At 33.6% G+C, this 72,089-nt stretch overlaps 7 protein-coding genes across 25 annotated transcripts; all 7 read right to left on the bottom strand.

Moving 5' to 3' along the window:
* On the bottom strand, positions 4,714–7,553 carry LOC109355756 (thioredoxin). Its single transcript, XM_019598960.1, has 2 exons — positions 7,253–7,553; positions 4,714–5,240 (listed from the first exon to the last, which is right to left on the bottom strand). Exons 1-2 carry the CDS (start codon positions 7,479–7,481, stop codon positions 4,927–4,929), a joined length of 543 nt encoding a protein of 180 aa, XP_019454505.1. The 5' UTR covers positions 7,482–7,553; the 3' UTR covers positions 4,714–4,926.
* Positions 13,053–15,800, bottom strand: LOC109356162. Its single transcript, XM_019599498.1, has one exon. The coding sequence runs from the start codon at positions 15,798–15,800 to the stop codon at positions 13,053–13,055; it is 2,748 nt and encodes a 915-aa protein (XP_019455043.1).
* Positions 21,252–24,467, bottom strand: LOC109355993 (thymidylate kinase-like). 2 transcript variants are annotated; one of them, XM_019599306.1, is made up of 6 exons: positions 24,241–24,467; positions 23,560–23,919; positions 22,566–22,677; positions 22,366–22,425; positions 21,820–21,924; positions 21,252–21,381 (listed from the first exon to the last, which is right to left on the bottom strand). In XM_019599306.1, the coding sequence occupies exons 1-6, from the start codon at positions 24,276–24,278 to the stop codon at positions 21,265–21,267; spliced, it is 792 nt and encodes a 263-aa protein (XP_019454851.1). In that variant the 5' UTR covers positions 24,279–24,467; the 3' UTR covers positions 21,252–21,264. The 2 variants fall into 2 exon arrangements, with proteins under 2 accessions (XP_019454851.1, XP_019454852.1); XM_019599307.1 differs by having other exon boundaries at positions 23,560–23,942; positions 24,241–24,466.
* LOC109356513 (zinc finger BED domain-containing protein DAYSLEEPER-like) lies at positions 28,127–42,008 on the bottom strand. 17 transcript variants are annotated; one of them, XM_019599851.1, is made up of 4 exons: positions 41,832–42,008; positions 39,857–40,645; positions 39,626–39,790; positions 28,127–31,343 (listed from the first exon to the last, which is right to left on the bottom strand). In XM_019599851.1, the coding sequence occupies exons 2-4, from the start codon at positions 40,631–40,633 to the stop codon at positions 28,272–28,274; spliced, it is 4,014 nt and encodes a 1,337-aa protein (XP_019455396.1). In that variant the 5' UTR covers positions 40,634–40,645; positions 41,832–42,008; the 3' UTR covers positions 28,127–28,271. The 17 variants fall into 17 exon arrangements, with proteins under 17 accessions (XP_019455396.1, XP_019455392.1, XP_019455393.1 ...); XM_019599847.1 differs by having other exon boundaries at positions 39,626–39,658; positions 39,692–40,645; positions 41,832–42,007; XM_019599848.1 differs by having other exon boundaries at positions 39,824–40,645; positions 41,832–42,007.
* On the bottom strand, positions 31,945–32,920 carry LOC109356514 (thymidylate kinase-like). Its single transcript, XM_019599864.1, has 2 exons — positions 32,688–32,920; positions 31,945–32,366 (listed from the first exon to the last, which is right to left on the bottom strand). The coding sequence occupies exons 1-2, from the start codon at positions 32,723–32,725 to the stop codon at positions 31,991–31,993; spliced, it is 414 nt and encodes a 137-aa protein (XP_019455409.1). The 5' UTR covers positions 32,726–32,920; the 3' UTR covers positions 31,945–31,990.
* On the bottom strand, positions 43,900–49,885 carry LOC109355791. Its single transcript, XM_019599010.1, has 9 exons — positions 49,186–49,885; positions 47,822–48,112; positions 47,478–47,691; positions 47,187–47,296; positions 46,905–47,104; positions 45,825–45,928; positions 44,959–45,149; positions 44,658–44,857; positions 43,900–44,285 (listed from the first exon to the last, which is right to left on the bottom strand). The coding sequence occupies exons 1-9, from the start codon at positions 49,445–49,447 to the stop codon at positions 44,052–44,054; spliced, it is 1,806 nt and encodes a 601-aa protein (XP_019454555.1). The 5' UTR covers positions 49,448–49,885; the 3' UTR covers positions 43,900–44,051.
* On the bottom strand, positions 63,782–66,893 carry LOC109357541 (beta-glucuronosyltransferase GlcAT14A-like). 2 transcript variants are annotated; one of them, XM_019601549.1, is made up of 6 exons: positions 66,792–66,891; positions 66,728–66,757; positions 65,081–65,711; positions 64,889–64,964; positions 64,660–64,775; positions 63,782–64,353 (listed from the first exon to the last, which is right to left on the bottom strand). In XM_019601549.1, the coding sequence occupies exons 3-6, from the start codon at positions 65,655–65,657 to the stop codon at positions 63,854–63,856; spliced, it is 1,269 nt and encodes a 422-aa protein (XP_019457094.1). In that variant the 5' UTR covers positions 65,658–65,711; positions 66,728–66,757; positions 66,792–66,891; the 3' UTR covers positions 63,782–63,853. The 2 variants fall into 2 exon arrangements, with proteins under 2 accessions (XP_019457094.1, XP_019457095.1); XM_019601550.1 differs by having other exon boundaries at positions 65,081–65,708; positions 66,728–66,893.

Genomic DNA, 72,089 nt, shown 5'->3' with positions numbered 1-72,089 from the left:
TTGGGTTTGCCTCCTTTTCTTTTAAGGCAACCTGACAAATCAAGAAAAAACATAATGTTAATTAATCACATTTTGATAAATAAAGTATGGAAATTAAGTATAATTAAAATATATGAGCACTTACAACATATCTTGTCGCTTCTTGAACTTCCTCATTGTCGATGAAACCATCCTTGTTCTTACGAGCACTCACTCATAAAACATCGAGTTCTATTCCATGTGGAGTCAGAGGTGTATTACTTTTGTTCTCCAACTAACAAAACATAATAATTCTTCTATACCCCACTCGAGAAGCTCGATCTGGATATAAGGCTTGGATGCCTTCTTGTGGTTTTTATTACCTAATTTATGAAACAATAAACAACATTAATATCAACAATCATATGCAAAAGTATATATACAAAAGTCAATACAAAGAATATGATTTTACCAAGCACTCACTCATAAAACATCGAGTTCTATTCCATGTGGAGTCAGAGGTGTATTACTTTTGTTCTCCAACTAACAAAACATAATCAATAATAATGTAATTTTGAATAATTTTTCGACATCAGTTCGGAATTGTCGGAGAGCTTTGTCAGCCGATTTAAGGATATAATCCTTATGCTCTTCACCAACATCAAAAGTTGCCTGAACCATTACATGAAAACGTAACACATATACGTACATTACATGAAAACGTAACACATATACGTACATTACATGAAAACGTAACACATATACGTACATTACATGAAAACACAAAAACTGAAAAAAATAAACTTACTGTATTCTCCTTCACGGTATTCTCTACATCACTCCATTTGTTGAATGTTAGCTTCAGATTATGTCTAACAACAACACCAATGTATCTTACCAATGTGTTGCCACCCTTCTTGTTTAATGGTTGGCCTTTAGTGTTCCATTGAACTTCTATCTTCACATCTTTACTTCTTGACCGAATGACATTCTTCATGGAAGTCATTCCACGTGGAGGTCGTTTTTGAGCAACGATTTGTTGGTCTTGTAGAGTCGGTGAAGCTTCGTCATCACTGTGAGATACATGATCGCCACTTTGGGAAGTCGTTGATGAAGTTTTTTCAGTTTATGAGAGTATGAGAGTTTATGATAGTATGAGGGTTTGCTAAGAGTGTGAGAATTTCTTTTCGAGTAAGTTTGAGAACGTAGAGGAAACAATTCATGTTTTAGATATTTAAACTGTAATAACCATTTAATAGCGCATATTAATGGTAGCGATGTTGTATTGACCTCTTCAACAGCGCATGTTAACGGTAGCGCTGTTGTATCAACATCTTCAACAGCGCATGTTAAGGATTGCGCTGTTGTTGTGTATCCAGCTGTTTACTACTTATTTTCATTAACACATCAATATCACTACCGAGATGTAGTGTTGTTGATTAGAATCTAATTGACAGCTTACCTGAATTATGCGCTGTTGAATAGAATCTAATTGACAGCGCAGTTGTAATTATGCGTTGTTAAACTGAACTCATTTTCCAAATTAACAGCGCATTCATAGTTATGCGCTATTAAATTAACATTTTACATAACTGGAAAATATTTATACAACATGAATTTACTTAAATTAACGTGAAGTTGCCATGAAGTAGATTATTACTATATAATTGTGTTTATTAATACGAAACTGGATAAAATATTAAATATTACATTTTGTTAATTTGTTTTTGTATTTATTAAGTATTGATAATTTGTTTATTGTGTATATTAATAAGAACAGTGCAAAAGTATTAAAGAGAATAACCATCCAAATAATTAACAAAAAACAGAAATTAACATCCAAAATAATTGTTTTATTATTCATTCAGAGAGGCAAAATACATTATAATGAACTAAATGATTTGGTACATGCGAATATAATGAACTAAATGATTTGGTAGAAGAGGAAATAATCTTGTCCACAATTTTTTCTTCAACTCCTCTACACAAATCTTGTATAACAGTTCATTGATTTCCTTTTAAAATCTGGGTCCTTTTGTCATGAAGGAAATCAATGAACTTAATGAATTGCTGCAGATGATGAAGAAAAATAATTGAAAAAGTTCAATGAACTAAATAATTCATTCTCATTTTCCTTTTATTTACTTTCAATTGCAAATTTTCATCTCACGCAAATCTTGTATGACAGTCACCTTCCTTCTGAAACAAAAACACAATTTTTTCTTCGACTCCTCTATACAAATCTGGGTGTTTTTTCTCTTTTTCACTCTTTGCAGTATTGCTCTTTTTTTACTACTTTGTGTTTTCTTCCTCCTATCTTCATGAACATACTATTAGACTCTTAGCTTACTGATGAATTATAACATTGAGTGGACCACAATATTTATAGATGAACAACCATTAATATTTCAACAAATGAAGAGACTTATAACCATTCAACTATTAATATTTCAACAACCAAGAAACGAATAACCACTTAACCATTAATATTTCAACAACCAAAAACACATAACCACTCAACCATTAATGTTTCAACAAACGAAGAGACGCATTACTACTCCACCATTAATTTCTCGGACGCTTAAAAAGTCGTAAAACATCAACAACACATGATTACAAAAAATGAGTTGGTAGTTGATGATTGCTAATTGTACATATGCAAATAGTTTAACAAGACAGCTCTACTATGCAAATTACATCTTGGAATTCTATAACATAGTCACCAAATTTGCTACCATTCCATGCATATGACTAACTAATTTTCGAGAACCACTTCATGGTTCTTTTGTGTTTTGTTACGTGGTGGTTCATGAATCAACTCGTCCAAAGCATATATATATATATATATATATATATATATATACTATTTATAAATGGAAAATCTAAAATAATCACTCATTATGGTGTAATTTGTAGTTCTCTCTATTTCGCCTTCATTATGTTCTAATTTTTACAAAAAATACCATGTATAACCCAATGTTTCTCTTCACCTAATATATGTTTATATTAATTGGTTAACTATTTATTCTTTCTTATATTATAACTATCAGTTTTTTAATGTAAAATATGAATGTTCAATTTAAACACCAATCAAATAAATTCAACTGTAGATTACAAATATTTAACACAAAATATTATATTTGATATTTATGACATACAAATTATACATTATAAAGTGTTTGTCAATACACTAGTAATTATAAAGGAGAAACAAGGGAATTAAATTGCCAAATACAAAAAACAGCAGCCAGATATAGGATTAAGATGAAACCATAACTCTAAAACTAGGGCTCATTATTAGTTATTAAAGTTCTCCATGTCACTAGAGTTTAATGGTTTTGAATTGAAGGTGTCATTTTTTTTATAATGTTTCTTCTCATAGTGACTAGTGTGTATTATTTTACTTAAAAATGGATATTAAAAAAAATCAAATGGATAATAATCTAATGAGTATAGTTACCCACATGAAGTAAAACAAGGATCTTCTTCATTAATGGAGAAGCAAATACTTGATTTTACTTATGTTTTTAATAGCAAAAGTGTTATTCCATTATATATAAAATAATGAAAATGTCTTACCATATTATTATTTGCTTTATTTTATGTATTATTTATTTTTCATTAATAGAGAGGATCTTTGGAAGTGAGTCCTTGAGCTCAAACCGCAAGAATTGCACTAGCTATCTCCTTTCTCTCCTTAAAATGAAAGAAAGAAATTTGTTTCCCATAAAAACTTATGGGATGCGGTTTAATGTGGATAATATTCCATAACTGTCGATCAACATGTAAACAATGAAGTGTTAGCAAATGATTGAGTGTGACCATAATGGAATGATACGTGGGAGATGAAATAAAGTACATTATACATATATATCATAGATAAGATGTACTAGGTCTAAGAAAAAATATAAGAACAATGATTTATGATCTTTCTAATAACTTTGTTTCAACCTAGTGTCATGACCGATTAGAGGCTATCTACACTATCTGGTTTATATGATTGTTCATCGTATTAAACAGACAAGATTTAGTCCATACAACAGTCGATCATGTTCGGAAGGCCAACCTAGCTAAGGAAAATATTGATAGTAACATGATTTTGTCAGGTCAGTGTCTGTTATGCCCAAAATTTTAGGGTACATCGTCTGCAATAATAACACCTCCCCATGAAATGAAATTCATTCTACTGGAAGTATAAATAGGTGGCCACTCATAAGGAAAAACAATATATTCGCTCTCTACACATAATCCTATAAATACTGACTCGAGCATGGTCCCTTTTTAAGTACCCACCCAAGATGTTACAAGGTCAGTAAATATCGAGTTCTACCCAAAACTCAAGCTCCGACAACTTTCCAAGATCTTCTATTGCATGGATCAAGCAAAACAACTCAGATTCTGATAAACTCCAACAAAAAAACTACAAACTTATTTAAGTTGTCTCACTTACAAGTTGTTTGTTAAAGGGGATTGATTATAGTGAGATTTTCTCACCGATTGCTGAGACATACTTCTATCAGGTAATTTACCCTAATCTTTCCACCATATAGAATTGTTATTGTAATTTACCCCTCTTAGTCACTAATTTTTTCACTTATAACCCACACTCTCAAAATTCTCACATGCAACCGATCCTCACCTTTTAGCACTCAAACCCACTTCCACAAACAAAACAAACTTAACCACTATATTTTTTAGTCCTAAACCTTCTTCATTCGTCTCCTACACATGATGTTAAATGGATTTAAAAGGTTATAAAATAATACGGCAAAATTAAGCAGCATATTGGTAAGTACATTTATCTAAAAAAACAGAAACATGGTTATACCCCATAACTATACAGGTCCAAAATTATTACTTATTTAATAAATCAAATTATCCAAACTTGACACTGGCTTAGATGAGAGGAAGCTAATGGAAAAAAAATAGCTTTATTTCTTCCAGCTGAAGCCCTTTTTGTTTCCCAACTCACAAGAACTTCTCTATGCTTTTGGTCAATGTTGTCTGCGGCACAGCACCAATAACTGCATCTTTCTTCTCCCCATTCTTGAAGATAATAACAGTTGGGATACTTCGAATCCCATAACGAGTAGCGGTTGAAGGACTGTCATCGGTATTGAGTTTGTAACACTTAAGCTTCCCGGCATAGTCCTTTGCTAGCTCATCGATTATTGGGTGGACCATACGGCAGGGACCGCACCATGGAGCCCAGAATTCAACCAAAACTGGAGTTTCGGATTCAAGGACAAGTGATTGCCAGTTTGCATCAGTAATACCAGCCACTGCAATATTCAATAATACAAAATACTCAACTACAGTCGATAATTCTCTCAAACAAGAACCAATTTGCTGGAAATGTAGCAAGAGATAATAAGATCAACATGTATCACATTGATTACAATGATGAACAATACGGAACTAGAAAACAAGCATACCACAAAATCAAGCACATGCAACTAAAATACAACAAATAAAATGTTTATGTTGGATTTTTTTTAAAATACATAGGTATCCTTTCAGTATGGTAAAAGAATGCAAAGGAAATACACAACACCAATGGCGTGGCAAAGTAAGTCACTGCACATACTAACAAAAAAAATATAGCATTGGTGCTCCATCAATCCTGAATGCTATGAAAGTTATTAGCTTGATTTATATCATTAACATTTAAGACTTATATTGCCACTATTATCACTGCAATAGAAGTAGAGATCTTTAACCCCAAATGTAAATGGAACCACCCACATATATTATCTTTAGGCATATAGTTCTTTTACGGGTATTGATAGAATTGAAAGCATCCCTGCAGATCATGAGGTAGAAATCCTTTATCAAGTTTCACCTCTATGGTACATACAGTATGAAACTGTGAGAAAACCAAACCATGTGTGATAGAATGCACAAACCGAACCAGAGCCCGACAAGTAACTACTAGAGGATTCAACTCCATGTTCTTTCACTAAAAACAAAATCTATATGCATTCCATTTTTTTCTACTCTGATCATGCTTAGCACGAATATGCCATCCTTGATGGTCAATGATCTAAAGACCTGAATAAGAAAAACCAATAATTACAAACGAACCTGTTCCTATCAAGTAAAACTATCAAAAGCCACATTTCTGATATCGAGAAAAAGGAGGCAACTTCTGCAGAATCTGCTATACATACCATACTAGTAGAGAGATGGGTTGCATATAAGCATGCATGAAATGTTTAAGAATCACGAATACATATATCCTTAACCCTGAAATTTCTTCCACATTGCAAGAGGTTATGGAACAAAGGGAGAGATGTAAGAAGAAAAAAGAAATGCAATGCCAAAATGGCATTATTTGAGGATTTAGTTTCTTATTGTTCGGTATGAATAACGCATTATTTGAAGAATTATTTTCTTATTGTTCTTATGAATTTGAGTCCAAGCATGATACACTAACACTGTAAAATTAATCATGTTGCTAATAGAGATAAAAAAAGTGATTCTCTACAAATATTTTTCATTGACAGCTTCTCCTAAGAACTGAATTTCAGCTTTTGGTGAGAAAAAAGTTAAAAACTAAAAACTCAACCAAACAAGCATAACTATCATGTCAGGAGTTATTTTTAAAAATTACAGTACTCAAATTTTTAATTAAAAAAGCATACATAAACGAACTCTCAAGTCTCTTTCACTGATTTGTACAAAAGAATAGTCTTTATCAGTGGTTAGGACAATTCACCAAAAGATTCACACAGAACCCAAACAATAAACCAACCACCAAACGTTATTTTTCATAAGGATTATTTAAATAAAAACCTATACAAACAAGCTTTAAGTCTCTTCACTAATTAGAACAATTCACCAAAGTAATAACAAAATATCATAAAATTCACACAGAGCCTAAGCAAAAACATCAACCCAATGTTTCAAATTGGAGACCGCATCATGTGATGTGGCCATAATATTGCGGTTGCGATGACCACCGTACCCACATCACACCATAATTGCAGTATGACATCGAATCACAGTGATACAATTGCAACGGGCCACAACGCAACCACATCGGGCCACATCAGACCGCATCAATATTAAAAATATTTTTCACTCGCAAAATAATTCACAACAGCCCACAGTGACAGCCACTGCGACCACAATTTAAAACATCGCACCAACCCAATAAAAAAATCAGATTTTTCATACAGATACAGCAATAAGATCCAATTGGGTATTTGGCCCCCCAATGATTTTCAACAATTCACCAACTTTGGAACTTTTATTTTATTTTTGCAACGAAATTGAAACTTTAAAACCTAACCCTCAACAGCGGTATCTTGAGCCTCACAAACAACACGTGAACTACGAGGAGCGATTCTGGCACCGGAAAAGCGAGTGACGGCGGCGTATCGGAGCTTGATGCCGGTGTAGTGTGGGAATTTGCCGGAGCTCCGGCGACCGGAGATGGGAGTAAAGGAGGAAGCGGTGATCGGAGGAGAGAGAGTGTAGGAGCGAGAAAGGGTGAGGGATTGGAGTTGCATAGTGGCCATTGAGATCGATGTAGAGGATCGCAGCTCAAGAGTGAAAGAGAGAGAATGTGGAAAGTGAAGTGTAGAATGGATTTTTAGTGAGAAAAATTAAGGAAATGTTTTATTTATTTATTTCTAATTTATTTGGATATTATTAAAAACTTATAAAGTATCAATGTTATTAAAAAATTACAATAAAAATTAAAAAAAGTAAGAATTATCAACTATATCTATGATAAAGAATGATATAAGTTGTCTACTTCAGTTACTGAAATTATATAATATGTCTGGATTTTTTAATTTTTAAAAATATTTTTATAGAATGTTGTTAAATATAATACATATCATAATTTTAGTAAAATAATTCATATTTTATTCTCATTTCATAAACTTAATTACAAAATTAATAGTTACTAATTATTATTGCCCTCATTCTAAGCTATCATCATTATCCTAAACAATACTAGATGGAAATGATTACACCTTATTGAGACAAAACCATAATTTTTATCATCCAAATTTGTAATTATTTTATATTAAATATTTAAAAATATCAAACTTTCATTTAACTCTCATTCTATACTGGATTGAGACAAGCCATAATTTCAAGAGACTTCGTAACTAAACTAGTAATAAGTCAGGTTTGGCCAGCGTAGACCTATAATTGAGGTTAACACATAAACAACCATACATTGATTTTTAGTTTTTGTAACCAAAAAAATTCACTAGAATCGTACACCATTAATTAATGCCTAATTGATAATACTCACCAACTTAAGTAACCAATTGGACTACTACAAATGTTTAGCAAACACTTGCATACGAAATTGGCTAATAAAAGAGATGAAATAAGGGAGTGATTCAAGTGAGAACAATTCTCATATAAAAATGATAAGAATGATAAATTTGGGATTTACAACCAATCATAGATGATTAGGATTAAAAATTAGTTATTAATCATATAATAATCATATGCATATAACTTTTAATTTTAACCGTTCAAATAAGATTCAATGATTCAAATTAAATATTATTGTATCTCAGAAAAGCTTCCTCATGTGAGTCGTTCATTATGGAATAATATATGGGAAATTGGTAGTTACCCGAGGAGTGAGTTAGAATTATTTGGCATACATATACAAATGAAACACATTAACAACCTTAACATGCTTTTCTTTTTGTAACAAATTCTTCTTCTAACTAATTTCTCATTGGCAATATTTTTTACAAGGTGTAATAGCCAACCATGCTTAACAAATTCTTCTTCTAGTTGATTTATAGTTCAACTTTCTCCCTTGATTGTTGTTTTACCCTCAAAGAAAATATATAATTCTAGGAAAATGATGTATCAACTATATGGCTTCACCTCCTCATTATCCTTCTACACCGACATTTCAATAACCTTCACATATCTGAATTGATATTCTTCGATATTTCATCGATAGTATTCATAATATATCAAAATTATATTTTTGAAAAATAAATAATTTATAAAACTGAGACTTTTCGGTTACACTCCAATACTCTTAAATGTTTTCCTAATACCTAATAGATACCCAAAATACCACATAATAGCATTTTAAAAGAGAGAAAGACATAACTCAATGAATTAAGTAGAAGAGAGAAACATAATATACAATCTACCAAGTGGACTTGTAGTAAGAGAAATAAAACAAAACATGTGTATTGCATATAGAATTAATAGGAAATGTATATGCATAATGTTGATCATCGACTAAATGGGATTGATCATTGTATGACAATATGAATTTCATTTTATGTTTAGTGACGTCTACAAAATATGTTCCTTATATGAAAATTCATAACAATAATTATTTATTTACAATATTTTATGGATTTTATGTAGATATTCTATATGCATACCCAAACATATTATACCCTATATTTTTAAGAAAATGTTTATCAACTTATACTTGTATATCCGTAGTGGTGCTTCATAACTATCCTCAACTATTTCTCATTTTTAATCACCATAGGTCTTGTATCATTGGTCTTCATCACTCTTGCATTTTTATGTATCATTGGTCTTCATCACTCTTGCATTTTTATGCATCATTACTTTTTTCTTGTTGGCACTTTTCTTTTTCTACCTTTCTGCGATTTGTTGCTTGATTGGATTCAAATTCGGATGCTTGAGCCGCATAATAAGCAAAATGATCGAAATCTATTAGGTTCTAGTACATGCATGAAAATATTTTGGATGGAAATGTGGGAAAAAGCAATATGGGGGAATCAATGGGAGCTAGAACTACTTGAGCCAAGACTTGATCAATTCTTTCAAACACTACCACCTCCAATGAAGTACAAATCCATGTGAGGGAATCATGTTCTAATGATGAGTGTGTGAGTTGCTTAGAAAAAATCATTGATGATGATTATTGTCAAGTCTTTCCTATGTGCAAGCTGATAGAATCAAGAGGCCACCTATGATTAAGGTGAATGAGAGGCATCCACGTGGAGCAAGAGGAAACGTCACACATGGCAAGAGCAATGCCAATGCCACGGAAGCCACCGAAGCTGCCACAGTGGCAGAAACAGAAACAGGGGAGTAGAAACCTATAAATAGAAGGAGGGGGGTTAGTAGAAGTTTAGTTTTTGAGAAGTATCTTGTGTGGGATTGATTCATGGGAATCAATTAGGGTTTCTCTCATTGTAATCCAACTATTCCCAAATTGAATAAAGTGCATTTAGTATTCGGAATTGAATTAATTCCGGATCGATCATTCTTCTTCTCGTTCTTATTTTTCTGCTTGATTACCGGTGTTAACATTGGTATCAGAGCACCGATTCCGGTACCCTGAAAAAACCGTTGCGATTTGTGATTGTTGATGAAGACACGAAGCATGGTTCGAACCGGAGAAGATTGGGAACAAGAGAGAGAGAGGAGAAGCGAACGCGGTTAGAAATCGTCGAAGCTCTCGCGAAGAAGCATGAGGAGCAGTTGGCGGAGATGGCGGCGAAATTAGCGAAGTGTCGTATCGCCGACGAGGCAGATCGCGACGACGATGCGGGCAGTGTCGTTCACGGCGGAGGAGCGGTTCGCTGAAAAGGTGCATTCCGAGAGGATGAAGTTCCTTTTCGGCGGGAAAATGGAGGAAATTGGAGATTCCAATTTTTGCTGGTGATGATGTTTTTGGATAGACTCACCAGTTGGAAAGATATTTCCAATTGAAAGAGCTCTCCAAGAACGAAAAGATGCAAGCTACGGTAATGGCATTAGAAGGCAGGGCGTTGAGTTGGTACCATTAGTGGGAGAAGTGTAATCCCAAACTGAATTGGGAAGGTTTCAAAATTGCAGTGATTAGGCGGTTTCAACCGTCAATGGTTCAGAATCCATTTGAACTAATGTTGGCTCTTAAACAGACCGGGTCGGTGGAGGAATTTGTTGAGGAATTCGAGAAGTACGTTGGGGCTTTGCGGACTATGGATGAAGAGTTTGCTAGGGGCATATTTTTTAATGGATTAAAGGAGGAACTTCGTGCGGAGGTAAAATTGTATGAATTACATTCAGTATCTGACATTACACAAAAAGTATTGTTGATTGAACAGAAGAATGCGGTACTTAGCAAGAGAGGAGGCTTGTGGTACTCTAACCGAATCGGGGGAGGACAACGGATTAACCCCTACACGAAAACAGTAACGGTAGAGTCTAAAGCGGCTTAGGAGAGCAAGCGTGATAGTTTTGATGATAGTAACACAGTGGGGAAAACTGTGCAAAAACCGGTTTTCGAAGGTACTCGGCCAAGAGGAGGGGAGTACAAACAGTTGACAAATGCAGAGATAAGGGAGAAGCGTGAGAAAGGGTTGTGTTTCAGATGTGATGAACCATACACCTGGGAACACCGATGCAAAAACCGGCAATTCCGGATGATCATCTTAGAGGCAGACGAGGATGACGAGAGTGGAGGAGAAGAGGAGATTGTACATTCATTTCAGAGGTTGAAGTTATCTCTATGTTATGTGTCCGGGTTCACTATAACTCGTTCTTGGAAGGTGGAGGGGTGGCTTGAAGGGAAGTCGATGGTCATTCTGATTGATTGTGGGGCTTCACATAATTTCATTGTCAAGGAGTTGGTGGACCAATTGAAACTCGAGGTCCAAGATACGCCTTCGTACATAGTAGATGTGGGGGATGGACATAGAGTGAGATGTAAGGGAAGATGTGCAAGGTTACCCTTCTGAATACAACAATTGGAGGTGATACAAGACTTTTATCTTTTCACCTTGAAAGGAATTGACTTGGTGTTGGGTTTGGATTGGTTAGCAGGGTTAGGCGAAGTAAAAGCTGACTTTGGGAAATTGGAGCTCACAATGAAGCAAGGCTCATAATTGGTCCGAATTACGGGCAATCCGGCTTTGGCAAAAACAGAGCTTTCATTTGGAGCATTGATGCAAGTCATCAGGGAGGAAGGGGAAGGTTTGTTGATGCAGTGTGAGTTGATGCAGTGTGAGTTGACCACCCCGGCGAGTGACTCATCCAAAGATAGCACGGTACGGTTGCAGGGACTGTTAGAAGAGTTTGGGGAATTGTTTCGGGATCGTACCAAATTGCTACCCACATGGAGACATGATCATGCGATACATCTGACGGAAGGGGCTTCAATACCAAATGTGAGACCTTATAAGTACCCACATTACCAGAAGACATAAATTGAAAGGTTAGTGGGGGATGTTTCAATTGAATTGTATATAACTATAGATAAGTAGTTGAATAATAATGTGAATTTTGTAAAGATCTAAATATTTGTCCTTTTAACAACAAAGATGATATATTGTAACAATGTATAACCATTTTTTAGTTGAAAACTTGTGTTAGTTGTGTATAGAATTGTAGAAATGGAACACTACACATTCAACATGGTGACTTATGCAATATAAGGTGACTTCCTTTCTTTTGTTATGGTATGTTTAGTTTGGATTTAAAGATTGGGTAAAAAAATTATGCATATTTTATTTGTGAAATTATATTAAAAATTCACCTATAACTTTTTTATTTATCCTAATATTTTTTTTCAACTCTCTTGAACTTAAAACCTGCCTATTTCCACCAAATTCTTTATTTCATTTGGGTCATCTGGGTTATATACGAGTTGGTTTTAAAGAGAAAGGGAGAAAAACGGAAGACACATATACTATAGTAAATTAACAAATTCTACAAAACATTTTGAATAATATCATTCTTTTTTATTAGACACTATGAAGCATGAACACTTCAATATCTTTTACATATCCATATTTATACTTCATAGATTCTAGGTAGCATCAAACTTTTGTGCGGTCAGTGTTCATAAATAAAACTAGTCCATAACAAGAGTTTAATTATACATAAAACAGAAACCTGGTGATGAGGTGTAATACATGGAATAAACAAAACTATCTTGCAGAAACTATATTGCAACAACACAACCTTAAAGGTTAAACATATGAACATACTATATTGCAACAACACAACCTTAAAGCTTAAATATTTGAACATACTATGTTGCAACAACACAACTTTGATTCACCATTATGAAGCCATTTGATTCACCATTATGAAGCCATTTGCATTTAGCTATCAAAAACTGCATTTTACAAGTTGCTGGTCTCTACTTCTGCTTCTGAATCAGGCACCTTTTCGAAAACATTCGATCCTTTGAATCGGCGTGGAAGAATATAATGAGCACCAAAATGTTGCTGCAAGTAGACAATGATAGCCAATAGTATACCTCCCATAGGAATAACAATATCCCAAGCAGTGGAGTAAAAATCTGCACTTGGATCTGCATAGAAGTATGATCCATTATCATCTTGGCTTGCATAGTTATGAGTCCTATAAAGATCATAGGCATGGGGCAAAAGTCTCACAAATGTAGTTCCAAAGTAGAATGAGAATGAAAGAACATTTTCCTCCATATTTGAGAACAAGTTTAGAATGATTTGTGGCAATAGAAAACCATCTAATACTAAACCTCCGTAAGAGTTGAAGTTGGCCCAAGATGAAGAGTTTCGCTGGTAGACTCGGCGAAACGTAACCGTATCTTTATCCTTTTTCAACTTCAGCAGCAATGCAATCAATAATCCAGCTGCATACAATGGAAGAGTCACATATGCAGCTTTTCTCTCAACAACTAGGAAGTCTTTCTTGCTTTCATTGCTCTTTCTTGATGACCAAGTTAAGTAGAGGAGACGCGATTGCAACAAGAAAGCTACCATAGTGATCAACCTTACACTTATTTCATTAACTTCAAGCCACATTCCAACATTTCCAAGTAGAAAGTTTTTGGTGTTGGGATTTTGAGTGAGAAGAGCTTCAAAGTTAAGAACAAGGGGTATCATGTAACCGAAAGTGAGAATTGACATCATAATAAGTGAGATGAATGGTAGTACATTCGGGTGTTTCTTCACATGGTAGAGTTGAAATCCGGCAAAAATACATGCTAGAGTTGTAGATATCAGAGCCATGATGAACTCCATATCCATTCTCCAAGCATTTCTTCTTGCTCCTTCTATGTAATATGAAGATGCAGATAGGTCTAAGGTTTTGAAGTAAAGAGGGTCAGATTTTTTCCTCGTGCTTTCGATGCTTCCTTTAATGCCGCTTCTGCCAGTTGTATCCACTGATGGGAACTGAAACTTCACGAGAATCTCACAGTCCGGATTGTTCGTGGAAATGTCACGGCAGCCTACCATACACAAACTTCCAGATCCAGCATCATATATTCCTTCAGCAGAAATCGCCACCGTCTCTGATGACAAATTAAACAATGAATTCCTGTCACTTGATGTTGGATAAGACATCAGCGACAAGCTAATCATGTAGCTAATGTTAAACAAGCTATCATTGTTGATGATTTCTTTCGAGGAGCTTGAGACAGAATCAGAAATAGTATGCATTTCGGACTCATAGAACTGATCATCAACAGTTAAGGGAACTGCATAACCCCATGCTACTCTTCTATTGGACTCTCGAACCGACGTATCGAATCTCATGTCATAAGAATATGCATCTGGATGTCTATTCTTCTTGTCCTTAACATCCACTGGTTTTTGGCATGATTGATTAACTCTATCTAGCAGGGTATACTCATACTTTAAGCCATGAACTTCCCTTTGCACCGGATGATTCTCGCCACTTCTAAATGTGATCCTCTTAAAGTATCCTTCATCATTTGCAGCCTTGGTACTCCAAATTTGGCCCTCTATGGTACTAGTGTTTTTGATTGACCAAATTGAGGGGAATCTAAGCCTTAACCTTACTGAGCAATCATTCACATGAGCGCCATCCGTGATCGATTCCATGCCGATAATATTGCAAGCAACTACACATAATGTATTCTTCTTCTCATCCCACCATCCTTCCCCTACTAACATGGTTTTCGGATTGAAACTTGGGTTAAAATCATAGTAACTATTATTCAAAAATGTCACCACTACCCTTATCCTATGCTTCTCAATATGAGTGCATTCAATGCTTTCCAAAGACAATAGAGATGGTAATTTTCCGGAACTTCCGCTAATCGGAGCACAGTTCTTCGCAAAATTACAATCACTAGAATACTCTAACTTGAGTCCTCTAGTTACCATATTGAGGGGATATGAAGAACAAAAACTTAGTTTATTCAAGTTCAATGATAAACCTTGTTCTGCATCAATCCCTGAAGAGCAATCATTATCAGCTTCTATTGAATCCAAAGTATACTTATAATTTTCTTTCGGAAACATCAATAGAGAAAAGGGTTCAAAGTAGTTCTCTTCCTTTTTAGAACTCAAACTCTCCAAGCTTCCATTAACAAGGCTTGTAATATTACTTGCATTGAAGACATTACTAAGCTTAAACACAGCATCAACATTAAGAGAGTTACCTCTTTTGGAATAACCACTACTATTCCCAACCATGCAAATTTCCCCTGAAGATTCAGACCAGAACCCTTCAAGTTTGAAGGTTAGATAGCCTCTCCGGTCGCGAATTCCACCCGAATAACTCAACCTGTTACTACTATAGCTCATGTTATATATGTTAGTACTACTTCTGAATGATATAATGGCTTTAACTTTGAACAAGTTAGAAACTTGGGTTGCAAGTATCTTCCTTGGTTTGAGTTCAAATGAGAATTGGTTCCATGAAGCAGCAACATCAATGATGCTGTCACCTCCTTTGTAGTAACCTGTGTGATGATCACCAAGGGGGAAAAGATTGAGGCTTTGCTTAGTGGAACTTGATTCTAGAACCATAGAAGCACAATGGTCTTTGTAAGAGAGGTTTGAAGCATAGGAAAAAGAAAGGTTGATAGAGATGAAATTTGAAAGAAGGAAAAGCATGGAGAGAAGAGAATCCATGAACATGATCAACAACTTTATTTGTGTAATAAGAGTGGAAGTGAAGAGGAAGAATTGAAGTCAATTATATAATATCTCTCTTCCATAATTACTAGGAATGAGTCAAGTACTATAGTTGATTTCGACACCCGATTTTTCACTTTTTATATTATTATTATTATCACAATATTCCGGTTAAGATAAATAACTAAATATGATAAGTGGTCGATGGAATGGTAGACTTAGTATGAATCATACTCCTCTCTAGTATGTAGATGGAAGTGATTGATTTTGTTCTTGGTTTTGAGAAGATAAATGTCATATCATTATGATTAAAGTATAAAAATATTATATTAAATTGTTTTTTTCTTTGCTTTTGATGTACTCTCCTCTCGAATATTCGAAAGAATCCTTACCCCTCTTAGTATATAATATGAAAGGTTAACAAGGAAACCGAGTAAGTATACTTTTCTCTATGGTTGCAATTTTAAGAGCTTATGAGATTAAAATTAGCTTATTATATAAACTTTTATTAAGTTATGTATTCAAACATGTCCTTGATAGCAAAAGAGACTATGTAAACCGAGTAAGTATCCTTTGATGTTGTTTGAAATATTCACATTTGTGTTTTGAACATGTATTAAAAACTTAAGCACGATTTTTTTTCTAAACACAAATTTCCATGCTTCAATCATATGAACATATTTCACTTTATTTGGTTGAAGAATTGTTAACTGAATAATTCACAACTTCCTTTGGACTCATTCTTATTTATTTTATGCTCAATTCATTTCTTTACTTATTTAATTTTTCCCTTAGTAGAGTTTTGAGGACCTTATGTTTTTGGAGCTCATCTTTCTATGTACCAAAATATTTTCTTACATGATTATCCTTTATTATTTATTAAGATAGAAAAGGACATTTGTTTTTTATTTGGCCTATAGAAAAAGAGCCTTTGAGAGAAATTAGAAACCGTAGACTTGGAGTCAATGGTCTTTTTATTATCTTTTATTCTCTCAATCTATCTTTCTCTAAGTGCATCAAACTATCTTCTCTCTTCTTCTTTTCCTCATACTTTGACAATAGTCATATAGATCGACAATAGTCATAGTTGTAGGTGTAATTTTAGAATGGTTCCAAATATAGTGGGTGTCCAATTGATTATGAGGATGTCACGATTGATAATCTGTTTGTATAATTTTAACAGTATTATAAAATGTCTTAAAAAGAACAACTTAGTTCAGGACTCAATCACGTGTATCATTTCTGTTTTTATAAATGTATTATTGAGCCAAATTAAACTAACCATCTTGGCACCACACACTTTAAGTCATGTTTCCCGTGGAAGCAACATGACTAGTTGAAAGTGGCTAGCTAGTGTTGTATGTTTTATATATAATTAACTTTGGGAAAAAATTGTTAGGGTAAAATATACTTTTTTATCATTTATCGATTTATGTATGTTCTATTTGCTTCTTTATCTTTATGTGTATTTATTTTTATTGTTTGTCCTTCCATTATAAGAATGTTAGTTTATATAGTAGTTGAAGTTATAGGTTTTGGATAGTGCAAAAACATTGATATTGCAAACTATTTCTAACAAATGTGACCAATGCAGTCAAAATTGTGATAGCGACGTAGTTTTTGCGATTTTGATAACTTTGACATCTCGACTTAGTCAAAATTGTGGTCAGAATGATTACTGAAACAGAGGTTTAGATTGCACCATTCTTAACCAAAAATCACATTGGTTTTTATTTTACCTTTAAGGTTAGTTTGGGAGTTGAATTTTGAAAGGGGAGAAAGAGAAATGGAAGATTTGTGAGTCATCTTACAAGTGTATTTCATGACTCTCAATTCCCTTTCTCTTGCTTACTCTCCAAAATACAACTCTCAAACTAAGCCTTGGGGTCTCAATGTTAGTTTGAAGGGTAAAAGAGAAAAAGAAAATGTTTGAAAGCCCCTTATTCATGAGAGTATGTATGTAGGCATATTTCCTTTACTTTTAATTTGGTGATAAAGCCATCTACTAATTATTTAATACAACTGAATTTTCATGTATTCAAACTCAATCTCTATATCTAGTTGTGTAAGGTTTTGTTAGATCATTAAGATAATCAAAAGTTTAATAGTTTAATTCATGAAAACGACATTGGGAAGATCAGCCATAAACTCTGAATTCTTTATCGATAAGGTAACCATATATTCTTGGCATCACAAAAAAAACTCAATACCTATGATTAAGCTATGACAATCTTGTTTCTCACTTGATCCCAGTTGGTGAAACAATTTCCTTTTCCTCTCAAGTGAAGTTCAAATTGACACAGAGACCTATCTACAATATTTGAAAATTGATTTAACAAATCCACAATCTTATAAACATTTAAGAGAGAAAAATGTATGTACTAACCGTATAATTCATATTTATTTATAATTGACTTTTAAATAAAAGTAATATAAATGCATGATAGATAATGCATTGACTTTATATAAATTTTTATACTGATAATATATAAATATTACACTCAACAATTAACTATGATTGAATTAAAATTAGAGTGTAAAATGTATACACTGACAGTGTAAAGATTTATACACATGCACTTCACATTCACCACTCTTTTAGATTACCTTTTCTAAAAGGATTTAATATGTATACACTGACCATATAAGTGTTTTTACACTTTCAGTAAATCATCCACCATTGATTTGTTAACCATCATTGACTCTCAAACAAAATTAATACAAATCAATGGTGGATGATGTGCTGACAGTGTGAAAAATTTTACAGTCAGTGCGAAGATTTTAAACTCTTTCTAAAAAGTCAACAATAATTAAAAACTAATGAATTAATAATAAATTGACAGAGTATAAAACTCATACAATATCAGTGTATACATTTTTTTTTTCATAAAGTTATTATTTTAGACGTTGTGAGTGCTCACTTTAGCACCACAAAATTATACCCATGACCATAAAGACTTGCAAGTTGCAACAAGTCACATCATTAACTAAATATTGCCACATATCCCTAAAGTCAAAAGCCCAATGAACACGTTATACCAAGGTAGACTTCATTGAAGCTTCTCAATATTTGTAAGAAAAGTCTATATATTAATAAGAAACATGAATTAGTCTTTTAATAGAAATTATTTTCATTTACAATACTCAAACGTATGATATTGGTTAACAGAAAATAAACATTATCATCTAAATCAATCATCCATCAGTAGTGTAGGTTTATTATTTGATAAAAGAATTACGAGGAAGACCATTTAACACAGAGTGTAATATTATGTACCATTACTATAAAGATTTATCACAATCGAAAATAATATAATATTATGTCCGGTTAGTATCAAAGATTCAAAGTCATAAAACATCAACCCATACATATTTCTCTATTTAACAAATAAATATAATATCTATACACCGACAATATAAAGATTTATACACATTCGATGTATCATTTATAATTCTTTTATATTACTTTTATTTAAGTATCAATGATAATTATAAATCATTTATAAATGATACAACAACATGGTAAAAAACTTTTACATATTTCTCTATTTAACAAATAAATATAATATCTATACACCGACAATATAAAGATTTATACACATTCGATGTATCATTTATAATTCTTTTATATTACTTTTATTTAAATATCAATGATGATTATAAATCATTTATAAATAATACAACAACATGGTAAAAAACTTTTACATATCAGCGTATACATTTTTTTTCTCTTACCAAATATATATAACTCAACGTGAAAATAGAGCAATAGGAGAGGGGGGAAACCAAACAGATATAACCTATAACAGAATGACTAGAGGACTTTTCTTATTCTAGCAATGTATTAAATATAAACTATATACACTGGTTAGTCTCACATACATATAAATGTTTTCGACTCGAACAGAATTGTTTCTAGTGCGAGAGTACATATGAGAAACCAAAAACAATATACCCCATACAAAATTGTGTGCATCCATTGTTCATGAAAATAAGAAACTAGAAAAGACATGAATAACAAAAACTGAAACCTCCACTAGATGTAATAGATGGAATAAGCCTTTTCTGATTATCAAAAGTCTCAAAAATTGGGTTAATGTAGAAAATGTTCAGGCAGCCTTAAAAATCCACCCAATGGCTTGTTCATTGTTGGCATAATTACTGTGACAATTATTTGCAATATTAATTATGATTATTAATGTTTTGTATACTACCAATGATATTTCATCACCATATGATTAAAGAACTAATCTCTTTCGATGAGTATAATTATTTTTTCCAACAATTATCGCTCACTTGAATTTAACTCTTGGATCATAGGATCAATGAGATCTTATATCACTAGATCACTACTTTATTGGTAATTATGATTATTAATGTGATAATTAGCTAGAAATTCACCAATTTTAGGTATAATGTAATTATACATGTGCAATAATGTAGACAGAAGATCATTTGAGACTATTCTCATTTTGAAATAATGTGAAAATTATACCCCTTTAAAATAGTTTGTGAGAATTATGAGATAATGAGATATGGAGATTGATTTACTATTGGATTAAAAGTGGCTAAGAACACTAATGAATTTCATTAATAAATTGTATTAAAAACTATAATTAATTGTGCACCTCCAGATCTACACTCATACCAAACTAACCCTTAATTTTCATTATATTAACATCAACAATTTGGAGGGCTAAATTGATAGCATTATTAAACATCAGAGCATTTTTATAATATTATTAAAGAAAAGACCACTGTGATATTATTTATATATATATATATATTCTTAGAACTAAATGGAAAAACTGAGAAAATGGCACTACAATTGTATGGACCAGAAGAAAGTACACATCGTTATAAATAAAATTGAATAATCAAAGCACTTCAGAATACTTAACTTCCAAGAATATTGGGGCATGGGGACTCATTAGGATCAAAGAAAGTCTCACAACTTCTATAGTACTTACAAATGTCCTTACAGATTATTAAACAATGAGTCATCACACTTATAATAGGATTCAAACTCACATTCTTGTGTGATATGAGTCAAATCCTTAATCTACAACAACTTTTTTAAACATATAGATTTTTATTTCTATTTTACTTAATGTAAAGTGATGTATATCTTATGATAGGACTCATAATTTATGAATTAGGACTCCCATATAGTTTATCATCATTCTATATATCCAAATCTATTCAATAGGATTGAATATCCCATGTCCTCATTAATGTTACATTTTATGTTTATGTCCAATTAAAAATTGCCACTAAAATCATAAAAACAGAAACTAATATTTTTATATTATTTTATGAATTATAACTGACTAGACATACCGAATTTTCTTAGGATGAAGGATCTATGTTCAATAAATAGGAGTCTCATACATTATGCATAAATGAGTTTTATAGTCTGGCATATAAGTCCATATTGAGATCCCTAGCAAGAGTACAAGTTCTATTGATACCACAAGGTGGATATGGGCTTCCCCTTGTGGCATTCTGTGACACAATCAACTACTACCTCTTGCAACTCTTTCTCCACATCTTCTATGGGTTGGCAAGCATCTACAACCTGGTATCAAGTCAGTGAAAAGTGTAAGGAAGGAGATAGAAAAAAGCAAGGACAAAAGAAAAAGGTTCAAGGAAAAGAATTCTCTCCGATACCGGAGAGGATAGTTATTGCATTTGCTTCTATATTTAAGGGTAAAAATATCATCACATTATATCTAGAGGGTAAAAGCTTGACATCATGTTATTTTATCCTTTTGTTTTTAGGTATTTTTCTCTCCATTACTAAAGAGGATCCGAACCCATAGACCATAGTTTAACCCCTCAGACCTGAAACCCCAATGCACTAAAATAGTAAAAATGGAATCATGCAAGACATGTAGGGCTAATAGAAACCATAGAAAAAAACATTACCAATTGACCATTTGCCAAAGCTACAACAAAGCATTAGCATAAAAAACTATTCATTTCAAGAGGGAAAACTGCATAAACAGACAATTACCTTCCAGGAGACATCATGAAGAGCTCTGTAACTTTCAGCAACTTTCTTCTGAAACTCTAGCTTTTCATATCTCTCATTTCCATAACCTCCTCTTTCTGCAGCTTTCTGAGGAATACAAATAAGAAAAAATGGGTTAGATACTCGCGGAACCGGGCCCCAACATGCTAGCCAATTAACAATAAAAAGAGCAGAAAACATATGTGCTCAAACATATCAAGTATGAGTTTTATAAACAAGATAGCATAACTCATTTATATAGCATGACTTGAACAACTTGTGTATTAATCAACCTCACTTCCTCTTTACTTCAAAACTTTAGAGTCCAACAGCATAGAATATAAAAAAGATAGCAGAAAAATGGTTTTTGGAAGACAAGAATGACTTTTGCAGAACAATTGTTTCCCTGTATTGCAGAAAATAAACCGAATTACGAAAATTTGTTTCTAAAACTGCAGTTTGATGAAGAAATCAGCTTTCACATGGTGCCTTCAAAACCAACCCAACAAAAGACTATCAATTGGCCAGATGGAAAGAAATGTTGCTTACCTCCGGCGATATGTCAAGGTATGCTACCAAATCTGGAGCTAGCAACCCAATCTCTGGGGCCTGCAAAATAAATGAAATTCACTGCTTCTAGTTGAGAGAGAGAACATCATTATGGGACTCTAAACTACATTAGAATGGGGGAAGTACTTATGGTCGCACCCGATTTTTCAGCAAATAAAAAAGCACAATAAATCCTTTACCTTGCACCATTGAATGTCAAGTCCCTTGGCAGCTGAGAAAGCCACTCCAGAATAAGAATAACGGTCAACAATGAGTGTTGTTCCAGTTTTCAGCTTATTTTCCATCAATGACCTGCAAATATAACACACATATTTGAATGTAATATCTACCCTTCAAGATATGTTTTTTACGCAAGAAATAAAACTCATCCAATAAAGAAAAGTTGATGGGGATAAATTGCATTTTATACAGGAGTGTTGCATATTCTCCATCATACATACTAAACAATAGACTAAACTTGATGTAAGATATTTCAAACTAATTTTGGAATTTTGCTTGTCAAGAACAAGTACCAGAAAAAAATTTACTTCTCCCATTTTAACTTCATTTTTAATGCTATAGCTGATGTGGTATATATCCAATAGTACATAGCAAGAGCTCCTGAGAGCACATAAGAATCTCCTTATGCTACCCTCAGGACTCATGCTTGGCCATCTTACCTATAAGAGCATCGTGTGCAACATTGTGTAATACAACACCACAAGTGAAGCAACACAGATTACTTCTGATTATGAAAATCATATGTTCATATCATATCACATTTCCTGCTTCATACATTTCATTAAACGGTTGATTTAAATACCTTAAGTCATGGTATGTTTTCTATTTCCTGCTTTATACCCATAGTCTTCATAGAAGTTTCATTTACTTTTCCAGCTAGACATGGTCATGCATCAAACTTGCAGTATAATTCATCAAGAATTTGCTTTATTTAACTCATACTAATGTTTTACAAATCACTATCAGATTCAAACATAATCACAGGCCATGCATTACATTAACAAAAATCTAGAATGATACACATGACAGATCAATGTTTTGTCAATGAAAATGATTTACGATTGAACATTATGGCATCATTCGATCCATGTAGCCGACCTCACCTATTAGTATAAAGGTTTGGTTGTTGCTGTTGAAGTAAAAAAAAGAAAGCAAAATTAAAAGCTTACGAACCTCTTTTCCCATCGATTAGCGCTGAATAGGAGATGAATAGTGTGATCATCCAATTGCGATGCATTGGTAAGATATGCAGATAGCATTTGCCCAACATTAGTGGTTCTATCAGGAAATCTCCATAACTCAGCATGGATTCCTTGTCCCTCTAAATAGGACACTAGTCTGCTACACTGAGAAGACTTTCCGGAACGATCCAAACCTTCTAGGACAATCAATGCACCTCTACACTCCTTTTTGTTTCCCTCTATGCTACAATTAAGATTACTTGCCATTCTAATATGCCTAGGAAAACACTTAGAGGAGAATTTTACTTGAAAATTCAATGAATTCCTCAATAGTAATAATGATTTGAAACTCCTGAAAATGAAACAACAGTTCTTCTAAAGCAAAATTAGATTTTGAAATAATTACCAACTACCCACTATGCTTTATTCTTTATATGATAGATCTTGAATTAAACAATCAAACATTGAAATTAAAACTGAAAAGAAAAGAAAATTCAGATACTGGAACCCTATTTTGGACTGAGTGAAATTCAAACAGAGTGCAATAAAGGAACAACTTAAAAAATGGGGAAAAACCCAGAATCAATTTTTATATTATAACCATTGTATCAGGACAAAAAATGATTTTTAATCTGATTTAAAGTTAAAATCAAATTGTGGAAAGAATTCTTACAGTGACTTAGAAGCTGTGATACAAGTGCCATAGATCATATCCTCACCAAGCCCTTAAAGTGAATGAAAATAAATATAATTTTTTTAAAATTGAATATTTGCCAAAATTTAATGAGAAAAGTGTCAAAGTTTAATTTTTCGACATGTGATTATTGTCGACATTTTGGTGGGAAATTAGGGTTTAAGCTTTTTTTAACAAAAAGCTCCTTTGGCGGCTTTTTTGCTCTCAGTGCATTATTCTCATCCACTTTTCGCGCCTTTTCTTGAAATTATTTTGTGTGAAGACTGAAGAATGATATAAATTTAAACAAACTTCAATGTTTTATCTCGACAAATTTATCTAATATTGTTTTTACTTTTTAGTTCCTAGGTATTTTTTATTTTTATATATTTAAAAAATTGATTTTCAATATTGATGCGACTAACCCTATTATATAACATTTGTAATATTAATTAACTACAATTGTGATATTAACACATAATTAATATAACTAAAATCAAAATGATAATTTAGAAATTAAAAATAAAATTGGGAATTAAAATGTCTAGGCCATTAAACATGTTTTATTTAAAAATAAATAAAATAATAAGCAAATTGTTGAAAATTTATTCATTAAACAAAACATTTGATTAAAATATTTTTGATAACCAATAAAGTGTTAATATAATTATGTAATATTTCACTTGTTTATGAAATGTCATCCTAAATCAAAGTTTAAATATTTTATTCGAACGTGTTGGGATATAGTAAAGGGATAATACACTTTTATACAACAACAAAAAATATGAAATCACACCACTTGAAGATTCTTCTCATGTTGATTATTCTTTATACGTGTTAAATAATTCTACTTCTTCCCCAAAACCTAAACTCATCTTATTGAAAAGACAATTGTTCCACAAATATTGCATTAATATTCAACAAGTCTAACTGTAGTTATAAATACCGTACCGGCCGGTTCAACCGGAAAATTGGTGAATCGGACCCCTAACCGGTACGGTACAGGTGTTGAACCGGCCAAGTATCAAAACCGGTCAAAATTGGTGAATCGATCGGTATTTTACTAAACCGGTTGGTTTATACACACATTTTTTTTAAACTTAAAAACTCATTACAAGGTGGCCCATCTTTCCAACTCTTCTTCAACACTTCAAGGCACATGCTTCCAAAGCATACTTAGATTACACATTTTGGTTCCTAACATTTGTGTGTAATCTCAGTGATATTTGTGTAATCTTAGAGTAGTGTCTGAAGATAGGATTTGGTAATATTCATATAAGATAATTTTGACTTCTTGATGTTAAATGTTAAAACTCTAAATTTATTTGTTTTATAGAGTGAGTTGTGAAGTTATGTCATTTATTTATATTTTGTGGTTGATAAGTGATACTTTTGGATTGATATATGTTTTTTAATTTAGACTTTGAATTTGTTAAAGACTTAAAGTTGTTTATTTATGTGAATTTTGAGTAGATTATAAATATGGATTGTAAATTTGAGTATCTACCTATTTGGAATTTTTTTGTTATAGGTTTATATATATAAATATAAGTAGGTATGTCCGGTTTAACCGGCATGCATTTTAATTACTGAACCACTATACCACTATACCAGTACCCTGACCGGTTTGATAACCGGTACGGTTTTAACAACACTGAGTCTAAGCCACTTTCAAAATTCATATGATAACAATAATAAAAAATTCGTCAAGGTGACAATAATAGTCTGGGTTGAGTTCAGCTATCATAATAAAAATCCACATCTTCTAATCATAACGGTGTCATAGGTGAATGTCATTGTGTTTTGGTGAATCAAATATCATAGGAAAAATCATGATGTTCTTTTTTAATAGTAGTATAATAAAATTTAATTCTCTAGTGGGAAAGTAGTATAAAGTTGAAGGATCAATATCATAGAAAATTGTTGCCACTTGCTATAATAGCAAAGAGCATACTGAATTTCATAGAAAGTAGAAATTTTGTAGCACTAACCAGGAAAAGTTATGAAGGTGAGATATAAAAATGGAAAAGTAAAATTAATCAAAGGATGAAGATAAAATAGGAAGAAAATTTTGAAATTTACACCATTAGTCAATATATGATGAATGGTTGAATTTAATGTTATATAAGTTTATTTATTTTTCGGTGGAATGTTATATAAATTTATTTACACTCTGCAAATGGAACCCTCCTCGTCTATCAATTAAAATTTTACATTTCAATTTAGTGAAATTTAAAATTGTATGATCCGTATAACAAGAATTTTTTTATGCTCCCATAGAGAACAAGACATTTGATTTAAATACCAGTGTGGCACATTTAGAATTTTTATTGGAATACGAGAGGAAAAAAATATTTTTATTTATTTAATTTGAAAGTAATACAAATTTGGCCCCTTTCATTTTTTGGATACCATGTGTTATAATATGGGCCAAGTACTAGAGTGTTCAGTACATGAGAGAATCTCAGTCACATAGTATCATTTCACTCTATCAATTATTTTATTTTATCAAGATCATATAAAACTATCCTGAAATTTTAAAAATTAAAATGACTTAAATCTTACTTGAGATATATTAGGTTACAAAATAAACTGAATAAAATAGTCGTATCCATTCAGTGAAATGTTCAATTTAATTAATTATGAAATTTGATAAACTACTTTACAGTAAAGCTAAAAGAATTAAACTAGAATTGATGAATTATATTAACATAGCAAAATACATAACTTTTTTATGAAAGGCCCCCGAAATTTTAGACAAATGTTTTTCCATGATAGGAACTTATTCTAAAAATAAAAATAGAGAATTAACCTAGTATTACTTGGAAGGAAATAACAACCTCCCACTCCAACAAGCCTTTTCTTAATAAGGTATGCATAATAAGATGAGGCACATATACATCAATGATTGAATTCACCATAATTCTTTCATAAATTCATAAATTATATTTATTGTCAAAACATTGGTCTCAAAATATTTCCTAATTGTTTCTCCTATCACTTTTCTTGACCCCTATTCCTCTAAATATTGGACATAACAATGTCCTCAATCATGTCCAAACCACCTAAGACACAATTCTACCACAGTCTAAATACTCCAACTTCCCCCTAATACATTTACTTTTAAGATTAAAAATATATACACTAACAGTGTAAGTATCTTTTATACAGTTAATAAATCATCCACTACTAATTTATTAATCGTTATTGACTCTCAAACAAAAGTAATACAAATCAATGGTAGATGATGTGCTGACAGTATAAATAAATCTACATTGTAAGTGCACACAAATTTTAAACACTTTTAATCATATCTTATATAATGTAGGATTTAATATGTATACGTATAACTTTTTTTACACTGTCAACTCATCCCCAAAATGCTCACTGAAGCAAGCAAGACGTGGGATCTTACTATACTATTGACCTCTCATTTCCCGAAGCCGGAATAATATATTAGTCAAATGTCAAATAAAAATCATTAAAACCATAGATGGATGATATGCTTTCATTGTAAAAAACTTTATACTCATAGGCACATATATTAAACTCTATAATGTATCCATCCTCTAATACATTTACTTCTAATCATATCTTATATAATGTGACCAACAAGGAGATACTAAATGCATTGCTTGGGCCAGTGAAATAAATACCTGATATCTTATAAAGACCTCTCACTGCAGTGTGCTTTCTTTATTGTCAGCCACTGCTTTGAGGTACCTACCACTCCTCTTCTCTTTTCCTTTAGTCAAATGGATATAGTAATACACATCAAATCACAAGCCATGAAAGATAGAAAAAAGATTAATGGCAATTACGGGATCAAAATATTTCTTGTATCAAGGTCAAAAGCTCAGGTATTGTTACACGATAAAACGGAAGATAAGCTAATAGAAACTCAGAATTCCAGTTCAATTATCCAAATTAACATAAATGACAGAGATGATATAGTCTAATGGAGAATTATTAAGAACTAATGGGTAAGTAAAATGACACAATCTATTATACACCAGACAAACACCTAACATCTAGAATACCATTTTCACAAGGGCATTTGAAGCTTCAGCTGCTCCATATTGCATCCAATCTTTTGCACAAACAAGGGCCTCCACTGTCTCTGGCCGCAAAGAACTCCGATAATGATCCATCTCTTTGTTATTTGTATAAAACACAGAGTCAGATTGAACGGCAGAAACTGGAATAGACAATATATCCCGGGCCATCTTGGAAAGAGTAGGGTACTTGACTTTGTTTAGCTTCCACCAACCTAATACATCGAAGTTCGGAACTCGTGGCAACAGTGATTCTTCAAGATACTGATCTAGCTCAGACCTTGTCTGTTGGCTAGTAGTTTCCATGATGTAGGCATCGAAATCTGTAAGACCGTTATCTGACAATAGAGTACCTCCTGGGGATACCTCCATCTCATTGCTTCCAGCATTTCGTTCTTCGGCATAAGCAGGTGTTAGGGGAAGGGGAAGAGACACATACTCATGAAACAGCTCATGAATTCCATCTTCAACAAACTTGACATACTCATGAGCATTGTCACCATAGATCTTTGTGAAACTGAACTCAACAAGCTTCATCTTGAAACGAGGATCCATGACTACTGCAAGCGCCAAAACCAGACTACAATCTCTCCAGTACTTATCAATCCTTTCATGCATAATTTTATTGATGTTGCTAACAAAGGGATCTTCACTCATAACTGCACGACCAACATCTAAATGCAATTTCCAAACTTCATGAAAGAAGGTAATAGCAGTAGGATGAGTTGCTGCAGTAAGAATGTTTCCTGCATCAAAAAGGGGCTTCAAGTATGCACAAAGGGTCTCAACCAACTTCCAATCATGCATAGATGGGGCTCCCTTGTAATCAGGATCAGATGTGTCCAAACAAGAAAACACTTCTTTTAGCTCAGAAGCTGCTACGAGCATTTGATATGTTGTATTCCATTGAATTTGGTCATCAATAAAAAGGCTCTTTTCACTAGGAACCTGAAGTTGCTGCTTGAGCTCCATGAATTTTTCCTCATGTGATTCTGAAGTCTTCACATATTTTACACTATCCCGGACTTTATTGACTATGTCTTGTACAGAGCCCAATAAATCCTTTGCAACACTACTTAAAGTACGGGCAATGCAATTACCAACAAGCAACTGACCATTGAGGATATGTGGATTCTTGACAGAGAGTAATGGTCTGAGATTTTCAAGCGCAACTGCATTCATTGTCTGATTACAAGTAACAGAAAACAGCCTACCCTCCAAACCCCAATCAGAAAGGCATGCAGCTACAGAATGACTGAGTGCAGAGTCAGAATCCGGGTATGGTTCCATCACAACATTGAGAGTTCTCCTCTGCAACTTCCAATCATTATCTACAAAATGTCCTGTAATAAATACATAACCTAAAGATTGACTTGATGTCCATGTGTCCAGTGTCAGACAAACACGTCCTGGTAATCCCTCAAAATACTTCAAAAGGTTTTGCTTTTCCATCAAGTAAGTTGCAATACAATCCCCCTGGATAGTGTTAAAGGTCACCATTTTAAACTGGGGCTGGAGATTTTGGACAAATGCAACAAATCCTGGATGTTCAACCATGTGAAGGGGGTAATCATGCATAATGATCATCCTAGCAATCTCATGACGGCAATGATCTTGATCAAAAATGACATAAGGAGTGCTAGGGGATCTATAACGCCGCTTTGGTGGATCAGTAGTGTTGCCAGCCCCACTTCCCCTAGAACGTGGAGTGTATGGGTTCAGTTGATTATCCTGGCTACGCAGAATAGCTGAGCAGGTCCCCTTTGCAACGTGGCGTTTGAGGTGGCTGGTGCCAGCAACTTTTGAACCTGTACTATAGGCAAAAGTTTGTCGACATTGATTGCACCGTGCTCTTCTACATCCAGGACTGATTGCCTCTATTGAGAAGTGTTCCCAGACTATAGACTTCTTTTTCCTTCGCTTGCTTGGCTGTGTTTCTGGGGTACGTTCCTCAGTGTTCAGCGGCGTCTCAGCATTTATAATCTCATAGCTGGGCAGGGCATTAGAAACAGCTAGCTCATATTGTCCATGAGAATTGGCTAGCTGATTGTTGTGCATTGTTTCATTATTTTCAAGCTCATAATGAGTGAACATTTCAGAGTTGCCTATTTGATCATGGGACAAAGCTTCATAGTTAGCTAGATGATTGTTCGAAAATGCCTCAGAGTGGTTCAGATGATTGTTTGGCACTGACTCATAATGGGGAAGATGATTGTGAGATGTTTGATGATTGTTGGGCACTATCTCATAATGGGGTAGATGATTATGAGGCAACGGTTTTATGTCAGTTAGATGATCATCTGTAGGTAGCTCAGAACTGGGTGGCGGTTCTGAATGAGGTAGTGATTCAAGTTGAGGCAGCTGATCTTCAGGAATCATATGGAAATTTGTGAACTGATTATCATGAAGAGTTTCAGAATGGGAGTGCTGGTTGTTGGGATCCGTTGTAGAATTGGCCAACTCGTTTTCTGGAATAGCTTCAGACATGACCAGATCATCACAGGTTTGTGTTTCAGGCATGTTGGCCTCATCGTTGGGCTGTGTGTCAGACATGACCAGCTCATTTCTGGGCTGTGTGGGCACCTCATTGTTTTGTTGAATTTCAGACACATCTACCTCATTGTTGGGCTGAAATTCAGACACAACCACCTCATTGTTGGGCTGAAATTCAGACACAGGCACCTCATTGCTGATCTGAGTTTCAGAAACAACCACCTCACCACTTGTTTGATGAGCTTCGGAAACGACCATCTCATTGCTTTGATGACTTTCAGAAACAACCACCTCATTGCTTTGCTGAGTTTCAGACACAACTACCTCATCAGTGGGCTGAGTTTCAGACACAACCACCTCATCAGTGGGCTGAGTTTCAGACACAACCACCTCATCAGTGGGCTGAGTTTCAGACACAACCACCTCATCAGTGGGCTGAGTTTCAGACACAACCACCTCATCAGTGGGCTGAGTTTCAGACACAACCACCTCATCAGTGGGCTGAGTTTCAGACACAACCACCTCATCAGTGGGCTGAGTTTCAGACACAACCACCTCATCAAAAAATTTACTTCTCCCATTTTAACTTCATTTTTAATGCTATAGCTGATGTGGTATATATCCAATAGTACATAGCAAGAGCTCCTGAGAGCACATAAGAATCTCCTTATGCTACCCTCAGGACTCATGCTTGGCCATCTTACCTATAAGAGCATCGTGTGCAACATTGTGTAATACAACACCACAAGTGAAGCAACACAGATTACTTCTGATTATGAAAATCATATGTTCATATCATATCACATTTCCTGCTTCATACATTTCATTAAACGGTTGATTTAAATACCTTAAGTCATGGTATGTTTTCTATTTCCTGCTTTATACCCATAGTCTTCATAGAAGTTTCATTTACTTTTCCAGCTAGACATGGTCATGCATCAAACTTGCAGTATAATTCATCAAGAATTTGCTTTATTTAACTCATACTAATGTTTTACAAATCACTATCAGATTCAAACATAATCACAGGCCATGCATTACATTAACAAAAATCTAGAATGATACACATGACAGATCAATGTTTTGTCAATGAAAATGATTTACGATTGAACATTATGGCATCATTCGATCCATGTAGCCGACCTCACCTATTAGTATAAAGGTTTGGTTGTTGCTGTTGAAGTAAAAAAAAGAAAGCAAAATTAAAAGCTTACGAACCTCTTTTCCCATCGATTAGCGCTGAATAGGAGATGAATAGTGTGATCATCCAATTGCGATGCATTGGTAAGATATGCAGATAGCATTTGCCCAACATTAGTGGTTCTATCAGGAAATCTCCATAACTCAGCATGGATTCCTTGTCCCTCTAAATAGGACACTAGTCTGCTACACTGAGAAGACTTTCCGGAACGATCCAAACCTTCTAGGACAATCAATGCACCTCTACACTCCTTTTTGTTTCCCTCTATGCTACAATTAAGATTACTTGCCATTCTAATATGCCTAGGAAAACACTTAGAGGAGAATTTTACTTGAAAATTCAATGAATTCCTCAATAGTAATAATGATTTGAAACTCCTGAAAATGAAACAACAGTTCTTCTAAAGCAAAATTAGATTTTGAAATAATTACCAACTACCCACTATGCTTTATTCTTTATATGATAGATCTTGAATTAAACAATCAAACATTGAAATTAAAACTGAAAAGAAAAGAAAATTCAGATACTGGAACCCTATTTTGGACTGAGTGAAATTCAAACAGAGTGCAATAAAGGAACAACTTAAAAAATGGGGAAAAACCCAGAATCAATTTTTATATTATAACCATTGTATCAGGACAAAAAATGATTTTTAATCTGATTTAAAGTTAAAATCAAATTGTGGAAAGAATTCTTACAGTGACTTAGAAGCTGTGATACAAGTGCCATAGATCATATCCTCACCAAGCCCTTAAAGTGAATGAAAATAAATATAATTTTTTTAAAATTGAATATTTGCCAAAATTTAATGAGAAAAGTGTCAAAGTTTAATTTTTCGACATGTGATTATTGTCGACATTTTGGTGGGAAATTAGGGTTTAAGCTTTTTTTAACAAAAAGCTCCTTTGGCGGCTTTTTTGCTCTCAGTGCATTATTCTCATCCACTTTTCGCGCCTTTTCTTGAAATTATTTTGTGTGAAGACTGAAGAATGATATAAATTTAAACAAACTTCAATGTTTTATCTCGACAAATTTATCTAATATTGTTTTTACTTTTTAGTTCCTAGGTATTTTTTATTTTTATATATTTAAAAAATTGATTTTCAATATTGATGCGACTAACCCTATTATATAACATTTGTAATATTAATTAACTACAATTGTGATATTAACACATAATTAATATAACTAAAATCAAAATGATAATTTAGAAATTAAAAATAAAATTGGGAATTAAAATGTCTAGGCCATTAAACATGTTTTATTTAAAAATAAATAAAATAATAAGCAAATTGTTGAAAATTTATTCATTAAACAAAACATTTGATTAAAATATTTTTGATAACCAATAAAGTGTTAATATAATTATGTAATATTTCACTTGTTTATGAAATGTCATCCTAAATCAAAGTTTAAATATTTTATTCGAACGTGTTGGGATATAGTAAAGGGATAATACACTTTTATACAACAACAAAAAATATGAAATCACACCACTTGAAGATTCTTCTCATGTTGATTATTCTTTATACGTGTTAAATAATTCTACTTCTTCCCCAAAACCTAAACTCATCTTATTGAAAAGACAATTGTTCCACAAATATTGCATTAATATTCAACAAGTCTAACTGTAGTTATAAATACCGTACCGGCCGGTTCAACCGGAAAATTGGTGAATCGGACCCCTAACCGGTACGGTACAGGTGTTGAACCGGCCAAGTATCAAAACCGGTCAAAATTGGTGAATCGATCGGTATTTTACTAAACCGGTTGGTTTATACACACATTTTTTTTAAACTTAAAAACTCATTACAAGGTGGCCCATCTTTCCAACTCTTCTTCAACACTTCAAGGCACATGCTTCCAAAGCATACTTAGATTACACATTTTGGTTCCTAACATTTGTGTGTAATCTCAGTGATATTTGTGTAATCTTAGAGTAGTGTCTGAAGATAGGATTTGGTAATATTCATATAAGATAATTTTGACTTCTTGATGTTAAATGTTAAAACTCTAAATTTATTTGTTTTATAGAGTGAGTTGTGAAGTTATGTCATTTATTTATATTTTGTGGTTGATAAGTGATACTTTTGGATTGATATATGTTTTTTAATTTAGACTTTGAATTTGTTAAAGACTTAAAGTTGTTTATTTATGTGAATTTTGAGTAGATTATAAATATGGATTGTAAATTTGAGTATCTACCTATTTGGAATTTTTTTGTTATAGGTTTATATATATAAATATAAGTAGGTATGTCCGGTTTAACCGGCATGCATTTTAATTACTGAACCACTATACCACTATACCAGTACCCTGACCGGTTTGATAACCGGTACGGTTTTAACAACACTGAGTCTAAGCCACTTTCAAAATTCATATGATAACAATAATAAAAAATTCGTCAAGGTGACAATAATAGTCTGGGTTGAGTTCAGCTATCATAATAAAAATCCACATCTTCTAATCATAACGGTGTCATAGGTGAATGTCATTGTGTTTTGGTGAATCAAATATCATAGGAAAAATCATGATGTTCTTTTTTAATAGTAGTATAATAAAATTTAATTCTCTAGTGGGAAAGTAGTATAAAGTTGAAGGATCAATATCATAGAAAATTGTTGCCACTTGCTATAATAGCAAAGAGCATACTGAATTTCATAGAAAGTAGAAATTTTGTAGCACTAACCAGGAAAAGTTATGAAGGTGAGATATAAAAATGGAAAAGTAAAATTAATCAAAGGATGAAGATAAAATAGGAAGAAAATTTTGAAATTTACACCATTAGTCAATATATGATGAATGGTTGAATTTAATGTTATATAAGTTTATTTATTTTTCGGTGGAATGTTATATAAATTTATTTACACTCTGCAAATGGAACCCTCCTCGTCTATCAATTAAAATTTTACATTTCAATTTAGTGAAATTTAAAATTGTATGATCCGTATAACAAGAATTTTTTTATGCTCCCATAGAGAACAAGACATTTGATTTAAATACCAGTGTGGCACATTTAGAATTTTTATTGGAATACGAGAGGAAAAAAATATTTTTATTTATTTAATTTGAAAGTAATACAAATTTGGCCCCTTTCATTTTTTGGATACCATGTGTTATAATATGGGCCAAGTACTAGAGTGTTCAGTACATGAGAGAATCTCAGTCACATAGTATCATTTCACTCTATCAATTATTTTATTTTATCAAGATCATATAAAACTATCCTGAAATTTTAAAAATTAAAATGACTTAAATCTTACTTGAGATATATTAGGTTACAAAATAAACTGAATAAAATAGTCGTATCCATTCAGTGAAATGTTCAATTTAATTAATTATGAAATTTGATAAACTACTTTACAGTAAAGCTAAAAGAATTAAACTAGAATTGATGAATTATATTAACATAGCAAAATACATAACTTTTTTATGAAAGGCCCCCGAAATTTTAGACAAATGTTTTTCCATGATAGGAACTTATTCTAAAAATAAAAATAGAGAATTAACCTAGTATTACTTGGAAGGAAATAACAACCTCCCACTCCAACAAGCCTTTTCTTAATAAGGTATGCATAATAAGATGAGGCACATATACATCAATGATTGAATTCACCATAATTCTTTCATAAATTCATAAATTATATTTATTGTCAAAACATTGGTCTCAAAATATTTCCTAATTGTTTCTCCTATCACTTTTCTTGACCCCTATTCCTCTAAATATTGGACATAACAATGTCCTCAATCATGTCCAAACCACCTAAGACACAATTCTACCACAGTCTAAATACTCCAACTTCCCCCTAATACATTTACTTTTAAGATTAAAAATATATACACTAACAGTGTAAGTATCTTTTATACAGTTAATAAATCATCCACTACTAATTTATTAATCGTTATTGACTCTCAAACAAAAGTAATACAAATCAATGGTAGATGATGTGCTGACAGTATAAATAAATCTACATTGTAAGTGCACACAAATTTTAAACACTTTTAATCATATCTTATATAATGTAGGATTTAATATGTATACGTATAACTTTTTTTACACTGTCAACTCATCCCCAAAATGCTCACTGAAGCAAGCAAGACGTGGGATCTTACTATACTATTGACCTCTCATTTCCCGAAGCCGGAATAATATATTAGTCAAATGTCAAATAAAAATCATTAAAACCATAGATGGATGATATGCTTTCATTGTAAAAAACTTTATACTCATAGGCACATATATTAAACTCTATAATGTATCCATCCTCTAATACATTTACTTCTAATCATATCTTATATAATGTGACCAACAAGGAGATACTAAATGCATTGCTTGGGCCAGTGAAATAAATACCTGATATCTTATAAAGACCTCTCACTGCAGTGTGCTTTCTTTATTGTCAGCCACTGCTTTGAGGTACCTACCACTCCTCTTCTCTTTTCCTTTAGTCAAATGGATATAGTAATACACATCAAATCACAAGCCATGAAAGATAGAAAAAAGATTAATGGCAATTACGGGATCAAAATATTTCTTGTATCAAGGTCAAAAGCTCAGGTATTGTTACACGATAAAACGGAAGATAAGCTAATAGAAACTCAGAATTCCAGTTCAATTATCCAAATTAACATAAATGACAGAGATGATATAGTCTAATGGAGAATTATTAAGAACTAATGGGTAAGTAAAATGACACAATCTATTATACACCAGACAAACACCTAACATCTAGAATACCATTTTCACAAGGGCATTTGAAGCTTCAGCTGCTCCATATTGCATCCAATCTTTTGCACAAACAAGGGCCTCCACTGTCTCTGGCCGCAAAGAACTCCGATAATGATCCATCTCTTTGTTATTTGTATAAAACACAGAGTCAGATTGAACGGCAGAAACTGGAATAGACAATATATCCCGGGCCATCTTGGAAAGAGTAGGGTACTTGACTTTGTTTAGCTTCCACCAACCTAATACATCGAAGTTCGGAACTCGTGGCAACAGTGATTCTTCAAGATACTGATCTAGCTCAGACCTTGTCTGTTGGCTAGTAGTTTCCATGATGTAGGCATCGAAATCTGTAAGACCGTTATCTGACAATAGAGTACCTCCTGGGGATACCTCCATCTCATTGCTTCCAGCATTTCGTTCTTCGGCATAAGCAGGTGTTAGGGGAAGGGGAAGAGACACATACTCATGAAACAGCTCATGAATTCCATCTTCAACAAACTTGACATACTCATGAGCATTGTCACCATAGATCTTTGTGAAACTGAACTCAACAAGCTTCATCTTGAAACGAGGATCCATGACTACTGCAAGCGCCAAAACCAGACTACAATCTCTCCAGTACTTATCAATCCTTTCATGCATAATTTTATTGATGTTGCTAACAAAGGGATCTTCACTCATAACTGCACGACCAACATCTAAATGCAATTTCCAAACTTCATGAAAGAAGGTAATAGCAGTAGGATGAGTTGCTGCAGTAAGAATGTTTCCTGCATCAAAAAGGGGCTTCAAGTATGCACAAAGGGTCTCAACCAACTTCCAATCATGCATAGATGGGGCTCCCTTGTAATCAGGATCAGATGTGTCCAAACAAGAAAACACTTCTTTTAGCTCAGAAGCTGCTACGAGCATTTGATATGTTGTATTCCATTGAATTTGGTCATCAATAAAAAGGCTCTTTTCACTAGGAACCTGAAGTTGCTGCTTGAGCTCCATGAATTTTTCCTCATGTGATTCTGAAGTCTTCACATATTTTACACTATCCCGGACTTTATTGACTATGTCTTGTACAGAGCCCAATAAATCCTTTGCAACACTACTTAAAGTACGGGCAATGCAATTACCAACAAGCAACTGACCATTGAGGATATGTGGATTCTTGACAGAGAGTAATGGTCTGAGATTTTCAAGCGCAACTGCATTCATTGTCTGATTACAAGTAACAGAAAACAGCCTACCCTCCAAACCCCAATCAGAAAGGCATGCAGCTACAGAATGACTGAGTGCAGAGTCAGAATCCGGGTATGGTTCCATCACAACATTGAGAGTTCTCCTCTGCAACTTCCAATCATTATCTACAAAATGTCCTGTAATAAATACATAACCTAAAGATTGACTTGATGTCCATGTGTCCAGTGTCAGACAAACACGTCCTGGTAATCCCTCAAAATACTTCAAAAGGTTTTGCTTTTCCATCAAGTAAGTTGCAATACAATCCCCCTGGATAGTGTTAAAGGTCACCATTTTAAACTGGGGCTGGAGATTTTGGACAAATGCAACAAATCCTGGATGTTCAACCATGTGAAGGGGGTAATCATGCATAATGATCATCCTAGCAATCTCATGACGGCAATGATCTTGATCAAAAATGACATAAGGAGTGCTAGGGGATCTATAACGCCGCTTTGGTGGATCAGTAGTGTTGCCAGCCCCACTTCCCCTAGAACGTGGAGTGTATGGGTTCAGTTGATTATCCTGGCTACGCAGAATAGCTGAGCAGGTCCCCTTTGCAACGTGGCGTTTGAGGTGGCTGGTGCCAGCAACTTTTGAACCTGTACTATAGGCAAAAGTTTGTCGACATTGATTGCACCGTGCTCTTCTACATCCAGGACTGATTGCCTCTATTGAGAAGTGTTCCCAGACTATAGACTTCTTTTTCCTTCGCTTGCTTGGCTGTGTTTCTGGGGTACGTTCCTCAGTGTTCAGCGGCGTCTCAGCATTTATAATCTCATAGCTGGGCAGGGCATTAGAAACAGCTAGCTCATATTGTCCATGAGAATTGGCTAGCTGATTGTTGTGCATTGTTTCATTATTTTCAAGCTCATAATGAGTGAACATTTCAGAGTTGCCTATTTGATCATGGGACAAAGCTTCATAGTTAGCTAGATGATTGTTCGAAAATGCCTCAGAGTGGTTCAGATGATTGTTTGGCACTGACTCATAATGGGGAAGATGATTGTGAGATGTTTGATGATTGTTGGGCACTATCTCATAATGGGGTAGATGATTATGAGGCAACGGTTTTATGTCAGTTAGATGATCATCTGTAGGTAGCTCAGAACTGGGTGGCGGTTCTGAATGAGGTAGTGATTCAAGTTGAGGCAGCTGATCTTCAGGAATCATATGGAAATTTGTGAACTGATTATCATGAAGAGTTTCAGAATGGGAGTGCTGGTTGTTGGGATCCGTTGTAGAATTGGCCAACTCGTTTTCTGGAATAGCTTCAGACATGACCAGATCATCACAGGTTTGTGTTTCAGGCATGTTGGCCTCATCGTTGGGCTGTGTGTCAGACATGACCAGCTCATTTCTGGGCTGTGTGGGCACCTCATTGTTTTGTTGAATTTCAGACACATCTACCTCATTGTTGGGCTGAAATTCAGACACAACCACCTCATTGTTGGGCTGAAATTCAGACACAGGCACCTCATTGCTGATCTGAGTTTCAGAAACAACCACCTCACCACTTGTTTGATGAGCTTCGGAAACGACCATCTCATTGCTTTGATGACTTTCAGAAACAACCACCTCATTGCTTTGCTGAGTTTCAGACACAACTACCTCATCAGTGGGCTGAGTTTCAGACACAACCACCTCATCAGTGGGCTGAGTTTCAGACACAACCACCTCATCGGTGGGCTGAGTTTCAGACATGAGTGCCTCACCATTGGGCTGAGCTTCAGACATGAGTGCCTCACCACTGGGCTGAGCTTCAGACATGGCCACCTCATTGCTTTGCTGAGTTTCAGAAACAACCACCTCATTGCTTTGCGGAGTTTCAGACAGAAGCACCTCATCGTTTTGCTGAGGTTCAGAAACAAACACCTCATTGCTTTGCTGAGGTTCAGAAACAAACACCTCATTGCTTTGCTGAGTTTCAGACAGAACCACCTCATTGCTTTGCTGAGTTTCAGAAACAAACACCTCATTGCTTTGCTGAGCTTCAGAGAAAACCACCTCGTTGCTTTGCTGCGTTTCAGAAACAACCATCTCATTGTTTTGTTGAGTTTCAGACGCAGCCATCTCATTGTTTTGCTGAGTTTCAGACACAGTCACCTCCTTGTTTTGCTGAATTTCAGAGAAAACCACCTCATCGCTTTGCTGCGTTTCAGAAACAACTATCTCATTGCTTTGCTGAGGTTCAGAAACAACCATCTCGTTGTTTTGCTGAGTTTCAGACACAGCCACCTCATTGCTTTGTTGAGTTTCAGATATAACCACCTCACTGCTTTGCTGTGTTACATACACAACCCTCTCAACACTAGTCTGCAATTCAGAATTAACTGCCTGACTGTTCTGCACAGCCTCAGCATTAACTGGCTGGTTGCTAATTATGGGCTCAGAATTATCCGGATGATTGCTCGGAGATTCTTCAGAGTTGCCAGACTCATGGTTGGGCAGTGTCCCTGCCTCAGCACTAGTAGTCAGAGTATCAGAAGCGGTAACTTCCTTGCTAGCCTGTATTCCCGAATCGGACAGATCCTTGTTGGTCTCAGACTCGGAATTTTCGACATTACTGCCTGGAAGTGTTTCAGACTGGTCTATATCATTGCTAGGTTGACCATCAGCACTGATGGGGTCTTTCTTTACTTCAGGAGTCACCATCGCTTTGTCTTCTTCCAGGGTAGCAACCATCTTGTCTCAAACCTGGAAGACAAAGATAGTAAATAATTGTGAATGACAAATTGACAATCAAGAAATTTAGTCCAGACATGTAGATATAGTCCAAATATAGCACTATAGATATGAAGAAATATGTATATCATTACTGTATTAGGTATCAACACAAAATATACAGGGCAAAGAACACAAAGATGTATTGCACTAGTATGTTCACAACAAGTAAATGGTAAAGAAAAGAGAAACCCTGCTAGTGGTACTAAGGCTTGGTTGTTGTTGACAAAGAAAAGAGCTAAAGTAAAAAACTTCAGAAATAAAGGGCTCGTTAAGCATGTATAAATGCAACTGAAATAAGAAAATAGTGGAACTAAAATAAACGTAAAGGTGTTTAAATAAAATTTTACTCCCTGACTCCTAATAGTTTAATCACTATCTAGGTTTTGGTCCGTATAGTTTAAAAGCTTTGTTCTGAGTCCTTATACTTACAAAATTCATAGGAACTGTTCCCTACTTCATTTTGGTTTTGGCCACTAGTGAGGACCAATTCCCATTGATTTTGAGAGTATAAGTACTCAACTAGACTTGTAAAATATAGTGACCAAAATCAAAATAGTAAGATACTATGAACTAAAAATTATATTCAAACCTCAACATAACAATAACAACTCGATATATGGTACCTGTTCATGGTATGCGGTTTGTCACTTTTTACATTATTATTAGGAGCCTTTACCACAAACCTGACACATGGTATGTAGTACTGTAACTTCAGTGTGCAGTACACATGGTAAATGAGTGAACTAAACTATGATGACAAAAACACTAGAAAGAATTGTAAAAGTAGTATATCTAATACACATTAGTGTTGAAATTTGAAAGCAAAATTGTAAGTGCAACTAAATCTTTAACAGGATCACATAAAGATCAATATCCAGTAACTTTGCAATCCAATAACTTTAGTGTGTTCAGATCAAACTATAACACAAAAAATCAAAACAAACAAGCACTAGTTCACAAAGAATACTTAGTCAAAATAATGTGTATTTAAATATTTGAAACACAGTGATGGATCTATAACATCACTGATCACAAAAACCTAATCGATAAACAACGTTCAAACCATGTAAACAAATAATTAAACAAATCAATTGAAAAATTCAAAAATCGAAAAAAAAGTAAAAGTGGAAAAAACAAAAAGTGTGAGAGATTATACCAACGAATTAGAACGGGAAAAAAGGAAAAGGCTGAGACGCCGAAGAGGCGCAGCGGAAGATCGGGCTTCAGGGCTTGACGGAGTGAGATCTAGGGTTTCGGAGAGAGAGAGAGAAATTGGGCTTATGAAATGTTATTGGACCTTTCAATTTTGAATAAGACTTGTTTGGGAGATAAGGTTGGTTGGTTCTTAAAACTATATCATTATTATAATTATTAGGGTATTACTTTTTCTTTTTTCTTCTTTTTTTTTAGTTTCTATTCTCATTTTCTCATAGTCTTAGCCCATTATGTTTTACAAATATAGTAGTGGTTTTTTAATTGGTCTTTTTGAGAGGAGTGAGTTTATGCATGTGTAGGGTATGTGAGGATAATAGCCCATCAAAAGTTTGGCCCCTCCGCTCCATAAATAGATACTTTTGCTTTTTCTTTTACACAAAAATAATAATGTGTAACGAACAATGTTACTTTTTCTTTTAATTATTATCGACTCCTAGAAAAAGTAATACAGATGAATGGTAAATAATGTATTAATTATGTATAATTCTTTACACTTACAATATATAGAAATTACAATTTTCTTTTATTATTAATGTAAATATACACTTAGCGTAATGATGCATTCATATTCTCTAGATGTATTCTTTATATGTGGCTATTATTTAATGTGATCCAACAAACTATTCTCACTTCCTTTTCCTAGAGAAGAACCTTGGATCTAATATGTATGGGGTGATCCAACAACCTACTCTCACTTACTTTGTTAATGAGGTTTAACAAAAGGCAAGAACTTTGTTAATTAGGTTTCACATTCAATAACTATTAATATGTTATTAGAGAACATAAATAAGATATAGAGAATAAAATATTTTTTCATATCAGAATATAAATTATTTCATCCTGTTACTAAAATCATGACATATGTTTTATTCGATCATTTTTTATATAAATATTTCTAAAAAATGAAGAAAAATATAATATGTCATAATTTTAATGGCGGAAATAGATAACTTATCTCTTGATATGGAAAGATACTTTGTAAAGATATAAATTCTTAAAATAAAATAGGACAAAACATAATTACATCTTCAATCTACTAATTCTTTTTTATAAAACTAAGTTTACTTATAATCGTATAAGTATAGATAACAATTCACCATGTCCCTTCGTTGCTACATAATTTTTTTAATAGAAATCTATCTTCACCATTTCATGGTTATAACTACTTGAATGGGATCACCTGTCCTTAAATGATGGTGTCCCCATATCCATAGTTAATAAGTTTTCTCCAAGTAATAATATAAATATGTTATGGTATATTTTAAAAAATTTCTTTTTAATTAAGTGTCACTTTTTCATTGGATTGGGATAAGAAATGGAGATAAGTGATCTTTATCCTATAACTATTTATCGGTTCAGCCTGTAAATTAGTGAATTTATCTTCGTAAGGATATGCCATTTATACTAATATGCAATTAAACCAATTAAAACTGAAAAATATTAGTTAAATTGTATCGTACCACTTAAAACCAATTTACACATTATTTTTTCTGTCCATATTTTCAAAATGATAGAATATGATTTAAACCTTAAACCTTATTAGTAATTTGTAACATGTAAATAATTGAATTATTTCATAAGTTATATGTTGCGAATAATAACTTTACCTATAAATTCATTATAATATATATAACTTAATTAATATGCAATTTAATTAGTGAATCACAAATTGAAATACTGTATTACTATTTTGACCCATATAATAACCCAAACTGTAATAATAAGACTTTAACATTCATCTTTACAAAGTCTAAGATGCATGTGCAACGTGTTTTTCTATGAATTTTAAAGTACATTTTTACATGTTTTGAATTTTAAAATTCAATTAAATCTATATATACTGATGTGAACAAAGTCATGTTATACGCAAAGTGCACAACTGAGAAACCCCTTTTTGCAATGGTATTTACAATAAAAAGAGAAGGGAAAACAACAATTATGTAATTTGTAACAAAGAATACATTTACAGTCTATGAAAAAAGGCAGTACAACGCACGACAATCCCATCAAATGAGATCTGGGAAAGGTAGATGTATATAGGCTTACCCCACAAGCAGAAGTACTATTTCCAAGATTTGAACCTATGACGTCTTGGTCATTAAGCTTCGATCTTAGTGTTGCATCAAGGTTCGCCTCCTCATGGAAGAAGATATTAATGAAATTAATTGTTGTTCAAAACAACATTGCCTACTTTTCGTCGACGTTTGGAACTTGATCTCCGATCTCCTTTACTGTGCCTCAGATTCCTCTTCATCTGAGGCCTATTAATAAGGGGAAGAGCAGGCAGCCTAGGAGGATGGATTACAACAACCGGAGGTAGAGGTGGAGGAGGCGGCGGAGGAGGAGGTGGCGAAGGAGGAGGCGGCATGTGCTCCAATATGTCTCTATGGTAAGTCTGATAATGTTAATCACAAACCAACAACATAAAATCCTCAATATCAAAGAACTAAAGGGAAATAGATATTCTAAAAGAAGTTAGATTACTCATCACAAGAACATAAATGCAGAGAGAACTTTCAAAAGGTTCACTAAGTTTGAGGCATTAGCACTTGACTCTATTATCTCTCGATCTACTACAGGCAAAGTTTTAAATTGCAGTTGCAGTCACATTAAATTTCCCACAACTACAACCATGGACACAACCAAAACCTCAGCGTTGCAGCCTCATTTACGGTTACGGACCTTAATTTAAAACCATCATTACCAGTTTAAACTATGAACATGTGAAAATCTAAACACAAAAACATGGCAAGATGCAAATACTAACCTGTATCACAAAGTTACGCCTTTCGCAATCCATAAACATGTTAATACTCCAATCAACTTTTGCCATTATTTTGTCTCTTACTGTGGAAAAGCTTAATTGGTCCCTAGAAGTAAAGCGATCAACTTCGTTGAACCATAAGCAGGTAAACAAATTCGTGATCGGAATGTGTTCTCTAATAATAACACAACCTTCGGGAACATCTGAGAAACTCGGTCATAGGAGATACTTCATATTAATATGGAGACAACAATTATAATGCATTTTACACATGCAGGCATGTATATATCAAATTTGTTCCTACCACTAGTTATAGGAAGCTTCGCCTTAGAGTAACGAGTTAAGCCATCGTGGTACTGATAAAATTGAATTTGCTGATCAATGGAAGCATTTTCATATTTCCCAGCCGCTTTGTTAGCCTCAGCCTCGACAAAAACATCGAAGCGTCTATAGTGTCTTGAAATTGCAAAAGTAGCATTTGTGCGCCATAAGAACCTGGATGAAAGGTAATGATAATGAAGATAGTGCACATATATAATCACAAATTGTTGTTGACATGCCTCCTCGTACATTTCATTGTAAAATAAAGCCAGATGATTAAAATGTCATACACACATGCAAATCGTTAAAAATGATGAAAACCACTAACTCGTGAAATAAAAATCCAAAAATATATTCGAGTTTGTCAAGCAAGCCGTGTGTTGCAAGGTTAGAGCAAGGGTTTATAATCATGTGTTGAAATTTCCTTTAACCATATCGGAGATGATATCTATGGCTTGTCGACATCTTATGTAGTGCATCAAATTGTGAAGGATGTGGTATGCACACATTCCGTCGAAGTTAAATATAGTAAAATCAAAATGGAACAAAATTAACAATCATGTGAACGGATGCAGATAATCGTTTAAGGAATAATGAACCCTCAAAATGATATGATTGATATTGAAATATATAAAACTTGTCAAATAAAAGCCAACTAAGGAAATCATACAATTTCACAACAGAACTTGGAACCAAACAATATCATTCTTGATTATCAAGTCTATATATGACAGTAAATATAAATTTGTCAAACTCGACGTATATGACAGTAAATATAAATTTGTCAAACTCGACAGACAAAAGGCTAAAGTATGATTAAATTTTAATAAAATGGACATGACATTTTACCTTTCAAGAACTTGGTATGGATCCACGACAAGCTCAAGCTTCCCATCAATCCATATTGAATATCTGACGTTGGGGAAGATCCTGTGCAAAAGAAGCTTCGGAATCTGCAATAAGTTAGAAGCATCATAAGAAACCATACATAATAAATTCCAACCTCATCAATTGTAGGTGGACTTACATTAAAAATTAAGTATCCGAAAATGTTAATTCAACTTCAACAAAATCATATCAGATTCTCCATTTTATCTAAAACACAAACTGTTCATCAGTCATACAAACTCATTATTCATTCTTTAATAGTCCTTTCCAATATGAACCCCTTTCCTTTTCAGCTTTCCTATAAGTATCGATTAGATTTAAGTTTTCATCTTACAATCTGCTTCACTACAAAACAGTTACCCCAATAATAATAAAAAATAAAGTATCTAAATGATATTTAAATATCAATAGATCATTTTCTTAAGGTTTGGAATGGGAGGCTCAGTTCATGCGCCGGTTTAACAAAGAATTGCATAGTCCAACTCCCTTCACTACAAAAACGCAAGTATCCCTCAAACAAAAGCCCTACTTTGGATAAGACACATGCATCGAGGTTGATATACGGTAGGAAAGAAAACCAAACTCTGCAGTTGACACACAACCCTCACACCCAGGATTGGACATTTGGAGCATGATTATGCAGCACTTGAATCTGTGAGTGCCCCAACGTCGGGATAGACTCTTATATCATATTAGAAATATAATTCTAATCTGACATTCTAACTCCAGCCTAAAATTTGGGTTATCAAGGGAGGATTTTCCATGTCATTATATACTCTTCATTAATCATACTCGATGGATGTAGAGGGTGAGCCTCGACACGAAAGTAAGGTTGTTTGTCTTGTGACTTATAGGTCATGAGTTCAAATCTTGGAAACAGTCTCTCCAATTGCGGGGGTAATACCATCCCCAAACCCTACTAGGTGGGAGCCTTGTGTATAGGACCACCCTATATACTCAATCAATGTGAGAAACAATAAACGACAAACAACATATGGTAAAAAAATTCAAGAAATGTGATGCAAAAAGTAAGCAATCAACCTTTCCATTGCGTCGGGCATCGGCATAAGGAGCATTACGAACAACAAATATTCTCCAAAATCCAACTCTCCTACTGCTATCCAAAATACTAGCATTCTTCATATACATTTCTGTTTCTTCATCAATGAACATGTAAAAAGGAATATTTTCCTTAGCTTCTGAACTAATGTTCTTGGGTTGCTGTAAAACATCATAGTTTCCTAGCATAAATGGAATGGAACTATGAGAAACAGAAAAAAATAAAAATTAGTATATATTGAATACATTAGCCATTAGTCATACCAAATATGGCAGATGCAACTATGACATCATGGTACTGATCTAAGACTAGGAGATCTTCCTCGTCAAAATCGAACCCTGTCTGGCGACCAGGTCTACTTCCTTTGGCAAATCTGATAAGATTTTATGTCAACCATGCAAAAGCATGTAAAAAGTAATAAAAAATGCATTCGATAAGGAAAATCTAATACTTGTAGGACACTAATGAGGGTAATTTAAACTTTTTGAATTCTTCCTGGAAATTAAACTTAAAATCGTGTGAAATTTTAAAAAAAATAACAAAAATGAACTAACCCACAATGCACTACCATGCTCTCTTTTATATCAAAAGCAGCATCCCTTTCTTCTAGAGAAGGGTATCCACCAAAATCGGAGCCACCTTGTGGTACACTTTTCATTGGATTTTCGTCATGCACATATGTCAAAGTGCGAAGCAAAGGAGACTCCGATGGTAAGCTTGGCATACTAGCTATAGCTTGCTCCACAGGAATATAACACACGGGGCATGCTGAAAGAGAAGAGAGTGCAAGCTTGATCGAGAGAATTAAAAAATGACGATCACTAAATAAGTATTGTTGGTGTATTTTTATCAAGTTAAGAATTGAAAACAAGGCCCAAATGGAAAATCAAAAACTCACGGCGCGGTCCAGGTCTTCTTCTACCAACTGGTGGAGGAGGAGGAAATGCCAAATGCTCACATTGATGGCTCAAAGTATGATAATATCCTTTTGTACTTTTAGAATTAGATGAAGTTGGTGGATGAGGAGCGGAAGGAGGCTGTGTTGACAATTCACTCATACTTGTAAATGAGTTCGTGCTAGCATAACGGATATCATGTGACTTATCTTCTACTCCATGAGGTTTAAAAATTTCATACCTAGTAATGGCATAAGATCGTGCATCTTCAATTTCATTGTGGATGTTGGCACCTTGATCATCAAAACACCAAAATCACATCATAAACACAGATTTTCAGCTGTAGATATTGAAGCATACGAAACTAAATACATGCACAAGTATAAGCAAAAGTCCTAGATGAAAGCAATATATTTTGAAGTATATCTCAACCAACTGATTTCAGCACTTAGGAAACACATTTCAAAGTATATCTCAACCGATATATCTTCAACTTTATTAAAAACATGTTTGGATGGAAAAGTTTGAACATAAAAAGGGGGGGGGGGATTTTAAGCAAATATTTTTTATCTGAGAATTTCTTAAATGAAATTATCGTGTAACTTACCAATTATGCCTTATTCCATTTTTTAAGCATTATAAAATTCTCTTAAATTAAAAATTAATAACTAACCATCCCCTACTTTTTCCCTCCAAACCCCTCCATTCAATCATACATTAATACCCCTAAGATGCATGAGATCATTGAAATGAGACTGAAACAAACTTCAAAATATATTATATCATTAGAGACAGAAACAATAAAACATATCCTACATGTACAGTTTCCATAATTCGACAATTGGTACTATTAGCTAATACTAACTCAAATAAACTTATAAATCAATAAATACATGATGTATGCCCAAGCATATTTCTCACTTACACTTCCAAGTCTGAATAAAAAACAACCAATTTTCATTAAGAAAAAAAGTCGTAAACCTTGCAAAGTGTAAAGCAACCAAAAATGAGAAACATAGGCAAGGTTAACTACAAGCAACATTGCCACCCTCCCTAAATGGAAATCTTCTATCCCACTTTTATGTATCATTCCTTTTTAACACCAATGAGAAACCATCAACCTTATTAAAAAACCCGACAACTTGTTTTCTAACTGAAGTTAATTAATGTTTTTAAATAGCTTACTGTTTTTCATTGGTGGCAAAGGTAGTAATCCATAATAGTCAATATAGAAGATTTTTGTTCATCTTCCCGAGCCCAAGGATGCAAATGCAGTGCTTGCAAAAAGGACTAATGAGAAATAAAAAACACAACAATCAAGCCTTATCCTACGATGTAAGGTTATATATACATGATTTGTCCAAACCTTTGTAAAGTGTAAAGCAACCAAATACAAAAACAGAAAGGCCAAGTGCAATCATAAGCAGCATTGCCACCCTCCCTCTTCCAAGGTGCCTGTAAATTGAACTGCAAACCTTCTCTTTCTCTCTCGGATTATAAAGGAGTGCCTTCGAAGGTCTACGAACTAGGCCGGGCAACAAGGCAGCCGGCTGCAAAATGTTGCCGTTTTGCAATTGCTGCAATGACCCATTGCTTCCTGTTCGTAGACCCAATAACACTCCCGTCATTGTTTCACCTTCAAAACCTTTATTTCAACACTCACCACGCATGTTTATGAATCCAATTATTCCTAAAAAACAAACTTTGAATAATAATTTGATTAATTTACTAAAATAAACACTGCCTTTGATCCTTAATCGCTTCAAATCCACCCCAAAAGTTCTCAATTCACATTTTAGAACGTTTAAAAGAGCAATGATTCGTTTGAGTAGCTCCGGTTCATGAGAGGCTATGGGGATTGAAACCCATGATTGATTTGAGTTGGTGAAGGGAAAGGAAGCATCAAAATTGAAACTTGATCGGAAAAGGGAATGTGGGTGTTGATGTGAAGTGGTGGAACGACAAACTCGGCGTTCGACATTGGGTATGGAATCGGAGATTGGATTTAGAAGAAGAAGATAGAGGCATGCCGTGAAAGGAGGGAAGAGACAAAAAGCAATAAAAACAATTATTCTTAATTTATGGGTTGAAAATTAGAATGAATCTAAGACCAAAAGGTTGAAAGATAGAAGTGTCAGGATTTAATTTAAGTTTAATAAGCAAGTATTCATAAGACATTGTTTTTTTAAGAATGTCAAAAATGATAGTTTATGTGATTGGTTTATCTAATATATTTTCCCTGATGTAAGATGATTCACTTATTTAAGAGTAAAATTAAAAAATCTTATATATTTTAGTTATTTATTCTACGGAAATCTAATAATTTAAATTAATAAATAGATTTGAACTATTAAATTTCCTTGAAATAAAAAGCTAAAACATGAAGTATATTTTTTTAACTTACTCTCAGAAAAAATGAATTTTCTATCTTTTTCAATACATAGTGTTTTTTTCAAAAACGGAAAAAAAAAAAAAAACATGTATGTATTTTTATGTTCTTTTGTTTTTCAAAAAATAAAGTTTTATGGTCATATTATTTTTCCCCCTAGATAGATGATGACCAACAACCAACCTCTCATATTTTCTTTTCATCAATTTTTTTGTACTATCATTAATATTTTCTCACTTTTTTTTATAAGACTAATCACATTTTTGAAGTTTGTGATTGTCCCTCCAATAAGTATCACTTCCAGGAATTGAACTCTAAACATTTGGGATCCTTTAATGATTTGAAAGCAAAAAGTTGGATTGTCATTTTTCTCATACATTGCTTTTAGAACCCACACATATGATTTTTGTTTTCCATATGTAACCTTATGTCACATATTGTAATACCATGTGAAAAAGAGATAGATAATAGTCTAGTAAAAATATGAATTATCAACTCTAAACCAATATCATATAAAATGAATATTTTGGTACAATAAACAAATAATTTGGTGATGGGAAGTAATTTAAGTGATAGTTCGAAATGATGTTGAGAAATAGTGATGAAGAAAAATAAATGATAATTAGAATATGATAGCAATGGTGAATGTTTTTTTTTAAAGTGATGTAATCTTTTTTTGGTACTAAAATTGGGTCATGAATCTTAAAGAGCGGAGGTGATCTTAATTTATTGGTACTTTCATGGGCCAAATATTTTGAATGGGCCGATAGGCCTTTTAGTGTGATTTCTCCAAAAACAAGTCCAAAGATTGCTTTTTGCATGCTTTGTTGTCCCAAAAAATGTGTTGTTTGTTATGATTTGTTGAAAAATATATTTAAGTTGAAAAGTTTAATAATTAAATATTGTTTTGGTCAATCACAACAACTGCTACATGGAGTGAAACATTTTGTTGGACAACAAATGTAGTCCAATGTTGAGTAACCTGAAAAGTTCAAATGTTGAATTAAAAATACCAACAAATCTATTTAACTATTGTTATAATATATTATAATATGTACCAATTGATGCTTCGGTATATTTGATGTATTCTATTAATGTGCTACTCTTCCAAGTGCATGCATATATATTTTCAATAAACTCTTATTTCCACCCAACCAAATGCATATATGCATGGCATCTTAGGAGTTATACAATCATGAAGAATTATACCACTGGCTAGGGTACATCATAGGAGTTAAACTAACAAAAAAGAGATTAAGTTTCTTGATCATTTATTAATTATTTCTTCAGGGAAGCTTATTCAAACTACTATATGATATCAACGAGATGTTGGTTGAGTGGTATAAGGCTCCATTAGATCTCATATATTGTACTAGGTTAAATATTTTATTCCTGATAGCGACATTTGTTAGAAGATACAATTACGTCCCCTAAGAGATTAGATAAGGCATTCGTTATATAAAAAATTGCTATGCAATCTTCCAAGTACTACAATCTCTTTGAAAATTATCAATTTCCTTTTTGCTCTATATTTATGTAATTTTTGTGTTGAATGATCGAATTTCCTTTTAGGTTAATGTTGTGGGTGTTTATGGAATTCAAGGAATTCTAAGAAGAAGATGATGAATTCAAAATATAGAAGAGGAATTCTTATGAATTGAAGAAAAGAATTCGAACAATCTTATTCAGGTGGCCAAGAATTGTAAGAAATTATAATATATGAGAGAGAAAAGAGAAGAATTGTGAAATATTTCTAAAAATGGAAATTAGTTCTAACTAACAATTGACAATAGTTATTTATAACCTAACTGTCTAAGGCAATTTACAATAATACCCCTTGTAACCGAATTAACCATATCATTGCCCATCCCTTAAAAACATTCTTGACCTCGAGAATGGAAATGCGGAAATCTTTTGCAAGGATCATAGTAAAATTCCCATGAAGCATCTTCCACCAATTGGTGCTTCCACTTAACTAACACCTTGGTCACTGCTTGGCATCTTCGTTTGACAGTGATTCTGTTCAGAATGAGCTCAAGTTCCTTAGCATTAGGTTCATGAGTTGCAATGGAAGGAATGATTGCATAAGTAAGAGCTTGTCCCATATGTTTTTTAAGTTGAGAAACATGGAACACATGTGAATTTTAGCATGATCAGGGAGTTGCACCTTGTAAGCCATTGAACCAACCTTACTAAGAATTGGGTATGGACTAAAATATTTAGGAGCAAGCTATTCATTCACCCTGGTTGCAATAGAAATCTGTTTATAGTACTGCAGTTTGATGTACACCAAGTCTCCTTCATGAAACTGCATGTCACTTCTATGCTTATTTGCCATTTGCTTCATCCTATCTTGAGCTCTTCGAAGATGGAACTTAAGCACCTTCAACATATCTTCCCTTTTAGCCAAACTCCTATCTACCAACTGGACTTTTGACTCCCCTGGTAAATAAGGCAAATGCGATGGAGGAGGTTGACCATAAACCACTTCTTAAGGAGTAGTTTGTATTGCAGTGTGGAATGTAGTATTGTACCACCATTCAGCTAAGGGCAACCAGTTTGACCACTATCGAGGCTTGTCTTGTCTGCATACATACATCTGAGATAGGTCTCTAAATATTTATTCACAACCTCAGATTGTCCATCAGTTTGAGGGTGATATGAAGTTGAAAGATGTAATTGCACCCCTTGAAAAGCAATGAGATCTTGCCAAAACTTGCTAATGAACACTAGATCTCTGTCACTTGTGATGGAATCTGGAAAACCATGAAGCTTAAAGACATGATCTATGAAGGCTTGGGCTACAATAGTGGCAGTGTAAGGATGAGCAAGTTGAATAAAGCGAGCAGCCTTACTCAACCTGTCTATTACAACAAATATAACTTGTTTACCATTAGAACTAGGTAGACCTTCAATAAAAACATTGTAATATGTTGCCACACATGTTCAGGTATGGGTAAAGGCCGGACTAACCCCAGATAAGCAGAAGTATCATATTTTCACCTTTGGTAGATAGAACATTGATGAATGAAGGTTTTGACATCCTTGTTCAACCCCTTCCAATAAATTGCAGCCTTACTTCTTTGAATAGTTGCGTTTCTGCCTGAATGACCTCCTAAAGCTGCCTCATGGAACCATTTCAATAGTTCATGCTTCAATGAATCATCTTTCCCTACCACCAACTTGCCTTTTCTCCTCATTTCTATGTCATTCCATGTGTAATGTGGATGTTTAGTTGGAGCAACTTGCACTTAATTGATTATTCTTTGAATACTAGCATCACCAACCCAAGTTCTCTTAATTCTTTCTAACATATCTGAATCCATAATGTGAACAATTAATTCTTGACATTCTGCACCTTACATTCGAGACAAAGCATCAGCAACCGCATTTTCTTTCCCTTGCTTGTATTCAATAAAGAAGTCAAATTCCATAAGCTTCACTAGCCATTTTTGTTGGAATTCAGTAGTTAACTCTTGGTCTAGTATATACTTCAAGCTCATATGGTCAGTTCTAATGATGAAGTGCTTATTAAGCAAATAGTGTCTCCATTTTTGAACTACAAAAACCACAGCTAACAACTCATTTTCATATGTTGACATAGATTGTTGTTGTTGATTCAACATCCTACTAATGAAAGCAATAGGATGATTGCTCTGCATCAAAACAAAACATATTCCTTGTCCTGATGCATCCACTTTAATGGTGAATTGTTGTGCAAAATAAGGTATAGCTAGCACAAGAGTAGTTGTCAACATGTCTTTGATCTTCTGGAATGCAGTCTTAGCCTCAAGTGTCCACCTGAATTGGTCTTTTTTCAACATCTCAGTTAATGGTTTTGCAACAGTCTCATACCCCTTGACAAATCTCATATAATATCCTGCCAATCCCAAGAATCCCCTTAACTGTTTCAGTGTTTGAGGAAGATGCCAATTCTGAATTGCACTGACTTTAGCAGGATATGTTGCTACACCTTCTCCTGATATGAAATGACTCAAGTATTCCACCCTCTGAACCCCAAAATAGCACTTGGACTGCTTGGCAAATAGTTGGTGTTCCCTCATCCTAGCAAGCACTAGTTCTAAATGGACAATATGTTCATCTAGAGTACTACTATAGATGAGTATATCATCAAAGAAAACCAGCAAAAACTTTCTGAGAAAATCCTAGAAAACATAGTTCATCAATTTCTGAAATGTCGCAAGTGCATTTGTAAGCCCAAATGGGATGACTAAGTATTCAAAATATCCACTATGTGTTCTAAATGTTGTCTTGTGAATATCATTTGGACTCATCCTCACTTGATAATACCCTGCCCTTAGATCAATCTTAGAGAATATGCTTGAACGATGCAACTCATCCATGAGGTCATCAACCAAAGGAATAGGAAATCTATCCTTAACAGTTCCTTTGTTTAATTCCCTATAATCCACACATAGTCTCCATGTACCATCCTTCTTCCCTACTAATACCATTGGACTTGCAAAAGGGCTATTAGTAGTTTGTACAACACCAGAGCTGAGCATGTCCTGGACTAGTTTATCAATAATATTTTTTTGTTCCTTAGCATTCCTATAGAGCCTATTATTTACAGGATCCATATTGTGCAGCAAGGGAATCCTGTGATAATGTTTTGCTCTACTTGGTGGCAACAGAGTAGGAGTGCTAAACACATTAGCATAAGCTTCTAAGATGTGCTCCATTGGAATATGTATTTGAGCTATTTCTACATGAGTGGTTAGAGAATGTAGGAGAACCCCTTCTTCACTTCCCTCTTGAATCAGGGACAGATGCACACCCTTATCCATTGTCTTTCCAAACTGTTTAGGTGTAACAGTTTTGCAGTCAACCTGTGTTGCTCCCCTTAAGATATGTCTTCTTCCTTGTAGAGAAAATTCCATGGTCAATTTGTGGAAGTTCCATGTAATGTATCTCAAGGTAATTAACCATTCAATGCCTAAGACTATATCACAAAACCCCAAGGGAAGTAACATGACATCTGAGCTAAAGGTGCTCTGCTGCAAAGTCCAAGTAAAATTCCTCACTATTGAAGAAATTGGCACCTTGGTTCTAGAACAGGTTGCATGTTTTCAATCTTACACCCTAGCCTCTCAACTACAATTGTGTCCAGGAAATTATGGGTGCTACCACTATCAATCAGAATGTGGAGAGGCCTCTTGTGATACTTCCCAGTGACCCTCATAGTTTTGAAACTAGCCACTCTTGTTAAGGCATTGACAGAGATATGAGGTTCTTCACTTGGTTTTACCCTCAATTCTTGCACCCCTTCAGGTTCAACCATCTCATCTTCCAAATCATCCACTTCCAACAAGTGAATTTGCAGTTTCTTGTGAGCCAAGCTATGTTCTGCAGAATAAGGTTCCTCGCATAAGTAACATAGTCCTTTGGTCCTCCTCTCATTCATATAAGTTGGTGTTAAACTTATATTGAATCTTGGATTTTCCTTCAAGACTTATGAACCAGAAGCTAATGTAGGCTTAATATTGAGCAATGACCTTCCTCCCAAGATACTACTATTTGAATTCTTGACCCTGCCACTACTATTGAGATTTGGACTTGCAACTTCATACAACTTGGCCAAAGTGAATGATTTTCTGATTGTCTGAGGTTGAAACATCCTGACCATCATCTAAACATTAGTTTTCAACCCTCCTAAAAAGCAACTTAAGATGTAATCTTCAAATAAATCCAGTCTAGTGATAACATCATCTAACTCTTCATGATACTCAGCAATTGTTCCCTTCTGCCTCAACTTCATCAACTCGGTCATAGGGTCATCACGCACCTCACCAAATATTTCCAGCAATGTCTTCACATATTCCCCCAATGTAGGCAAGGAGTTAACTCACATAGACCTGGCATACACATGATGTCATTTCAAAGCCTTGCCTTCAAAGTGCATAATGGCAAGCTTCACCTTGAAATTTTCAGGAGTATTAGCCACCATGAAATAAGTTTCACACTTATATAACCATTCTTTTACATTTGTGCCATCAAATCGAGGGAATTATATTCGAGATGATCTTGTGTTACAAGCATAAGAATAAGGGGAGTAACGATCACCAACGTTATGGTTGAAATCTTTACCTCCAAAGCCTGATTTAGGTGGCATGGAAGAACCTTCTGATGTTGTATTCTACCTCATTATATCTTCAACTGAGTTTTTGATGGATTCAGTCATGGATTTCTTCCAAGAACTCATCCGCTCCGCCATGCATAATTCCAATTTCTCTAAAATTCGCATCTCCAACTTTTCTTCAATTTCCCGTGCAGCAGCTTGCATCCAAGTAGATTCAGCCATCCCTTCTCAGAAAAAAAAGCTCTAGATACCAATTGATGTGGGTGTTTATGCAATTGAAGGAATTCTAAGAAGAAGACGATGAGTTCAGAATATATAAGATGAATTCGTATGAATTGAAGAAAATAATTCGAACAATCTTATTCAAGTGACCAAGAATTGCACGAAATTACAATGTTTGAGAGAGAAAATAGAGAAAAGAGAAGAATTGTGAAATATTTCTAAAAATGGAAATCAGTTCTAACTAACAATTGAAAATAATTATTTATAGTTTAACTGTCTTAAGCAATTTACAATAATACCCCTTGTAACCGAATTAACAATATTAGTTAATTACCTTTTGTAATTGAATATATTTGTCTCTTTGCATTCAATGTACTCATTCATTAGGTTAATAACTTTGTCAAGAAGATACAAGGGTTGGGTAATTATCAAAGCAGGAGGGAGATGTTTAACCCTCATCATGAACAAGTTGCTTGAGGATTTCCCATTGACCCCCCTAGGCCATCACATGTTGTAGAAGTAAGTGTAGTTCCCCAAGCTTATCAACATAAAAGTGGTTGTGAGTTTCACAACAGGGCAAAGGTATCATGATAATCTAAGCCTTCTATTTGGGTGTAACCTTTGGCTACTAATCTGACTTTATGCCTCTCTATGCTACCATCAGAATGGAATTTTAATTTGTAAACTCATTTGGAGCTAATGACTCTTTTGTTGGGGGGCAATGGGACAATTTCCCAAGTGTTGTTTTGTTGTAAAGCAGTGAGTTCATTATTCATCGCTTATATCCAATCCTGTGACTTAATAGCCTGGTTAAAAGTCTTAGGTTCATTATTGGTTATGATGGATAGGTTAAGATGAAGGTGGTTTGGTGATAGGGACTTATAGGATAGAACATTGGCAAGAAGGTGTTTGATAGAATTGTCATGTTGTTGAGGTGAGGAAGTTAAAAGATTATAGTGGAAATCCTTTAGGTAATGGTTGATGAGTGACCTTCTGAGATCTTCTAACTAAGGTTGCAGGGGAAGTTGCAGGCATATCAGGTAAGGTAGGTTGATTAGTAGTATCTTGGTTTTGAGCAGGTTGAGAATAAGTGATGATAGGTTCAAAGTCAGGAAGGAGAAATGGGTGGTGTAATCTATGGGAAGAGGGTCAGTGTTAGGTGAGGGTTGATTAGTATGGTAGGGAAGGATGTGCTCATAAAAGATTACATCTCTAAAGAGAAAATTTTCTCTAGTTTTCAGGTCATGTAGGATGAAACCTTTTGTACCAGACTTCTAACCTATGAAGGCACAGTTTTTTGCCTTCGGGTCAAACTTGTTTATGTTGAGGCCTAACGTAAGCAACCAAAAACTATTAAAAGGTGTAGGTCAGGCTTAGTGTCCTTAAGAAGCTTAAAAGGAGATTTATGGTTAAGAATAGAAGAAGGTAGTCTATTCATTAAGTAAACCGAATGTTTTGCAGCATACCCCCAAAAGTTCTTTGGTAAATTGGATTAAAAAAGAAGGGATCTTGTGATGTTGAGGATGTGTCTGTTCTTCCTCTCAACCATAGAGTTTTGTTGTGGTGTTTCCACACAAGAAGTTTGGTGGAGGATCCCAAGATCAGAGTAGAATTGAGGCATTAGGAATTCTAAGCCATTATCAATTCTAATGACTTTAACTCTTTTACTAAATTTCACATCAATCATCTTGATAAAATCATGGATAATCAGCCTAACCTCACTTTTTAAAATCAAGAGAAATATCCATGTATACTTTGTGAAGTCATCAAAAATAGTTAAAAAAATATCTATGAGCATGCATAGTGGGGGACGGGCCCCTAAATGTCCATATGGACCAAGCTAAAAGGCTCAACAGTATGAGATGTTCTAGTAGGAAAGGGCAATCTAGTTTGTTTAGCAAGGTGGCAAAAATCACACACTTTATTACAATCAAAATCAACATATGGGAATTGTTTATGTAAACATCTTAAAACAGCATGTGATGGATGACCCATCCTAAAATGCCAAAGATCAAATAAGGGAACACTAGGTTTATTTAAGAAATTAACAAGATGTAAAGTGTCCATTTGAGGATTCTCATAATTGTTGAGGATGTAGAGATTATTGCAAGTTTCAGCATGTCCAATCATCCTCGAGGTAGTCATATCCTAGATGAAACAATAATTCTTATCAATGATAAGCTTGCAATTTGAAGAACAAGTAAGCTTATGGATGGATATAAGTTATACTTGAATCCATGAATATGAAGAACATTGTAAAGTGTGAGGGAATTAGATAATTTCACAAATCCTGAGTGTTTAGCGAGGATTGTCATATCATTAGGAAGTCTAATTGTGATAGGCTTAATGCATCTATAACTCATATAATTTCTCATATCATTAGTTATATGATCAGTGGCTCCACTATCAAGGATCCAAGGTTGGGTGTTAAGTGGAATACTTGATGTATGTGAGGTGTCATCCTCACAATGAACTTGACTTACCTGGTTTACTATATGTTCATGGCTGATGGTGAGTTGTGCATTGTTTCTTTTTGCTTCATTGTTGATGTGTTGTTGCTCTGGCCTAGTGTTTGCAGTGTTGGTTTGTTGGTCAGAAAGAAAACTGTTGATAGAGGAATTTGTTAATGCCTTTGATTTGAACTTAAATTTGGGTAGAAATCCATGCTTAAAATAGCATGTTTCAACAGTGTGTCCATTCTTTCCACATAAAGTATAATGTTTGTTGTTGGTTGTAGATGTATAGCTCCTTCCAGTTGGTACATTATTCCCAAATCTCTTTGGTCCTTTATTGTTGTAATCAACATTGTTCCTTCCAGTGCTCTTGGTAGGTTGAATTCTCCAATTCTGATTTGAGTTTATGGAATTGATGAGCCCTTTGTTGTCTTCTTGTTGTCTTTCTTGTTGAACAACAAGTGAAAAAGCCTTGTTGATTGGTGGTAGAGGCTCCATAAGCAATATTTGTATTCTAACAGTATTATATTGATCATTCAAACCCTTTAAAAAGCATATAACATATTTTGATTCCCTATAATCTTTCATTGTCTTAATAAGGGAACATTTGCACTTAGTGCTGCAAATACAATTGGCAATGGGTCTCAATGAATCAAGATCCTCCTACAGGGTTTTCAAAACAGTAAAGAAGATGGAGATACTCCTTTCTCCTTGCTTCATAAACTGATAGTAAAGAAGTGGATTTCTTGTAGCAGATGTGAAGTTCTGAAGTGATCTCCTTTGGAAAATATTTCTTTGAGGTCTTGCCACATTTCTTGTGCGTTTTCAATGTAAACAATGCTTTGGGCAATGGACTAGGTCAAAGATCTTGTGATCCAGGAAATGATCATATTGTTGCACCTATCCTAGGCATCAAAATTGGGGTCTGTTTCTTGTGGTGTTTGTATCATTCCATTAACAAATTTGAATTTGTTTTTGGAGGATAAAGCTCTTCTCATGGATCTGCTCCAAGAGTGATAATTTCCACCATTGAGAGGAGGGGAAACTAGTGGTATTCCAGGGTTGTCTCCAGGGTGAAGGTAATATGGGCTGTATGGATTCTACATATCATCTAAGTTGTGTGTTTGTTGTGTAGCTTCTGATTCAACATCCATCTCTGCAAGTTTTATAGAAAATTGTAGAAATTGTAGATGTTGATATTGTGAAAGAAGGAAAACCAGCAGAGCTCTCAAAATGAGAGCTCTAATACCATAAAGGATTGCATGATTGAATGAAAAGAATTATCAAGTTGCACAAGGAAGGTTACCTTGACAATTATGATTATGAATCATACATGACTTGTGAATATTGTCTCAAAGGAAAAATGACCAAATCTCCATTTATTGGAAATGGAGAAAGAACTTCTGAATTGTTGGGACTAATTCATACTGATGTTTGTGGGCCCTTGAGAATACAAGCTAGAGGAGAATATTCTTATTTTATTACATTCACTAATGATGTTTCGCGATATGGTTTTTTTATATCTCATGAAACATAAATCTGAAGCATTTGAAATGTTCAAAAGATTTCAAAGTGAAGTGGGAAAGCAAACTGGTAAAAGTATCAAGATGTTAAGATCTAATAGAGGACGTGAATAACTTAATGTTGATTTTCTTGATTATTTGAAAGAGAATGGAATTGTCTCACAATGGACACCTTCAGGTACGCCACAACATAATGGTGTATCTGAAAGAATGAATCAAACCTTATTAGATATGGTTAGATCCATGATGGGTTCACTGATCTTCCAATAAGCTTATGAATAGAGTATCATATGCTAGTGCAATGGGAGCTATCATGTACATCATGACTTGTACACGACCTGATATCGCATATGCATTGGGTGTAACTAGTAGATATCAAGCATATCTAGGTGATGAACATTGGAAAGTGGTTAAGACCATTCTTAAGTACTTAAGAAGAACTAAAGATAAATTCCTTATATATGAAGAATCTAAACTCAAGTTAAAGGGTTATATCGATACAAGTTTTCAATCAGGTAATGATGATGCCAAATCAATTTCTGGTTATGTCTTCACCTTGAATGGAGGCGCAATAAGTTGGAAAAGTTCCTAACAAATGACAATAGCTGATTCAACTACTGAAGCAGAGTATATAATAGCAAGTGAAACTACTAAAGAAGTTGTTTGGATAAAGAACTTCCTAACTGAACTCAGTGTAGCTCCTTTGATGGATGAATCAGTTACCTTATTGTGTGACAATAATGGAGCTATTGCTCAAGGACATTAGCCTAAATCGCACGAGAAGAATAAGCATGTCTTGCAAAAATATCACCTAATTAGAGAAATCATTGGACGTGGTAATGTTAAGCTACAAAAGGTTGATGGCAAAGAGAATGTTGCAGATCCATTCACAAAAGCACTTGACATAAAAGAGTTTGATAAGCATCAATGGGAGATGAGAATGAGGTACATAACTTATTGGCTCTAGTACAAGTGGGAGATTGTTGGGATATAATGTATACCAAGAACCAATTTGTCATGTTTATAATAATAAAATTATGTGTATTATTATCTTAATATCATATTCATTGTTTGTCAAAATAATAAATATGATAGGTCCTTGATTAAAATTAGAGACTTATTATTATAATAGAGATTATAATAATGAGAAATAAATATTTTATAATTTTAATCTAAATTATTATTGATCATAGGATTATTGAGTTTAGGACACTATTAATCCAGATAGATCAATATATGTGTAATGATCTTTATTAGATAAAGATTAATAGATCTAATTTATTAAATTACACATATAAATGATGCATATTGAGATATGACCATTAAACTGACTCAAAGGAGAATTCATAATGGTTAATATATTACCTTTGAATTGTCAATATGATATTCTTATGAAGAAATATATAGTTTCCTTAGACTTGAGATTATCATAGTAATTAACAAGTTATTTATTATATTTTGATATTGGACACATAATGTCTTATGATATTAGTTGAATGATTATTGGGTATAATTAAATCCTTGTAGAATTGATGAGTAATCAAGAAAGAAATCATCAACTCATGGTAATGAGTTTGAGCTCTATAAAAATAAAGACTTTGGCCAATGGGAATTGAATGAATAAAGAAATGAGTTTTTTAAGTCATTCACTTTAGAATTTGACAATTATATTATATTCTAGAGTTAACATAGAGTTGTAAAGATGAAATGAAATATTATATTAATCTCCTAATGGTTCTAAAGTAAAAGATATTACTCCATGTCTATCAGGTCGTGTCAAGGAGTGTTGCTAGATGTCAACCTTGATTAGTAAATTAATGAGTTAATTTACTATCGACTTAATAATGAACCTACACGGTCACACGCTAACGAGTGTTCTGATTGTTTTTGGACGAGAAAATATCTAAATTAATTAGTTTAATTTTGTATATTTACTTTTAAGTGAAATATTATTGTATTTTTTGCTAGCACCAAAAATACAAATAATATTATTCAATCATCTTTAATATTATTAAGTGAGACTTAATTGTAATATTTCAAAGGTTTAAAACTGATAGTAAGTTTTGAAAACCAAAAACCAAAATTTATGCTAAATTAATGGGTTATTAATTGGCGCTAAATGGATTGAAGGAGGTTTTGGTTTTATATATTATAAACCAAAATTTATGCTAAATAAATGGGTTGTTAATTAACACTAAATGGATTGAAGGATGTTTTGGTTTTACATAAACCAAAACTCAGGCAACCTTCATGGTAGAAAGTAACATAGGCAATATACAAAGAATCATATTGCTTTCTTTCGATCCTTTCATGTTGGTTTTATTTGAGTTAAATTTTTGCTCCACAAATCAAGTGTTGATACAACAAAGATTAATCTCTTGGAGGATACGCGTGTAGGACCTTCATACTTTTGAAGGAGAACTTTTTCGAAAGTCATTACAGTCCCCTGAGATACTTTTATAAACATTTTTGTCTACTTATTATAGTGTATACATATTTTAACACAAACACATGAATTATTTTTCGTTGTGCATATTATGAACACGCTTAATAAACCTTCAGTCCTCACCAAAACTTAAACTCTAGACTGGACTCAGTCCCAGTGAGAATTATGTTATCATAGTAAAATTGCTATTATCCTTTTCATAGTTTTTAATCAAAGGAAGCTAAAGTTCTTTTACCCCATAATCCATGAATTAAGATTCCATGGCATATTCATCAAGTATAACCAATGCCACTAAATTACATAAAGTTAATAAATAAAATCAACAAAGAAATCAAGATTTGATGATTCCATTGAATTGTTGGTTTTAGCTGATTGAGGCTTAAATCTAATAATCCAAAATTCTGTTGTCTATAGGAAGCAAAAAGATCATCATGAAACATAAAGTAAACCATACAAAAGCATAATATATATAAAAAGTTTGGTATCATGATGCTGCTAAAAAATTGTGTGATCTCTAGGACCTACAAAAAACATAGATGACCCCTTATGCCATCTTTGGTACTTCATATGGAAGCAACTATAACCAAGTTCATATTTGAGATTCATATGATGTTATATGAATGAGGTGCATTGCACTCCAACCTCAAAAGCAATTTTTCCTCTTGATAGATGTCGAATCATCCACGCTATAATAAAAAAAATGTATGCACCGATTGTGTATGAGTTTTATACATAGTCACTAGATCATTCATCATTCATATCTAATCATCAAATGAATGGTGAATAATGGAGTGACAATGTATAAATATTTACAGTGACAATATATAGATATTACACTCTAAAAATAACCTTAATTTGTCTAACTCTTTCATCTCCTACCATTAAACTTCCCAACAACATTCTATATACATTGATTCTGACCGGATTTAGCATTCGATGTCAACTCAGCTAAAAGGCGCTGAAGCCTTTGAGCTCCCGGACCAGGTTTGAGTTTATAAATGTCACCAATCTCCGAACATTTCGGTTTACCGATGCACCAACCGCCCATCGTGAACAACCCCCTTCTCTTATGTAGCAATTTTTTATCAATCACGTCCAAGACCGGGACATCTTGATTAAATTTTCGAGCAAAGGCAGCACCACTTTCGATCATTTTGTCTGTGTCGTTGATATTAAGGATGTGAGGGTGCTGTTTCGGAGGGACATCCCAGGAAATGTAATGCAGGTCACTATTGACAATTGTTTTAGCAAATTCTGGCACATTGCATGCAACAGTGTGAAAGTAGCCTTCAGGGGTAGAGAGAAAATTAGTATAGTACATGAGTAGTGTCCTTGGTAAATTGTCCCAACCCCAGATAACATATTCGACAAATTCATGCGATAAAATCACCCATGCCGAACCTGCAATATAGCTCAAAATTTGAAAAAAAAATGGAAAGAATAACTAGAGAATAATCAAAGCCAGGAAACGGATAGGAAGTAAGAAATCAATCATTTTCGGCAACGCATGCATATATTGTAATTGTACCTTCAGGATATAAAGACCAAAGTGATCTTATCAATAAAAAATGTAGTATGTCCAAAATATTATTAGTTTGATTCTATTAGACGATTCTTCTCCAAATATGCATAATGAACCTCTAGAAAAGTGTTCAATTGATCAATTATTGAAGGACAAAGAAACAAAGGTGTGATAGTAAAACTAACCAGTGAATAGTTTAAATGCAGTCGGCAATGCCCTCTTTGGCTCAACCCAAAATACATCAGACTTGGTTGTCAAGTAAAGCCCTGGGTCTATAATTATAGGCTTTGCTCGTTTCTCCCTGTGCAGTATGGTTCAATTCATCATTACGTATAAATTGAGGTTTCATATGTCATGGATAGGGAACAATTCGTCATTCTAATGTCAAGGGGAAGGAGAAAAGAAAAAACTCACATCTTCCATCCTAACCGACTCGTGTGATCGATGAAGTTAAAGCTTCGATCTATATCCGTAAAACTATATAGAAGATCTGCACAGTTAAAAACCAACATTAGTCTAACAATCATTGAGCCGAAAAAAGTTGCAATCCTTAAAAGTTTGAATAAGAACAAAACACAGAAATAACATATAAGATAATAAACTAACCATCCTGAGTCACAAGAGGATAATCCGAAGCACTGAGATTAATAAACCAATCCCATTCTCTACTTCTCTTGAGTAGAATAGCACAAGCATGAAGAGTATTCGAGACCATCGTCGGTCCTCTGTAAGTGACCAGATTCGACTTTTTAATTACGAAAACATTGCCAACCTCGGTGAAGACATGATGCTTCTCAATTCTAGTAAGAAGATCCGACCTTTCCTCCACAGACGCCTCAAGGTCCAAATGAAGGACATAATGGTTTAGTGGATGATAAAGCGCGAGAAGAGTTCTCCAAAGCCTTTCCAAATCGCCTTTCGAGCCTGAAACCAGATAAGCGAATCGAGGAATTGCAGGCCTAGCTGGAGCTGGAGCTGGAGGGATCAAAATCTTTGTCTCCACGGATACGGCGGAAGTTTGATTCGTGTGTGGAAAAGATGGCGAAAAGAATAGTGAATTGATGGAGTGAATTGTAGATACTAGACCCATGTTCAAGGATGCTGCTAGAAAGAATATGCATGCAGCAGAAGTGATCATGAGAGGAAATAACCATTTCTTCTCCAAGTTTACAATTCCCACCATTTTGAACTCTCATAGATTCTTATCCAATTCTCATAATCTAGATTCCATGAACTACTGCAACATGAATTACCAATTCATCATCAAAAATCCACTGCTATAACTTTCAGCATCTAAACTCTAGTGAACCATAATCAAATTATTCAATTGAATAAATTTAATTTTGTTGTAAATTATTACTTGTTACATTAATTATTTATTGCAGTTTCCATGATCAAAGGGGTTACACTTATACATCAATGAAGAAATTGATCACTAAATAACCAAAAATTGAACATATGTTTTAAGCAAGTATGACTTATATTTTTTTGGGTACTATCAAGGTATCCTTGGATGAGGAACTTATCCCTTTTGGGATGTATGACTGTTCCTCCCAACAAGTGTCTTCCAAGAATCGAACCTTTGACTTTTTGATCATTTTAAGGATTAGTAGGGCCTTACACTACTAGATCAATACCTTGTTACTAAGTATGACTTATCTAAGCTATTCTTTCCTATCAGGAAGAGACAAAGTTGAATATTAAAAAAATCAACAAAGGTGGCTGAATAATATTGAAGTATTATACAACTTTTTTTGTTCTTGTCAATGGTGAGATAAACAAATAGCAAGTGATAAAACAAAAGGGTTTAATTGTGATACACTGTAACAATTATATAAATAGAGATATATGATTGGTTCATCATTTAACTTTATTCTACAATATATCAAAAATCAAACTCGAAGTTATTTAAAAATAATTGCTAGGCCTAGAAAAACAACACCATGAACAAATTGCTAAATCAGTTCAAACATTACTCTATATATTTGAAAAAATGTTCTTTATAAAAAAGGAAATATTGATGAAAAGAAACAAAATTCTGGGTGGAAAATGCAAAATAGAGAAAAACCCAGATAAAAAAATCAAATTTTGATGACAATAAAAACACCAAGAAAACAAAACAACAATGTAAAACAAAAGCTGCATGATAAAGAGATAATAAGCTTAAAGATAACTCATAAGCTAAAATTTCAAACATAAAAAATAAAGCTATAAGCTGATAAGAATCTAGAGATAGAAACAAGAGAAGTGAACCTATTTGTGATGATGCAAAACCAATCCTTGTTTAGGAACTAAGAAGAGTGGAATAATGAGAGAGAAGAAGAAAGTGTAGAAGTAGAAGAAGACCAATAAAAGTAAGATTGAGATGTAGATTTATTAAAACTGTTTCTTTTGTTTGGAACTTTGTAAGGTGGACATTTACTTGTCAATGGGAATTGCACGTGTCCCACAATTTGGTAGATTCTATTTAATAATAGTAAAGTGTGTACTTAAATTCATTCTTGAAAAAAGAGAAAGAATGTATCTTAAGCTTATTCATATTTCTGCATGTAATCCTACTTCATATAATTTTTTAATATGTATAGTATAAAAAATTATTACTTTTATTTAAGAGTCGGTGATGATTAAAAATTGATAATAAATTATATAATGATAATATAAAAAACTTTTACACTATAATGTATATATCTTTTCTCATACTTTTATAATTAGAAAATGGTATAAGGATAGAAAAAGTATTTATAAACTAATATTTTATTTATTAGTAATTATGATTATTAATTTACAAATATATATGTTACCTTCTTCATGTGTATAAGAATATTAATAAGATGATCTTACATTATCAATTAATAAAGAACTACTTCTTTCTTTATGAATATTTTTAGGAAAAAGGTTAATCTTAATAATGCAATAATATAATAAAAGAGGATGAATTTTTTACATTCAAATTAAGTTATATTCAATCTCAGTCATTCATTTTTTTAAATCCAATAGACCAAATGAGTGAGTGCAATAAGTGATGAGAGTAAAAAAAATCTTAAATAACTTATTGCATTCCCTTATTTGGTTCGTTGGATTTAAAAAAATGAATGGCTGATATTGAGTGTAATTAGTGTAAACGGATCTCTCCTCGTAATAAAATAAACTTATTAATTATTCAAATCATGTATTTAATGTAATATGTATTAATTAGCAAAGAATTTAAAATCTATGCACCAACCAACAGTGTAAACTCATTTAGTTTTTTTAAAATTAACTTTCAAATGCTAAACTCATTTTTAGAAGTTAAAAGTTTCATTCAATTTGTGTTTATTGAAAGACTCTAGTAAATTACTAAATGAGTCAAAAAGCTACATGATACTTGAAAAGTTACAAACTCTTATTGAGGAACAATACTATTACTCATAGTTTCAAGAGAAGTAGTTTGAGTAATTAATTTATGATGATTTTAAAACTATTTTTAATTATTATTAACTCGATTAAAAATGCAATTAATATATAATTTTTTTAATTAATTAGTAATGAATCTAACTAAAAGTCTAAAACATAGTAAATATGCATTCTTAGAATAATTCTTGTTTGATTGTTGTATTTCTATATATAACCTTAGGAGACTCAAAATTCCTAAAATTGTTACAGGTCCTGGAATGGTATGTACCCACATAAAAGATGGAATTTTAGGTTGGTATGTTTGAACGTAATTTCATTGCACAAGAAGTTTTAAATATTAATTCTATATTGAAAATGGATATAAAATATCATTTTCTTCTCCTTGGTGTATTAATTTCATTTACATGCCTTAAGTAAAAAGTAATATTATAAGATGTTGCTATAAGAGCTAAAGAGTACACGAGTTGTTCCTGACTATATATATTATTTCAAACCCTATAACAATTTATTATTTTTTTGCTAACTATGTGTTTATATGGAGAAATTATTCCACTAGTACATTATTAATGCTCCAAACCATATTTCTAATTTTTTTAATTTCTAGTTTTAATGTAACAATTAAGAGATTGTTCTTGAAAGTGATTCTCTTGACGCGATACAGATTATTTCTGATGGTGTTCATATTCGTTTGGACAATATTTTGCTTATTGTTTCTAATATTCGTTCTTGGTTAAGACGAAATGTTGAAGTTAAGTTTATTATCAAAGAGACTAATAAAGTAACAGATTTTATGGCTAAGCTTGGGTTGCACTCGCCTATTTCTATGAAGATTATCAACCTTATATGGATCTCGTCAGCTCCGTAAGGCTGTCAACTTTATATGAATCTTGATCTTTCTCCCCAGTTTTAGTTTTGTTTATATTTCCATTATACCAAAAAATGGTAATTAAGATAATTTATAGTATGTAATATTTATGCACTGCTAAAGATTTATACACAAACATTATATTATTCACCATTTATTTAAATTGTTTTTCTTGAAGAGACAATAATCATTAAATATGATAATAATATAATATTAGTGTATACATTTTTTTTTCTCTAACGTATATGTAGGGTCAATTGAATTGTTGAGCTATTTATTGTTTTACCAAACTCTCAAGGTTTTGGTAACCACAATATTTATGCATGAGAGACTCTTTTAATGCTCAGCTTCCGGTACAACTAAAGCACCATACTCTAAAAGTCCTACCAATTTGTTATTTGTTGGTAACATTTCCCCATGAACAATTTTGATGAGCATGACCACATTGTCCTTGGGTCTTCCATGGGAATATTTTCTTACTAGCATATTAATATAGAAATGAAATTTAATAACGAAATCCACTAAATGTTAGTATGTTAATATTTGTAGTAGATGAGATTCGAATTTTTAACCTCATTATCACTTTATTCTTTAAACTATCTAACCACACGACGACCCTCCGTGAAATCCCTTATACTCGAGTTTTCCATCATAGAAGTCATACTCCATGGTCTATGAACAATAGAACCAAAATCAATTGATATATCAACCACTGCTTGCCTATGTTTCAATTGTGCAACCAATTCAAAATGTTGATGATGGCTCTAGATGAGTTGGGGCTTGAGGCAATAGAGTACTACAATCAGGGTAAAGTTGGTTTTGGCTCGATGTTCCAGGGAAATTTAACACAATAACAATGAAAATTTTAATAAAGTATATATAGAGGATAATAATTTCCCCAACTTGCTAGAATCTATGAAAAACAATATTAAATAATGCAGTAACACACTAGGGACACCAAAATTTTAACGTGGAAAACCATTCCAACGTGAGACGTAAAAACCACGGGCACAAACCAGTCAATCAATCTCCACTATAATCAAAGTAGAAATACAAAAGTATCTCTAAAATACAGCATAAAACGTACTCAACAATACGCCATACAACATAGCAACAAACTTGAAAATGAGAACAAGAAAAACCAGAAAAACCCAGAAAAACAGTTGTTGTAGCAGCTCGATTTATACCACCTCGGACGTCGTCTCTTCGATCCAACTGTTCAGAATGAATTACTATAAGTTGTGAATCTGTTGTCCAAATTTCAGCCCGATCCAACGGTGAGCAAAGACGCAGTCGCGAATTTCCCACGGCTGCTCGAAGTTCCTATGGGTTGAGTTTTCTTATCATCTCTCATACTTTTCAATTGCCTCTTTTTACATAAATTGTTTGCACTACCTTGCCATATTTAACCCCTGTATATTAGATTAAGTGGGACAAGTGGGCTTTGCCTAACTGAATCTTTCTCCACATAAGAAGGGAGCCTAAGCCCAACACATCTTGGTGGTGGAAGGTAATAGTACATGCCTACATGGGGTTTGATGGGAAAATAGGAAGATAGAGTGAAGGAAAGGCCCAGGACTAAACCTTCGAGAAAGGGATAATTTTAGAGATGATAATATAATAGTTCATATAAGTTTCACACTAACATCAATTCAGTCGAGAGTCATAAGGTCGTCTGATGGTGAAGAGGGGGGACATAATGAATGAAATATAGGGGTTGTGGGTTTGAGTCCCACTATCAACAAAAAAAAGGAGTTATAAGGTAGTTTGGATGGTTAGGGTGAAGGAGGTTGAGGGTGGAGTCTCACCCACAACAAAAATACTAACAACTAACAATTGTCGATAAAAAAACATTGATTTAGTCGTAAGTGAATCTCTATTTTATAAATGGTTCTTCAAACTGATCCAAATTTTGGATAAGATCCTACATTTTCCCAGTGGTGCATGAATTTTACATACAACTACAAACAATGAGAAAGTTGTCAATGCTAATGCTCTAAGGACATTATGAACAAGTTAACAATAACTAAACATTAATTTCGTTAGATGAGATCAACTACATGAGTTGAATGACATTATAACGCTATATGACAAAGTGTGCCATATGTTACATCATAAATCATTATAAGTGTCTCCTTTAAAGAGAGAAAGTAAAATGATATTGTATATGAATAAGTAAGCATTCCTTATGGATAGTTCTCTCTATTTATAGAGATATAGAGTAATATGCACTCCAAGATATGTGCTTTCATATTATCCTTGCATAGAGTGACATTATTGTAGATTTGGCCTAATCTACTGTGTGGACAAAAAGAACCCACATTGCTTAGGTAACGCGAGCTAACCTCCTAACCTTTAGTGTGTAAGAGGAATTTCCTACTTTGCATGTATTGACTCGACTATGTCCTATTATTGTAGTCATTTCCTCTATCTAGGTAGGTCTTATAGACATGATTGATTGTCTTGTAGATCAGATCTTCCTTGCCAGATTGTAGGTATGATTCCTACTGTCTAGACGGTGTTGATAGTCGTGACATTAAGATGAAAATGGTATCATTATATCTTAAAATTCGTGCTTTTTTCAAGAAAAATGCATAAAACTTCTTAAATTGTATGTCTTTTTTTAAGTGTATACCATAAAATATTTTTTCTTCCTAATTACCCATTAAATTTAATTTATTTGTTAGTGACGTTGGTCTTTTCATAAAGATAATAATAAATTACTTAGGGGTCAGTGTGGGACGGTTTGAGACGGGTTAAGTATGTTCATCACCCGTCCCTAAATGATCGGATCAATTTTTGAACCCGAACCCGTCCCTAATTAGGATGAAATGCGTGAGGGACGGGTCCAAAATAAGACAAGTCAAGATAAGCACGAGTCTGGGTTGGAAAATGACAAACATAGATTTTTTTTCTCAAATCTTTAAGCATGCAAAATCAAAATTATCACAATCTGTATATAAACTCAACTAAAACCTGCACCCCACATACATTAGTATATAAACTAAAAACCGTAAATTGCATAATTCAAACTAAAAATTATCACAATCATGTGACTGAAAATTATAGAAGACATTGAAAATTTTAGAACAATTTAAACTGTCAAATGTCAACCTAAGTTGAAGTGTTCTTATAAATGATAAAAAACTCTTAAGCGCCACAGTGTCATCCTTCACTATCCAGGAGAATTAAACAATGAAAAAATGTAAGGAATAAGGATCATATGATAAGTGGCATGAATATGTTGTGTATGTTTTTAGGTATTTGAGTTATGTGAGCTGAATATAATGAGTATTGATAGGTACTTATTCAACTATTCTTCATATATAACTGTAAAGGACGGGTCGGGTGACCGGA

The sequence above is a fragment of the Lupinus angustifolius genome, chromosome LG09 (genome assembly GCF_001865875.1).
Source record: "Lupinus angustifolius cultivar Tanjil chromosome LG09, LupAngTanjil_v1.0, whole genome shotgun sequence".
NCBI lineage: Eukaryota > Viridiplantae > Streptophyta > Magnoliopsida > Fabales > Fabaceae > Lupinus > Lupinus angustifolius.
This window is presented reverse-complemented; position numbering and strand designations above follow the sequence as displayed.

Excerpts from the sequence above, each read along its gene's own strand:
- LOC109355756 (XM_019598960.1), bottom strand. The coding sequence starts at position 7,481 with ATGGCCACTATGCAACTCCAATCCCTCACCCTTTCTCGCTCCTACACT. Across the intron at positions 5,241-7,252 it reads TCAAGATACCGCTGTTGAGG|TGGCTGGTATTACTGATGCA; the intron begins GTTAGGTTTTAA and ends TGAATATTGCAG.
- LOC109356162 (XM_019599498.1), bottom strand. The coding sequence starts at position 15,800 with ATGGATTCTCTTCTCTCCATGCTTTTCCTTCTTTCAAATTTCATCTCT.
- LOC109355993 (XM_019599306.1), bottom strand. The coding sequence starts at position 24,278 with ATGATCTATGGCACTTGTATCACAGCTTCTAAGTCACT. Across the intron at positions 22,678-23,559 it reads GCTAATCGATGGGAAAAGAG|GTCATTGATGGAAAATAAGC; the intron begins GTTCGTAAGCTT and ends TTATATTTGCAG. Across the intron at positions 21,382-21,819 it reads TTCATGATGTCTCCTGGAAG|GTTGTAGATGCTTGCCAACC; the intron begins GTAATTGTCTGT and ends ACTTGATACCAG.
- LOC109356514 (XM_019599864.1), bottom strand. The coding sequence starts at position 32,725 with ATGATCTATGGCACTTGTATCACAGCTTCTAAGTCACT. Across the intron at positions 32,367-32,687 it reads ATCACAGCTTCTAAGTCACT|GAGTTTCAAATCATTATTAC; the intron begins GTAAGAATTCTT and ends TTTCATTTTCAG.
- LOC109356513 (XM_019599845.1), bottom strand. The coding sequence starts at position 40,633 with ATGGTTGCTACCCTGGAAGAAGACAAAGCGATGGTGACTCCTGAAGTA. Across the intron at positions 31,344-39,625 it reads AAACTCAGCCCACCGATGAG|GTGGTTGTGTCTGAAACTCA; the intron begins GTGGTTGTGTCT and ends TTTTTTGATGAG.
- LOC109355791 (XM_019599010.1), bottom strand. The coding sequence starts at position 49,447 with ATGACGGGAGTGTTATTGGGTCTACGAACAGGAAGCAATGGGTCATTG. Across the intron at positions 48,113-49,185 it reads TTGCTTTACACTTTACAAAG|GTGCCAACATCCACAATGAA; the intron begins GTTTGGACAAAT and ends TTGATGATCAAG. Across the intron at positions 47,692-47,821 it reads AAGAAGACCTGGACCGCGCC|CATGCCCCGTGTGTTATATT; the intron begins GTGAGTTTTTGA and ends CTTCTCTTTCAG.
- LOC109357541 (XM_019601550.1), bottom strand. The coding sequence starts at position 65,657 with ATGGTGGGAATTGTAAACTTGGAGAAGAAATGGTTATTTCCTCTCATG. Across the intron at positions 64,965-65,080 it reads TCCTCTTGTGACTCAGGATG|ATCTTCTATATAGTTTTACG; the intron begins GTTAGTTTATTA and ends TTAACTGTGCAG. Across the intron at positions 64,354-64,659 it reads TGCATTTAAACTATTCACTG|GTTCGGCATGGGTGATTTTA; the intron begins GTTAGTTTTACT and ends GCTATATTGCAG.